Raw genomic sequence first — 72,089 nt, 5'->3', positions numbered from 1 at the left:
GCTGCAGGAGCTTCCTGCACTCGATCAGGAGCTGAGGAAGCCGCGTCGGACATTCGGCTTCCAAAAAACTTGCGCAAACCGGAACACCTACTTTGCAGCGTTCGGGAGCCGATTTGTTTGGCAGCCAAGCTGTTCGAGTACCAGGGTTTCAGGCAGGAAACCTTTCACAACTCTACTTGCAGAAACCAGGGATTGAACATGGAAACTTCTGCATGCAAGGCAGATGCTCTACCGATGAGCACCAGCCCTTGCCAAGTTAGCAAAGGTAAAAAAAAAAAAGGTAAGGACCCCTGGATGGTTAAGTCCAGTCAAAGGCGACTATGGGGTACGGTGCTCATCTCGCTTTTCAGGCCGAGGGAGCCAGCGTTTGTCCACAGACAGCTTACCAGGTCATGTGGCCAGCATGACTAAATTGCTTCTGGTGCACGAAGGACTGTGACGAGTGCCAGAGTGCATGAAACCTCATTTACCTTCCCACCAGAGTGGTACCTATTTATCTACTTGCACTGGTATGCTTTTGAACTGCTAGATTGGCAGAAGGTGGGACAGAGCAACGCGAGCTCACCCATCACATGGATTTGAACCGCTGACCATCTGATCAGCAAGCCCAAGAGGCTCGGTGATTTAGACCACAACGCCACAAGCTCTGGCAATGTCAAGAAGGAGGGGCCACTTACACATGGTCCTGCTGCTGAGCTCGTGATGGGGAAACTGGCCAGAAGACAGGGTGCTTAATGCTTTCCATAGCAAAAAGAAGAAGAATTTCAGCGAGTGTCCTTCTCCTTGCCATGGCTGCAAGACAGCCAACCTTGCTGAAATTTACTCTCCTGTATATCTGTTGCTTTGAAGGTACGAAGCCTCACTTTCAAATCTGTGTCCCTCCAAATCTTGTTGGACTACAACTCCCATCATCCCTGACCACGTTGGCTGAGGCCGATGCGAGCAGGAAGCCAACGGTCCTTTCTCACATGTCAACATGCTCAGACCATCCAAGTGTCCCTATTTTCCAGGGACAGTTCTGGATTTACAGAAGCTGTCCTGGTTTCTGATTTGATCCTGATATGCCCCACTTTTCTCTAGGACGTCCATATTTTCATTGGAGAAATGTTGGAGGGCATGGAGCTATGCCACCCATGAGCCAAGGAGAAGACCTCTGAAGGCAACCCTGTATAAGGAAGGTTTTTTTTAAAAAAAAAGTTTAATGCTTTATTATGTTTTTATGTATGTTGGAAGCAGCCCAGAATGGCTGAGGTAATCCAGTCAGATGGGCAGGGTGGTACAACAGGAGAAGGAGGAGGAGGAGGAAGAGTATTTTCCTAGAAAAATAGGTGCCGGTACTCACCATGAAGTTGTTACAGTAAGTGCCACACTTTTTAGCAACAATTTAATTTTTAATTTTTTTTAAAGTGCCGGTACTGCATGCCCTTGAGTACCCCCTGGAGGAAAAAAAAAGCACTGATGGTAATAAATAATAATAATAATAATAATGGAATACAGTGGTACCTCGGGTTACAGGCGCTTCAGGTTACAGACTCCACTAACCCAGAAATAGTACCTCGGGTTAAGTACCTCAGGATGAGAACAGAAATCGTGCAGCGGCAGCGGGAGGCCCCATTAGCTAAAATGGTACCTCAGGTTAAGAATGGACCTCCAGAACGAATTAAGTTCTTAACCCGAGGTACCACTGTACAATGTTTCTATTTTCAGCAGAGAAATGTTGGAGGGTGTGCTGCTACCTCGTTCTGCTTCGCCATGTGCAGACCAGACCTCGAGGCCCCGATTCAATTCTATTCAGCGTTACTTGGGAGTAAGGTCTATTGAATGCAACGGGACATACCTAGGGATGAAAACCACATGGGGCCGAGCTGTTAATTCTCCCTTTTTCTAAATCAATGGGCTCTCAGAGTGCTTGGCTGCTGCCAGATTGTGCCCTCAGCGAGCGATTCCCTTTCTCCTTGTCCAGCTGCTGCTGTCCACAGGGTGGATTGGCAAAGACAGGTGAAGGATCAGCGCAGGTTCCCTTTGCTGCCACACTTAGACAGCAGGAATCAGGCTTGCGGGAAGGGCCTAGAGATCATGCGATGCCACATTTCTTAACCTGGGGCCCACTGACAAAGCTTGAATCGATTAAGTGGGGCAGCTAATCAGCTAAGCTCTTGTAGCAAATCAAAATTCTTCCCCCAGTTAATCAGTGGGGCTGGCAGCAAGCCAAAGTTCTGGAACTCCTGAGGAAATTGCCACCATGTATATGTGTATGCAAGCTACTCTTACTGTTCAAAAGATTTATATGTTGCCCACGGCACAGCAGGTTCTGTAGACAATTCTGAGCTGCATGGATCAGTCGCCTCTCTCAGGATAAGCAAGCTTCCTCAGTTTCCAACTCATTTATGGCCAACTCACCAACAGGCATGGGACATCACTGGTGTTCTGTTGATTTCGGTGGAAAAGATATTGCCACGTGCTTAATTTTCCCACTTAAACCAATAAAATGTAGCAGCCCTTAACACTGGATGGATTGACCCCAGAATGTTTTAATTATTTTCTTATATTTTTAATGCGATACAATACGATATGATAATCTTTATTGTCACTGTCCCATACAGAACAACGAAACTGAAACTCTACACCAGACATTCAGTAACCAACAAGCCTGCTATCCCTGCTATAGAGATAGATAGATATAGATAGATATAGATAGATAGATAGAGATAGATGATAGATAGATGATAGATAGATAGATAGATAGATAGATAGATAGATAGATAGATAGATAGATAGATAGATAGATAGATAGATGATAGATAGATGATAGTAGATAGATAGATAGATAGATAGATAGATAGATAGATAGATAGATAGATAGATAGATGATAGATAGATAGATAGATAGATGATAGATAGATAGATAGATAGATAGATAGATAGATGATAGATAGATAGATGATAGATAGATAGATAGATAGATAGATAGATAGATAGATAGATAGATAGATAGATGATAGATAGATAGATGATAGATAGATAGATAGATGATAGATAGATAGATAGATAGATAGATAGATAGATAGATAGATGATAGATAGATAGATAGATAGATAGATAGATGATATAGATAGAGATAGATAGACAGACAGACAGACAGATATAGATAGATGATAGAGGATTTTAAAACTCAGTGGTATTTTTGACTATCACTTGGGTGATAGTCAATACACATAGCCTTTGGAGTAAGCCCCATTTAATTCAGTGGGGTCTGGACTTACTTTTGAGTAGGATTTTGCTTTTAATAACCTAGTCACTGTTTTTACATGGGTGACTCAACCAACTGCATACCCTCCAACATTTCTCTGATAAAATAGGGATGTCCTATTCTATAACAGACTCATAGACTCATAGGCTCACAGAATTGTAGAGGAGAAGGGACCCTGAGAATTAACAACAACAACAACTTGCCTGCCATGCGCTTTACCATTAGCTGAGAAGTTCTCTATCTTTATAAATTTCCTGTTTTAGCAGTATCAGTTGCCTATTTTAGAAATGGATGAATGGGCTAACCGGCATCCAACGAAGTAACTCACTTTCAAACCCTGCTACTCTTTCCCTCCACACCTGGAGACAAAGAGAAAGGAATCCCTCTTACCCTGGGCCTGCCTACATCCATCTTTCTCCCACAGCTTCCAGACAAGACCAAGAGTTCGGGTTTTTAATCTGTTTTATTTAGTTATTAACGGTGCAATCCTATACACCTTTACCCAGCTCCATTCAGTTCCACGGAACTTACTCCCTACTAACAACGTTCACGATTTCAGCCATAAGTTGTTTAAAAATGGTACCCCACTTTTCTTAATAAGCAGAACTCTAAGCAGAACAGTGGTACCTCGGGTTAAGTACTTAATTCGTTCCGGAGGTCCGTTCTTAACCTAAAACTGTTCTTAACCTGAAGCACCATTTTAGCTAATGGGGCCTCCCACTGCTGCCGCACCACCACCACGCGATTTCTGTTCTCATCCTGAAGCAAAGTTCTTAACCTGAAGCACTATTTCTGGGTTAGCGGAGTCTGTAACCTGAAGCGTATGTAACCTGAAGCGTATGTAACCCGAGGTACCACTGTATAGGGGCTGCTGCTTGTGTTGCTCACCAACCCCACCTACTCCTCATCTCAAGGGCTTTTGACTGGGTGGAATCTATCCCTTAAGCCAGGGATAGGGAACCTGTAACCTTCCAGATGTCTTTGAACTACAGCTCCCATCATCCCTGACCATTGACCAAGTTGCCTGGTGTTGCTGGGAGTTGGAGTCCAGGAACATCTAGAGCAGTGTTTCCCAAACTTGAGTCTCCAGCTGTTTTGGGACCACAGTTCCCATCATCCCTGACTACTGGTCCTGCTAGCTGGGGATGATGGGAGTTGTAGTCCCAAAACAACTGGAGACCCAAGTTTTCAAAACACTTATCTAGAGGGCCACAGATGACTCACCTCTGCCTTAAAATGTGGAAATGCTTAGATGAAGGGAAGATGAGTAAACTGTTGGCTTAAATGGTGCACCATGGAACCAGAACAACATGTGGAAGCCATCTCAGAGTTTTCCTGGACCTTCCCCACTAAGTGTGAGGTATTTCCAATTTGGACTGTCCAAAGATTTTTTTTAAATCCACATTTAAAGGGAGAAAGATCTAGAACAATACTGGGATGGGGAAGAGGCATGAGGACATCAACAGAGAAGCCACATAAAACCACCCTTTGCTCTGTTGTGGATAAGCCCCCCAAATTCATCTCTTCTCTCAGCTGCAAACACACTGAAGTAGCCAAGTCACAAGCTAGTCCTGCCTCAAGATCTGCAAAATGGGGGTGGCTTTGATTCACAGAGGGACAGTGATGAACTGGGGAAGGGCTTTGCATTGCTTTGCATATGAGACAGAGCTTGATAACTCCTTCAAGGCACTAGTCCTTTCTCATAATATGTCAACAGATACCCAGATCTGTTATACAAATCTTTTGGCAAATGCATGCAGACTTTCACCTCCTAAATCTGGGTACATTTCTCATTAAAGTCTTATTGACTTAAACCCCCTTTCATTGCCCAAGCACTTAACAATGTCACGCTTGCAAATTACCAAATATATAAAATGTGCAGGGCTTATTTTGGAGACTGAAGCTAATAACGACAGGGAAAAGATGTCACAGGCTCCAAATCCCCAACGGAGAAAATTTGAGTGTGAATAACATGAGCATGTTGAGTTAATCTCCAGGATGTGGGATTACCATGGGATAAAGGGCATTTCCCCACCAACAGCTGTTCACGTCTGTGCAACGTTATTTGTATATGTAAATTGTTGCTCAAGCCATAATAATTTCAACAGCACACAGAACCGCGTCAACCATGGCCAATGTGTCAATTGTAAGAGCATCTGGCTGAGCGTGTCTGTTCTTCGAAGCAATTGCTGTGAATAACCACAGCTCAGGATGAGAGACCTATATCTTCACAGTGGGGCAGAATGAAATACACCAGGGTCAACCCCCCACCCACCCACTTGTGTTAGTTAGTTTGTTCGTTCCAGAATCCTAACGATAATCTGCTCAGAAAAAAGTCCTGCTGGGCATTACTCCCAGGTAAGTGGAGTTAGGTTGCAATCCTAAACCCACATATCCTGGAAGCTTACCCACATAATTCAATAAGACTCACCTCTGAGTAGACATGTTTGTGATACCTGAAGGAGCGTCTCCACTCCCATCGTCCATCCCAGACACTGAGGTCCACCTCCGAGGGCCTTCTGACGGTTCCCTCACTGTGAGAAGCAAGGTTACAGGGAACCAGGCAGAGGGCCTTCTTGGTGGTGGTGCCCGCCCTGTGGAACGCCCTCCCATCGGATGTCAAGGAAATGAGCAACTATCTGACTTTTAGAAGACATCTGAAAGCAGCCCTGTTTAGGGAAAATTTTAATGTTTGACTTTTTATCATGTTTTTAATATTCTGTTGGGAGCCGCCCAGAGTAGCTGGGGACACCCAGCCAGATGGGCAGGGTATACCGTATTTTTCGCTCTATAAGATGCACCTTTTCCTTCCTAAAAAGTAATGGGAAATGTGTGTGCGTCTTATGGAGCGAATGCAGGCTGCGCTGCTATCGCTGAAGCCAGAACAGCAAGAGGGATCGTTGCGCAGTGATCCCTCTTGCTGTTCTGGCTTCTGGGATAGCCGCACGAAGCCTCTTTAGGGCAGGCAGAGCATTCCTCCCGCTGCCCTGAAGAGGCTTTCTGTTGCTTTCACTGAAGCCAGAACAGCACAGCGATCCCTCTTACTGTTCTGGCTTCTGGGATTCAGAATATTTTTATTCTTGTTTTCCTCCTCCCAAAACTAGGTGCATCTTATGTTCTGGTGCATCTTATAGAGCGAAAGATATGGTTAATAATAATAATAATAATAATAATAATAATAATAATAATAATAATTGTTGTTGTTGTTAGTTGATTTGTTTGTTGCCTATCCTTTGCCCTAAGGTCTCAGGTCTGTCCCAACTAAAAATCAGGAAGAACTTTCTGACAGTAAGAGCTGTTTGACAGTGGTACGGTCTCCCTCGGAAGGTTGTGGACTCTCCTTCTCCGGATTGGGACAGTTTGGTGTGGCCCAATCTCTACATCCTGACCCGGGTTCAAGATGGGTGGTACTTGGGCAGCAGACCTCCCCGTGGTGCTCCAGATTCCACATACTCAGGTGGCTATGCTCCAGACGGAAGTTCGAGTCCTGCGGACGTCTGCCACAGCAGCTGCTGCTGGCGAGTTCTGGCTGGAAAAAAGCCCTAAATATACTATTTAGCTCAGAGAGGCTTCCAGCTTGACTTGTACACCTCTCTTTGCCCCATGATGTGGATATCAGGGATGGGCTTGCCCTATCTTGCAAACTCGAAAGATGCAGATAAGAGACAGGGCTCCTTTCCCTTGCTGCAAACTCATTTCAGCCGCAGACTCGTGCAAGCCAACCCACTTTTGACACTGAATTGACGTCTGGATGGGAAAGGAGTTCCTGTTGAAGATCTAACCAGAGCCTCCCGTCGTCAGATTCCTGGGCTTAGGTGTGTTCCCCGTCCACACCTGTCAAGCTTCTATTTTCAGTAGCTGGCTAATCCATTGTTCCCTGCCCCTGGGTGTCAAGCAAGTTGCTCATGCATTAGCCTTTGGACTGTCAATTTGGCACGAATGACATCTTTTGGGTTTTATTTTTAGAGACGTGACAGTGAGGATGTGTCACAACTTGCTGTGGTTGTGATCGCATCTGAAGTGAATGTGCAATTAATCCTGTCTATCATCACCTCCTCCATGCTCCCCTTTCTCCAGCGATTGTGCATATGCACTTGTACCATACCAAGAAGCAGAATAAGGTAAAGGTAAAGGACCCCTGACAATTAAGTCCAGTTGTTAACGATTCTGGGGTTGAGGCGCTCATCTCACTTTACTGGCCAAGGGAGCCGGTGTACAGCTTCCGGGTCATGTGGCCAGCATGACTAAGCCGCTTCTGGTGAAACCAGAGCAGCGCATGGAAACACCTTTTACCTTCCTGCCGGAGCGGTACCTATTTATCTACTTGCACTTTGACGTGCTTTCGAAGGTTGGCTAGGTTGGCAGGAGCAGGGACCGAGCAACGGGAGCTCATCCCAGGGTTTTGAACCGCCGACCTTCTGATCGGCAAGTCCTAGGCTCTGTGGTTTAACCCACAGTGCCACCCGCGTCCCTCTATCACATCCTTATAAGCAGCTTAATCCTGAGGCTACGCCACCACTTGCAAACAATTGTAGCTCTACAGAAGAGCAGTAGGACTCCTGGGCACCCCACTGTCAAGTCCATAGGGACGCAGAGAAAAACATCCTAATGAGTTTTGCCTACTGTTGTGTGTGTTTAAAACACGGGTGTCAAACACAAGGCCCGCGGGCCGAATCCGGCCCGCCAGACCTCGTCATGTGGCCCGTGTACATTTGAATATCTACTTATATTCTAGTTCCGGGCAAGCGGCTTCTCTGAAAGACAGGAACCGGCCGCAGCCCCGGGTTTTTATTTGCCTCCCTTCCTTTTGCTGCAGAGAGGAAGCGAGAACTGCAACAAGCCCCGGAGCTGGGAAGAGGGCGCGTGGGTGGCTGAGTTGGAGGGTGCAGATTTGGGTTGGGCAAGAAGGATCAAGGGTCGGGAGCGAAAGCGCAAGTCAGGGCTCCCTCGCCACCCCACCCCCCTCTTAGGACATCCGAGCAGACCCCGCAGCGCAGGCAGCCGTGAATGGGGTGGGGGAAGGCAGGTGAGAGAGACCACCAATCCGGGCCAGCTGTGCCCAAAGAGGGTCGGCGATCCAGCTGCGCTGCAGCCTGCCCGCCCCCCCCCTCCAGCGCGAAGATCAGCCACACAAGCTCGCCAGCCGAGCTCCAGGACCGAGTCCCCGGCGCAGCCGCCGAAGCTAGCAAATGCACGGGAGCGGCAGGGTGAGAAGAAGCCGGGCTCCGGTTAGGCTTCGCCAAAAATGCTGTAGGTGTGAGGCTGCGCAGCACGCTTTTTATACAGTGCGCTGTATCCCTCCGCCGGAGCAGCGCCTTCTTTTTCCCTCTCCCTCCCAGGACTGGGGCATGTGGCAGCAGAGTGACTGCAGCAGGCAGTCCTGCCCCCTCCCCTCCCCTCCTCACACCCGCCCCGGCCCCTCCCCCGCTCCCTCCCAGCCGCCAGCCCAGCTGGCAGGCGGCGAGGAGGAGGAGGAGGAGAGGGGTCACTGGGCGCGCGCTCCATCTCCCTCCAAGGAAACGGTGGGCAGCAGCAGCCGGCGCATTGGCTTCGGAGATGCTGCTCGCGGCTTAGGCAGCTTCCGTGTTCCTGCTTTGGTCCGAGAGGCCGAGCTGTTCCGCAGCAGGCAGGGAGAAGGGCAGGCTGTGTGTCTGCTGCTTCCCTCGGAAGCCCCGAGGTGCAGAAGCCTGGCAATAAAAACAAGAGCGAAAAGGGGCCTGGCGAGGATGCGTTTGAGGCCGAACCTACTGTTAGGCAGAGTGAGGAGGAGAGATCTTGAGGCGACTGGTTTGGGTGTGGGGGGAGGGCAAGAAGAGGAAGCAAATTCTTGCCTAGTTCACTTATTGTTTCTGGAGTTTTGCTCCCAGGGAGAAGGAGAGGAACCTGTGGGAATTCGCAATATCCGCAATAGCCAGCCGTGTACATTTGAATATCTACTTGCCATTATTCTGACTATGTTTCTGCTTTCAGAGCTAGTTATTACTTAGATTATTACAAAAAACAGTAATAATTGAATGCAGTGACAATAATTTATGATAATAAAGAGTGGACACATAGTCCTACAGATACAACCGGCCCTTTGAGGGTGACCAAACTGCTGATGCGGCCCTCGATGAATTTGAGTTTGACACCCCTGGTTTAAAAGATCTTCTCTTTTTCATTCTCATGCCAATGCCTATCAAGTCTTAACCTTGGCTGGGCTAAGGGCAATAAGATGAAAGTATTTGCACAATGTGGGCATTATCCAGCCTACAAGGTGCAAACATTTCTCTGCTGAAAATAGGGGTGTCCTATTCTATTATTATTATTATTATTATTATTATTATTATTATTATTATTATTCCCTGCCCATCTGACTGGGTTGCCCCAGCCACTCTGCGTAGCTTCCAACATATATAAAAACATAATAAAACATTGAACAATTTCCCTATACAGCAGGCATAGGCAAACTCCAGATGTTTTGAGACCACAATTCCCATCATCCCTGACCACTGGTCCTGTTACTTAGGGATGATGGGAGTTGTAGTCCCAAAACATCTGGAGAGCTGAGTTTGCCTATGCCTGCTCTACAGAGCTGCCTTCAGATGTCTTCTAAAGGTTGTATAGTTACTTTTCTCCTTGGCTTGGGGGTTGTACAACTCCATGCCCTCCAACATTTATCTGATGGAAATAGGGACGTCCTAAGAAAAAGTGGGACATTCTGGGATCAAATCAGAACCGGGACAGCATCATTAAATCCAGGACTGTCCCTGGAAAATAGGGACACTTGGAGGGTCTGTCCCATTCATTTCCACGGAGGAGTAAATTACATGTCTTGATCTCTCCCACTGGGAATAAATGGCAGTTTAAACTACATTGGCTGCAGAGTAGGCTCTCCAGATTCCACTGAACTCTGACCTGGGCTTGGAGCTTCCAATCTCTCAAAACAAACTTTTATTGTAAGCACAACCCAATAATGTGGATTGAGCAAGACGCATTTCCTCGCCACTGTTTTCCTCCAGCAGATACCACTTAAGTCTGCCCTGCTGACACCGACACCACAGCCCTGTATTAAAATAGATGTTAGCTAACTCAGATCTAAAGACTCCGGGCAGTTAAATATGTTTGAAAGAAATCACCCTGTACAACTATGAAATATGAATTGATCAAAGGAGTTTGAAGAATTGTTGCATCACCTTAGGCACAAAGATTTTCAATTAAATGCCAGCTCACATGCTAAGATGGCAGCACAGTAGTCAAGTTTAGAAAAGAAAAGAAAAACAAATTAAGTTCATACAAATGTGAAGAAGTAGCTTCTAAACACTCCAAAAACTAACACCAATGGGACTTCAGCAGACATATATTAAGTACAAAGTCACCTTTTTATGCTCACTAAAAGATATATAATCCGGAAAATACTTTTGAGCACGTAGCCCATAATGTTTTATTTAAAGGAAGGGTTTACACATAGTAAAGAAGTAGCTATGAAAACTTTCAAAGAGGCAGCCATGTTTCTCTGACCGTTGTACCCAAAACAGCAATAGGTCATGTGCCACCTTAAATAACTATCAAATTTATTGTGGCACAAAGTGTCAGGGATTATTGGCCACTGGGGAAGAAATGGAGGCAGTGAGAGATTTTACTTTCTTGGGTTCCATGATCACTGCAGATGGTGACAGCAGCCATGAAATTAAAAGACGCCTGCTTCTTGGGAGAAAAGCAATGACAAACCTAGACAGCATCTTAAAAAGCAGAGACATCACCTTGCCAACAAAGGTCCGTATAGTTAAAGCTATGGTTTTCCCAGTAGTGATGTATGAAAGTGAGAGCTGGACCATAAAGAAGGCTGATCGCCAAAGAATTGATTCTTTTGAATTATGGTGCTGGAGGAGACTCTTGAGAGTCCCGTGGACTACAAGAAGATCAAACCTATCCATTCTGAAGGAAATCAGCCCTGAGTGCTCACTGGAAGGACAGATCCTGAAGCTGAGACTCCAATACATTGGTCACCTCATGAGAAGAGAAGACTCCCTGGAAAAGACCCTGATGTTGGGGAAAATGGAGGGCACAAGGAGAAGGGCATGACAGAGGACAAGATGGCTGGATAGTGTTCTCAAAGCTACCAGCATGAGTTTGACTAAACTGCGGGAGGCAGTGGAAGACAGAAGTGCCTGGCGTGCTCTGGTCCATGGGGTCACGAAGAGTCGGACACGACTAAACGACTAAACAACAACAACATATCAGATGCATGGAGTGTTGTCCCTTCAATCAGCAGATCTCTCTCTCTCTCTCTCTCTCTCTCTCACACACACACACACACACACAATGTGGAAGAGCAAACCATTGTCTCAATTCAGGTCCAACTGAATAGACTCAAACCATGTTAATTTGTACTTGCTGGACAGCTCAGTTGGTTAGAGCATGGTGCTGATAATACCAAGGCCGCAAGTTTGATCCAGTTGAATATTCTTACATTGCAGGGGGTTGGACTAGATGATCATCAGGGTCCCTTCCAACTCTATGATTCTATCATTCTAATATTCTTATGTAAATTGGTGGCTCATCTATGTATAGCTGCTGAAATCTATCTTGAAACACTTTGAGTTGGAGAGGAGGGGCCGTGAAAAATAAAAGTGGATAGATGTGTCCACTGGTCATTTTAAACCCTATTTCCATTTCAAGGCTAGGCAATCACATCTGCTTGTATTAGCATTTTAATAGATGAAAGCATTCCCAGACTGGTTCCATTGAGCACTGACTTCAAATCAGTTTCTAGCTTCTAATCGGATTGGAGCTGTCCCCAGTTTAAGGTGGCCAACAGTGAAAATGGAAGGAATCAATGGAAAACAACTGCAAGAATTAAAGCAACTGCCACCAAGGTAAAAAAGTGTGTGTGTGTGTGTGTGTGTGTGTAAAGGACCCCTGGATGGTTTAGTCCAGTCAAAGGCGACTATGGGGTTGCGGCGCTCATCTCACTTTTCAGGCCGAGGGAGCCTGTGTTTGTCCACAGACAACTTTCCCAGTCATGTGGCCAGCATGACTAAACTGCTTCTGGCACAACAGAACACCGTGACAAGTGCCAGAGCACACGAAAATGCCATTTACCTTCCCGCCGCAGTGGTACCTATTTATCTACTTGCACTGGTGTGCTTTTGAACTGCTAGGTTGGCAGGAGCTGGGACCGAGCAATGGGAGCTCACCCCGTCACAGGGATTCGAACCGCCGACCTGCAGATCAGCAAGCCCAAGTGGCTCAGTGGTTTAGACCACAGCGTCACTGATTCCCACAAACTGGAACACACCTCTTGACCCTGGTCGTTGACACCTGAGATGTGCATTTTCAGGAGCCACCCTATTCTACGATTGCAATCTGCTTTATTAATTTTTTTAATATTGAATTTTGAATTGTAACACTCTGTGGGACCTTGCTGCTGAAAGGCAAGTAATAAATGCAAGAAATGGGGAGCCACTACAGAGAAGGCCCATTCCCGTGTTGCCACCCTCCGGACCACATGCCGAGGAGACACACAGAAGGGCTTCAGATGATGAAGGCAGAGACTGGGGTGGTTTATATGGAGAGAGGGGGTCATTGAAAATAAATGAATTCTGGGTTGGCTTGATTGACGATCAAAATCCCAGATGAATAAGACTCTGCCACGTGAGTCCGCCTTCTTTTTGAAGATACGATGATATCTTTATTGTCATTCTCCCATACAGAACAATGACATTGAAAAATCTACATAAGACATTCAAACCCCCCTAAAAACTCTGAAACCCCATTTTAAAATACAATATACTCCTATAGAGACTCCTTATGCAGTGGTACCTCGGGTCAAGTACTTAATTCGTTCCAGAGGTCTGTTCTTAACCGGAAACTGTTCTTAACCTGAAGCACCACTTTAGCTAACGGGGCCTCCTGCTGCTGCCGCGCCGCCAGAGCCCGATTTCTGTTCTCATCCTGAAGCAAAGTTCTTAACCCAAGGTAATATTTCTGGGTTAGCGGAATCTGTAACCTGAAGCGTATGTAACCCAGGGTACCACTGTACTGCGTTTAAAACCAGAATTGCATTTGGGTAGAAACTGTTTCTCAGGCGGCTAGTCCTAGTCTTTATAACCCTGTACCTTCTTCCAGAAGGCATAAGCTGAAAGAGATCATTTCTGGGGTGCGCACTATCCTGCACTATCTCTGCAGCTTTCTTATGGCACCTGGAAGCATAGATTTGATCCAAGGTGGGATGAGTGCACCCAATTATTCTCTCCGCAGTCTTTACAACCCTGGACAGCATTGTTTTTTCCCTGACCGTGCAGCGCCCAAACCACACACAGAGACCTTAAGTTAATACACTCTCCACAGTACAATGGTAAAATGCCATCAACAGGTCCTTTGAGAGATTGTTTTTCCGGAGGATTCTCAGAAAATCTAACCTCTGCTGCGCTCTCTTCATCAGGTCTTTGCTGTTTTCTCCCCAGGTTAGAATGCAGTAATATATGCAGGCTCTGGGCAGGCATTCACACAACCTTTGTGCACGCCATAAACAAAAGGGGGGAGGAAGTGTCATATTGCACTCCGGTTCCCGTGGTTGTCTGTGCTTTAAAAACATGGTGCATGAATCAGTCAATCGCACGATATAGATCGACTTTGCTGCTGCTCAGAGGGCGGGGCACGCGATTCCGAGGAGAACCCTAGATCTCCGCAGCTATAACCACTAGGAGGCAACCTCTTCCCTTTCTTGCGACCGAAGCGCGGGTGGGGAGGGTGTGTGGAGAGAGAATCACCCTGCTCTTGAATGCTCAGATGGCAGCATTCAAAGGGGGGGCGGGCGAGAGGCGAGAGCGAGCGAACGAGCGGGGAATACTGGAAACACGAAGGTGGTGTCAAGATTCCGCCCGAGGGAGCGCGGCATTCCGACGCGACGGTCCTGCCGGATTCCTGGCGAGGACCCAGCCGTGCGTCTCGCGGAGCGCAGGGCGTGAGCGCAAAGAGGCGCTCCCTTCTTTTGGATGGCGGGCGGGCGGACGGGCGACTCCCCTTTGCAAATGTGCCCGGCGGAATTGCACCATCGGAGCGGGCTCCCTGCAGGGGGTGGGGACCCGAGGGCGCTTCCTTAAACAGGCACCAGAAGGAGCGGGCGGAGGCAGGCCAGGCACGCCGCGATCCTCCTTCCTCCTGGGCGGCTGCCGTCGCTGCTGCTGCTGCTGCTGGATTTGCTGCTGTCGCTGCTGCTGTCGCCCAGCCCTGCCCAGCCCAGCTGCAGCTCGGGCTTCTCTGCATGTGTCATCGAACACGTGGGGCTCTTTTTGCGCCGCGGAAACTTTCGAGGGATACTTGCTTCCAACTTGGACTCGCGCACGGCGACATCGGAATGGGGAGGCGCGGGAGAGAGAGAGAGAGAGAGAGAGAGAGAGAGAGAGAGAGAGAGAGAGAGGGCTCTTACATCTACTGCACCGATTCAGACGCCTCTTTCCTGGACGTGATCGCCTCGCTGCCTTCCCTTTCTGCTGGCGCTTGGAATTGCGCTCCTGCGTCGTGAAACCACGTCTGGACGCGCCAACCCGCTTCTTCCTCCCTTGCCCTCTTCTTCACGTGTGGGAAATGTGGCATGCGTGTCTTTGGAAGGAATGGGCTCTGGGTGTTGGAGTTTTGCTGCCGTTGTGTGTTTTTTTTAGCCCAAGTGGCGAACCTCGCCCTCCCTGCACCTCCCTCCCTTAGTTCCTTCCTGGGTCCGCTTCATAGTTTCGAGAAGGCCAGGAGATCCACTTGGTTTGCTTCCACCACTCCCGGACCTAAGGTAAGCGGCGAGGGCTGGGGTGGAGGGACAAGAGAGCAACTCCGCCAGCGTGTTTTGCGTGCGCGTGTCAACTTTTCAGCTGCGTGCGCTTCGAGACTAGGCGGTCGCTGTCACCGCCCCGTCGGTCCGTTTCTTCGCAGCAGACGGCGATTAGGGAGACCGGGTCCCTTGCGAAGGGTTGGGCGATCAAGCGTGCGCACGTTCCGACGACCGGGGCGTGAGGAGCCGCGATCGAGGACCGGTGTCTCGTCGGAATGCTCAGGGCGTGCTCGGCGAACCCGCCGCGGACGCGGGTCCTCCTTTCAGAATTAAAAGGACACCAACACACGTCCCTCTCGGACTCTGTCGCAAGAGTGCTCTGCTTTGGAGAGCTGCCCGTGCCAATTCAATTTCGCCCCGAACGCGTTTCCTAAACAGGGAGCTAGCTAGTTAAAAATTAACACGCGTTTGAAACAAACCGAAACGAAAACAGAGTTGACCCCCATAACATCAGTGAGTGGTGCGCGGCTGGAGTTTGACTCAAGTTCTCCAGAAATATCTGGAGTTGGGTCTATTTGTTTTTCTGGCTTGACTATCTTTCAATCATTTAAAAAAAAAAAAGAACAAAAATGTCCCAAGTCCTCCTGAAGGTGCGTCACGTGTGAACGATCGACGGCGGGTGAAATGGGGAGTTTGGGGCTGGGTCTTTGCGGGCGAGATGAGAAGTTTCTGCCTTCAACTGGCCTACAAAGTCCCATTCCTCGGCTCCCAAGTCTGCGCCCTTTTGTGCTGCCAACCTGAGGTCCTCTACCCTCAGCGGCTGTTTTAAACGTGGGGAGGTTCCCAATATTACAGGCCGGGGTGAGAGGTGTGCGGGGGGGGGGGGGAATCTAATGCCTCTTTGCAAACGCAGATCCCCAAACAAGATCTCCCCTTGCTTCCCCTCCAAAGCTGGAAATGGCTTGGCGGGTGTTTCTTCTCCAACCACGCTAACACAGTTTGGGGCAGGGCATATTGATCAAGGACACGATCCAGTCACCCAGTGGCGTAGCGTGGGGGGTGCAGGGGGGCCGGCCGCAACATCTGGGGGGGGCGCTCGCACTCGCAGCTCTCTGCCCCTAGGGCAGAGGGGGCGCAAATTACTTGCCTTGCCCCGGGTGCTGATAACCCACGCTACGCCACTGCAGTCACCGTGGAGCACTTTTAAGAGCACTTTGGTTTGAGTGAGAAAACTAAGCTGTCTGATGCTCAGTGGGTTTCCACTGCGCTTCGTTTTGACTCTAGTTTTAGCAAATGGCCGCAGTTGTAGTGACCGGTTCCAAACCGACACTGAAATCAGAGAAAGTATAAGAACAGATGCCAACATTTCAGAGGTTACACTTAAAACGTTTTAAAAAATATATTAAATTAAACTTGGTCAGAGACCAGGCTTGCTTCTTGCCCTGTAATTTGCTGTTTAAAATATTAAGTACAGTACCAACAGAGTGTCGCTGTCAATTGAAAGTTCAATGTTGTTTTCCGCTGAAACTGATTTCGCAGGCCCACGAGGAAAGATATTTATGTCTCCTCAATCTGCAAGTCATGCTAATCAAATCTGGTTTAAGGCCTTCATCTCTTTACCTATGCTTTTTTATTCTCTCTTTTAAAGAAACTCTTCTCCATATATATATATATGAAAATAGAGATTAATTACTGCACATGTTGCCTCCATATAGTTCTTTTGGCTAAAAGCACAAATCAGCTGATGATCTGCACTTTTACGCCCAGAAAAATTAGGCCATCGTAACTTTATATACTGCCTGCGACAATGAATATCTTTTTGCTTACATACATATAACGTAAGTATTTTTAAAACGAAAAACCTAAAAAAGTTAAATTGCTTATTTTAAAGATTGTCTTCTTTTTTTAAGGTTGTCTTTTATCATTTCTATTAAGAACATAAAGACAACTTTTTAAAAATATGTGGCCTGTATTCATAATGATGGTGGCTGTTTCATTTAGGTATGTTTGTGTATCTGGTGCAATTTGGAAAATCTTTTTGCTGAAATGAAGTTACGGGCAACACTTCATTGCTAGGGAGGAAAGGGAAAAGCTGAGTCCATGTGTGTTACGCAGAAGTAAGCCTCTCTGAGTTCAGTAGGGAATAAGTAATTGTGCGTACGACAGTAGCATTTAAAAGTCTCTCCGAATTTTAACCCTGAAGCAAAAACTCTAAATCATCACAATTAATTATTCTTACCATAACTAATGTGGTCATTATGGTATACTTCTCCAAAGTCCCATGACATGTAACTTACGTTATAGCTTGCTCCTTTCTACATAAACAGGTAGATAGATTGATAAATAAATAAATTTCCTCAGCCTGGGAGTATTCCCTCACCCCACCCGCCTCTTCAGTTAAATATTTCAATTTCCTGCAGATTTATTCTAAAACAATCTTGATGATTTTTCATTTTCTCCTATATCTTTATGAGCAATGGGAAAAAATCCTGGCCCAATTCCCCCAGATCTGAACTCGCATGTTCAGATTACGCAACCGATGAAATTTGTAGCCAGCCTTTGCTAATTAGATTTAATCTGGTGCGTTATGAATTCATCCACACCCCAATTCATGAATAAAACAAAATTAATGTTTCCCCAGCTTTTTCAAAACTAGTCCTCCTGTTTGGCCTTTGCTTACCGTGTGTGCGCAGCTGTTAATCTATTGTAGTCCCACATATCTTTGGGTAAATATATATTTTTTCAAGTCCTACGCAGTTCAAGAGAGCCATTTATTGTTGTTATTATTATTATTTGCTAGGAAACGGTTTATAAATGTAAATAATAAATAATATGAACAAGTTAGTTTGCAAAGGCTTTTAAAAACCCATTGGGAGCTTGGGATATGATATTAAGAGTGTCCCATCTTCTGCTCCCCACCATAAGGCTGAGTTCGAGCCAAAGAGCCATAAACCTACAGAACGTCCTCTTTAATTAAGAGACCACCAATGTGACCTTAAGTGGACACGTTTGGAAGACTAGGCCATTGAAATCACAGCAATTTATTTCCAAGTGACACTTCGCCTTTAGGATCAAGGTGCCAGTTTTTGATCCACAGGCTGGAATTTAACGTTCTTGTAACGAAATCATGCCAAACGATTCAAAAGCTCTAGGTTCAGGTAGGCAGTCATTGTTGGTCTGACACAGTCGAAATATATAAAAAAATTGTTCAGTAGCACCTTAGAGACCAACTAAGTTTGTTCTTGGTACAGTGGTGCCTCAGGTTACATACGCTTCAGGTTACGTACGCTTCAGGTTACACACTCCGCTAACCCAGAAATAGTGCTTCAGGTTAAGAACTTTGCTTCAGGATGAGAACAGAAATCGGACTCCGGCGGCGCAGCAGCAGCAGGAGGCCCCATCAGCTAAAGTGGTGCTTCAGGTTAAGAACAGTTTCAGGTTAAGAACGGACCTCCGGAACGAATTAAGTACTTAACCTGAGGTACCACTGTATAAGCTTTCTTGTGCAGACACACTTCTTCAGATAACAGATTCAAAAGCTGACTTGGATACAATTTCTACGCTGTTTCTTTGGGCTTCCAAAGAGCTCCATTTTTTTTGCAACTGTTTGTTTCAAGTAACTTCTTCTAAGATACAAACCTTTTACAGTATAACTTGCCATTACAGTGGCACCTCTGGTTACATACGCTTCAGGTTACAGACTCCGCTAACCCAGAAATAGTACCTCGGGTTAAGAACTTTGCTTCAGGATGAGAACAGAAATTGTGCTACGGCAGCAGCAGGAGGCCCCACTAGCTAAAGTGGTGCTTCAGGTTAAGAACAGTTTCAGGTTAAGAATGGACCTCTGGAACGAATTAAGTACTTAACCCAAGGTACCACTGTATATCATTACCTTTTTCAGATAAAGAATGCCAAATTGCTTGTAAAAAATTGCCGTATACCTGGGAGCTGGATGTGGCAGATACATGCTTGGAAGAAAAACCCCACTTTAGTCAATGGGACTTGATTCTGAGTAAACTGCCACAGAACGGCAGGCGTGAAGCCCAATTCTATGCATTTTTATTCGGAAACTCCCACCGAGTTCTGTAGGGCAAGATGCTGTCAGCTGCATTTAGGCTGCAATTCTAACCCTCTTGCCTTGAAGTAAACGCCCTAAAAATTCAACAGGACTCGAGTAGACATGGTTAAGATTGTGCTATTCCTTTGGAATGAGCCCCACTGAATTTATTCAGAAGTTAATAGGCTGGAATGGCATTGAAAACATTGCTAGCTAATATATGTTTTCATCCAGACCCAGCGATATAGGTTTGTTCTTGTTCAGTTGCCTGTCTTGGACATCACTGGACTGAAAGGCAGCGGGGAAATTTACTTAAATAAATAAATATATATATATATAAGTTGGATTTTTTAAAAAATCCAACTTATATACCAAAGCTAAAGCCACTCTGTTCCAGAGTGCTCTGGAAATCTGTATCTTATGATGTCCCATACTTAAATTATTTCACGCAAGTCATCTTACGCAGTGGCGTAGCGTGGGTTGTCAGCACCCGGGGCAAGGCAAGTAATTTGCGCCCCCTAACCCGTGGATTTTAGCAGGGGGCAGAGAGCTGCGAGTGCGAGTGCGCCCCCCCCAGATGTTGCGCCCGGTGCGGCCTCCCCCGCTGCACCCCCCACGCTACGCCACTGATCTTACAGACTGCAACCCAAACTTATTTTCAAAACCATTATCGGCATACTTTAGCGACATGATAAATCTGGTTGAAATAACGTGTGTTCGCTCAGAGGGTCAATGCGCAGAGTTGCATACCGCAAACTTATTGCAAAAGGGTCGCCTAATATGGCCTATGCAAGGATACATTCCAATGTGTATGAAATGTCGACTATTTCCATTCACAGGCCCCCAGCCTCTCCCCGTTGTATGGACTAGGAATACTGGAAAACGACAGGGACTTTTGCTGCTGTCCGAAATAGCCAGACAGCCTCGTAGCAAAATCGTAATAATAATTTCAACTTTTAAAAATCTGTTTCTCTTGCTTTCTTTCCCCTGATTTAAGTTTTGTTGCTTAACGCATAAGTGTTGCAGATGTGCAGAAAGGCGGGGGGGGTGTCAGAGAGAAAACAATACGAACTTTGGACACTCTTGCCGAAACACTTTCAGAAGTGTGGTTTATAAATTCTCTTTAAATCTATAAGATTTAACATTTATTACATTAGGAATTCTGTTTGGTTCATGCTGTGGTCACAGAAAGGGGAAATGTGCCATGGATTGGGCTATTGATCATTATTATTATTATTATTATTATTATTATTATTATTATTATTATTACTATTATTATTACTCAACAAAATAAGGACGTGATGCAGCACACAGTTACCTGTGTTTAAGTTTCTGTTAAAATCGCTTGCACCAAACAGTAGGATCACCAAGGCAAGATACTGTAAACCACCCTGTGAGGTACATATATTTAATACAGAACACAGTTGTACTTTGGTTGCCAAACGCCTTGGAACTTCTACGTTTCGGCTCCCAAATGATCGAAACCTGGAAGTGAGTGTTCCAGCTTTTGAACGATTTTTGGAAGCCAAACGTCCAGCACGGCTTCCGATTGGCTGCAGGACACTCTTGTGTCCAATCAGAAGCCGCGTCTTGGTTTTCAAACGGTTCCGGAAGTCGAACGGACTCCCGGAATGCATTCTGTTCAAGAACCAAGGTACAAATGTAGAATAACCAATAACTGGGTAGTGGTCCGGGGCTCCGCTCTGCAGAATGAGCAGGAGACATCCTCCTCCCCTCCCACCACTTATGAAACAAGTCATTTAGGAACATTACCATCTGAGGAGGGGGAATCCTGACACCCAGAGTCAAAAATTTCCTAAGTGCATGACGGACACCAGACCAGAATTTTGTTTTGTGCAGGTTAAGAATGCACCTCCGGAACAAATTAAGTACGTAACCAGAGGTACCACTGTATTATCTTCAGTGGCATATATATATATATATATATATGTAGGTTTTGGTGTCTTCGGGTGTCTTCCCGTGTAAGAGTTGGGGTGTCTAGGCGACGTTTCGACGAGGTCTCACTCGTCATCTTCAGGCTGGTGCTTTCGGCTTCTTGTTACTAGAACAGAGCTCTGTTCTAGTAACAAGAAGCCGAAAGCACCAGCCTGAAGATGACGAGTGAGACCTCGTCGAAACGTCGCCTAGACACCCCAACTCTTACACGGGAAGACACCCGAAGACACCAAAACCTACATTCCTGTACCCGTGAAAATCTACGAAAACAATATATATATATATATATATATATATATATATATATATATGCATAGAACTTGCATTTCCATTTCCAGAAGAGTCAGGAGAAGTTTTGTCCCACCTATTTATTTGATTTCTGAAAGAGAAATAATGGCATTTCATTCCAGTCCTATTTTTCTCGGAAGCCAGTCCCATTGGTTTTGATGGAATGAACGAAGCATGCTTAGGTTTGCAGCCTTATTTTCATTTCCAGTTTATGAGTCAGTTATAATTTGTATGTGAAAAGTGCCTTTCCTTGAAGTCACCGCAGGAGTCCAGCAATGGAGGGGAGGGGGAGTTGCTTGCTCACTCCGTATGTGGCCCATGCTAAACTTTAAAGTACAGTGGTACCTCAGGTTAAGAACTTAATTCGTTCCGGAGGTCCGTTCTTAACCTGAAACTGTTCTTAACCTGAAGCACCACTTTAGCTAATGGGGCCTCCTGCTGCTGGTGCGCTGCCGGAGGACGATTTCTGTTCTCATCCTGAAGCAAAGTTCTTAACCCAAGATACTATTTCTGGGTTAGCGGAGTCTGTAACCTGAAGCGTATGTAACCTGAAGCGCATGTAACTCGAGGTACCACTGTAGCCTCTGGTGTTTATACCTTTCCCACCTATGTTGTTTCCCCAGTAAAGATCACCCCCCCAAAAAAAATGTATTAAATAGAAATACAGTATGTAGAATCCTCACTGTGAAAAAAATAACCATATTCATTTGGAGTGAAGTCCCTGAGAATAATTCGTGGAGTGAAGTCCCTGAGAATAATTCGTGCACATACTATCACTGGATCAGGGCATTTAGGTAGATGGATGATCAATCGATCGATAGATCTCACACATACAGACAAACATCATTATAACCACCGCTCCAATCAATGGGAGACTCTCTGATGGTCAAAATTACAGAAGATTTATCTTTCCTCAGACCATGGTCTCCCATAGAATAGAAGAGGATTCTCTCCCCTCTCTCAATTATTTCTTTGAAACATTATTTCTTTTCTCCCCTCCAGCCAAAAAGTCTCTCCGGAGCAGCTTACATGAAATCAATAACACGGTCTTGCTCCAGGCTGCTCTTCAGTGTTGGAATCCCTGCCTGGCAAATTTCTCACTCTATCAGTTTCACACAAGACTCTTAACTGAACTAGGGTGGGGGTTTTACTTTATTTTATTTTTTAACTTCAGGCAGACAGGACAAAGACTTTGGGAGAGCAGGATTTCTGTTTGAGAGAAAAAAGTTGTCCCGTTCTTAAAATGGATGGCATTGTCTTTTGTCTGCTAACGCTGTTGGGCTCCGTCTTTTTCCGACGAACTGTATGTAAGTTCTGCTTCGAAGTTCTCCGTGTTGTTGTTGCCATAGGCATTAAAGTAAAGGGACCCCTGACCATTAGGTCCAGTCGTGACTGACTCTGGGATTGCGGCGCTCATCTCGCTTTATTGGCTGAGGGAGCCGGCATACCGCTTCCGGGTCATGTGGCCAGCATGACTAAGCCGCTTCTGACGGAAACGCCGTTTACCTTCCCACCAGAGCGGTACCTATTTATCTACTTGCACTGGTGTGCTTTTGAACTTTGTGCTTTCGAACTGCTAGGTTGGCAGGAGCAGGCACCGAACAACGGGAGCTCACCCCGTCATGGGGATTCGAACTGCCGATCTTCCAATCAGCAAGTCCTAGGCTATGTGGTTTAACCCACAGCGCCACCCATAGTCATTGGTTGTAGCTAAAACAGGCTGGTGAATCTGATGGCACTTTAAAGACTAAGGGTGAGATCCAATGTTGCGCTAGTTGATCCCCCTCCCCTTCATCAACCCCTTGTGACCCCCCCCCCATTCTATCATGAAGGGTGGCCCCCAACTCTTTAGACCAGATTTTGGGAGCGTAAGTCTGTTTTTGTGCAAAGTGAGACACTACAAATGGACATTACCCTAACAAATTTTAATATAGCATGAGCTTTGTGGACTGTGGCCCATTTCATCAGATACAGGTAGGATTATAGTTGCTTGCAAGTACAGTGGTACCTGGGTTCTCAAACGCCTTGGTACTCGAACAACTTGGAACCTAAACACTGCAAACCCGGAAGTAAGTGTTCTGGGTGGTGACACTTTTTTGGAAACCGTACGTGGTCCTTTTTGAGTGCCAAACAACTGTTTTGAGTGGTACACTGAAGTCTGTCTGATTTGCTTTTTATTTTGCATTTTTGTGGCTTTTTTTGTGACTGTGACTGTGTGGAATGCAGTTCGGCTACTGATTGATTGATTGATTGATTGATTGTGTGATTGCAGTACGTTGTTTATTGCTTTCGTTTTATGGATCAAGGGTCTCGTTAGAAAGTAAAATTCATGTTAAATTGCTGTTTTAGGGGGTTGTTTTTAAAAGTCTGGAACGGATTAATCCATTTTGCCTTACTTTCTATGGGAAAGCGCGCCTTGGTTTTGGAACGCTTTGGTTTTGGAACGGACTTCCAGAACAGAATAAGTTTGAGAACCAAGGTACCACTGTATGTGGTTGCAGGAAAGGGGGTTGTACAGAGTAAGGTTTGAAGGAAATTAAATACAGAAAAGGACAGAAGGTGATATTTATGTCATTATCAATGGCCTTCACAAAAGCCAGTTGCTGTTGATAACACAGGTATTCAGGCATCGGTATGTCCATTGACACATGCAGTTTGTGATTTAAAAACAAACAAAAGGCAACCTTTGTCACAATTCCGTCCACAAGTGACAGAACTGAACTGCTTGACAAGTTATAGTGCAGTAGTTTCATACAGTAGCTTCATACAGTAGTTTCATACAGTTTTGCTGTTCCAGTATAGCCATTTTAAGATCTGTTACAGGATGGGAGGCTGAAATGTACAGTTCTGACATATCTTTTGATTCATGACATTTCTTTCTATTTCACACACAATATTCCTTTTGATTCAGATTTCTGGGGATAGTCAAACTATTTTTATTCATCATGTAGTTTTCCTCGGTATACTTTGATTGTTTGTGGCACTTCGGCGTTGCCAAGGCCCAAATACTCTTAAGAAGTATTTTTATATCATGGGCTTACATGTGTTCTATATCACAAGCTGACTTGTCTGTGCAGACTGTCAATGTTTGGACAAAAGAGACGGCTCTTTCTATTAGGCGAGGTTTGCATGGGGGGAAGGTGCCAAAGGAAATCTGTAAACATACAACAGGGGGCACGTTCCACACACTCTGCAGCAACAGTGCTTGCCATATCTGAACGGGGGTTAAATTAGCATTTTCTGCAGCCAACCGGCAAAGTGTGAAAGGGAGAAGTGTGTTTCTGAACGACTATTGGACATGCTGATTGGGGCAGATGGGAGACAGAGGTCAACTCAAACTAGAGGGCTATGGGATCCTCAACCCTGCAGCTAGCAATACTAGGCTAGATCTGCTTTCCGCAAGGTGACTGTGTCCTTTGCGTGACATTGGACTCCAATGGGCCTGTCAGCTCCAACCAGCATGGCCGGTGGTCAGAGACAATTTTAGAAACTCAGATATATAAGCCAGGCACCAAATGTCTCCTTAAACCAAAGTTACAGTCGCCAAAATGGAATGTCCAGTTGCCATTTTGGGGTAAGACAACGGGTAAGACAGCGGGTGGCGCTGTGGTCTAAACCACAGAGCCTCTTGGGCTTGCCAGTCAGAAGGTCAGCAGTTCGAATCCCCGCAATGGGGTGAGCTCCTGTTGCTCCTTCCCAGCTCTTGCCAACCTAGCAGTTCGAAAGCACGCCAGCGCAAGTAGATAAATAGGCACCACTGCGGCGGGAAGGTAAACGGAGTTCCCATGCGCTCTGGTATCCATCACGGTGTTCTGTTGCGCCAGAAGAGGTTTAGTCCTGCTGGCCACATAACCCGGAACGCTGTCTGTGAACAAATGCCGGCTCCCTCAGCCTAAAAGCGAGATGAGCGCCGCAACCCCATAGTCGCCTTTGACTGGACTTAACCGCCATGGGGTCCTTTACCTTTTTTACCTTTAAGATGGCTCTAAAGTCTTATTTTTCAACTGACTGTGATTGATTCTCAGTTAAGCATCTGGCTAGTTCAGATGACAACCTTGAGCTAGGTTAAGAGCTTTGAGAACTTAAAGGAGAAAAGTTGTTCGACCCAGGGTCCACATATATATTGGCCTATTCCGACATCTTTTTCTTAATGGTGACATGGATCATTCATAACGTGAGAATATTCTTCACAACTGTGAGCAGGGCAGTGGGGTTGGGGACGTGAAGACAAGCGACAACAATTAACTATAATATTGTTCACCGCTCCTGCTCAGGCTGCACAGAAAAAGTACTATATTTTCTGGCATATAAGACTACTTCTTAACCCAGGAAAATCTTCTCAAAAGTCGGGGGTCGTCTTATATGCCGGCTACAGCAGCAGCACCTGCAGCAACTCCCCACTAAAGGACAAAACGACAGCAAATTAAATCAGAGGACACCAAGCTCTCTAGATGAAGCAGAAATACGCTTGAAAATTGGCCCCCAGAAGCCCCCCCAATCACTAGCAACAGAATGACCCTAACCGCTCCCAGTAGTAGACCACGTGGCCCAAAATGGCGGCCTCGCGTTACCCCAGCAACTAGACATGTGGCCGCTGCCTCAGCCCATGCAGCCCCCACAGTAAAAGAAAAGGAAAGGCTCACAACAAAGGCAGGGAACCAACAACAGCATTAAGCGCACCCCCGGTCACTGGGAAGGGGAATGGATTTCCGAGCCGGACCGGAGACTGGTTTTTTTATTATTATTATTTGGTGTGCGTTGGAAGAAGGGTAGTGTTATACGGCAAGTATATCCCAAACTCTATATTTTAACTGGAAAACTTGGGGGTCGTCTTATATGCCCCGTCGTCTTATACGCCGGAAAATACGGTATTTTGGTTCCTGAAATTCTTTCTGATTGTGCAGATAAAATAGAACTGATAGAATTCTACAGGATAGGTTATTAGTGTGTAAAAACAATTGTGATCTAAGGATGCCCAGATGGTGGAGATTTCAGGTGGCATCCTGGCACCTGGGCATCTTCACTTGGTTGCAAGTGGGTGATACCCAGGTGCAAAATGTGCTTGACACCTGGCTAATTTTGAACACTGGTCAGAGGATGATGTGAATGCAAGGTCCACCACTATCTTGTCGGCACCAGGTTGGAGAACATAGACAAAAGGTCTGGCAAATAGATTCTTGTCTCTATATCATTGAAGCAATCCCCAAGTAAAGTTGGTGTAGCAGTTAATTTGTCTTTGGACTTTATGAGGCAAACACAGATCACGCCAGGCTTCCTAGATCTGCGTGCAAGAGGGGTTTGCCTGGGCACGTCTCTCACGATTTCTATATTATCTCTGAGAAATATCAGTATAACACCAGCATGCATGCAGCAGTCATGTCTGCCTTGTAAACGGCGGAGCCATTCTGGAGAGACAGCTTCACTTTAGGTTTCCCTATATCCGGAATTAGTGTCGGGGTGTGTGTGTGTGAAAAATTGGCAAAATGTCTGGGGTTTTGCCCACAGAAACAGGTGTTTGACTATCACTCTTTGCCTTTGGGGGGGCAATTTCCCCAAAAATGCTGAAGAAGTTTTGGGGTGATTTTCCCCACCAAAAGCTCAATAACTTTTGTCTCTGGATTTTTACTTATTGAAATATGGCGACCCTATCTCAGCATGCTAGGTGCAGGCTTTAGAGTCACACAGGGCTCTTCCTCAGGTTTCATGCTTTTGAAAGGGGGAGCTCCAAAAGCAGAGGGGAATGGTGGCGACAGTCCTGCTCAGCTATGCAGCTGGCATAGATCAGCAAGGTCTCTTGTAGACTGTATATTGGAGAAGCAGCAGCCTTAAAAAAAAAAAAAAAAAAAGCTATTTGTTGGAGTCAATCAAGCCCCATCACCGGGGTTTCATTTAGAATGAAGCACCTTCTGATATGAATGCCTTTCTGCCTAAGGCTTTAATTGAGACGATGTTTTGCAGGTAGGGGCTGGTTGCAATTTAGGATGGGCACTTTGATGCATGAGCAGAAAAAAGAGGACGCCGATTTGTCTGAAATTTGAGCATGCAGAAGACACTTTATTAGTAATAACTACTATAATTGAATAGAAATAAGTCTTTTGCTGTGATGCGGTGACCCATGTGTCCGCTCAATCTGCTCTTTACTCCGCTGCTAACCGTGGACGGGTAACATAAAGACGTCCTCTGCTTCCTCGCTTCTGATGGTTCTGTAAGAGTAGACAGGGAACAAACAGTCCTGCAGATAGAGGACGGTCTTTTGTAAAGTCACAAGCCCCTCAGCCCCAGTTGTGGTTATTTGGCAGGGCTACCGACTGACCAGAAAAGAAAGCCACGCGTGGCTTTGTTATTCTGCCTCTTGACAGCGTCTTGATGTGCAGAACTCAGCGGGGGAAGCTTTTCGCAGCGCGGAGACGCACATTATCGGCAACCGGTGTCTGCACATCAAGCTGCTGTTAAAAGCAGAAGCTGCGAGGGCCAGCTGAAAAATGGCCAGCCCTGTGACTCAGTCAGCACTAGTTCAAATATATTAGAAAACTCATTCAGAGATAGCCGTCTGAGCAGAGCCACAAAGCTCTGAGGCAATGCACGAATATCGAGAGGAGTGGAGATCGGTACACAAGACGTGGCCAATACATGGGCCATGGGTAGGCAAACCAAGGCCTGGGGGAATGTGTCCTTTTATTTAAAATGCATCTCTGGGTTATTTGTGGGGCATAGGAATTCGTTCATCCCCCCCAAAAAAAATATAGTCCACCCCACCCCACCCCACACAAGGTCTGAGGGACAGTGGACCGGCCCCCTGCTGTTTGAGCTCCTGCAAAAACTGCCTTTGGGTGGCGGTGCCCTTTGAAATTTGGCTGCATCAGAACAGAATGATGACCCGCCTCTCCTCCTCTCAGTACTGTGCTTTCAACTACAAAATGTGTCATCCTCCAGGGAATGCAGTCTGCACATGCTCAGAGTGACTTCCTATCATCTGATGAGGCTGCTGTCTTCTGTTTCCAGAACTCCAGCCGTTTAGCTTGAATGCCTCGGCGAATGTGGAACATGGGATAGTTCAGTTGGGTGGAGTATGGTGCTGATAACGCCAAGGTTGCGGGTTCGATGCTCGTATGGGACAGCTGCACATTCCAGCATTGCGGGGGGTTGGACTAGATGACCCTTAGGGTCCCTTCCAACTTGACAGTTGCATTTTTCTAAGTTGCCTTGTCCTCTTTGTGATTATAAACAAGCAAACCAACAATGTGCCTATAATCTTGTGCAGGGCCTCTTTTCCTTCTGGCAAGAAGTAGCTGCTTAGCGCATGATGCATATGAGCATGTCCAGAGTGCGTCCTCAAGGTACCACGATTCTCTTTACTTTAAATGCATCTTGTGGTGGGGAGGAAAAAAAGAAATAAAACCACTAAGCAAATTTCCCCTGGTTCTTCATCCTCCTGGGCTGGCAATTGGACTAGGCAACTGGGAAAATTTAATCAAGATGTTTTATAGATGGTACTTAACACCTGCCATAATAGCTAAAATGTATAAAACAAAAGCAAACCTGTGTTGGAGGGGCGGTGAAGCAGAAGGGACACTTATACATATCTGGTGGAGCTGTGAAAAAATCAAAAGCTTCTGGGATATAGTATATGATGAACTTTAAAAAATGTTTAAATATAACTTTGTGGAAAATACAGAAGCTTTCCTATTAGGAATAACAGACACAGGTATAGCAAAAGAAGATCGGAAAATATTCCTTTGTGCCACAGGAGCGGCGAGGACCTTAATTGCCAGAAATTGGAAAGAAGAATTTGTGCCAACAAAAAAGGAATGGCAGGATAAATTATTAGATTACAGTGGTACCTCGGGTTACAGACGCTTCAGGTTACAGACGCTTCAGGTTACAGACTCCGCTAACGCAGAAATAGTAACTCGCGTTAAGAACTTTACCTCAGGATGAGAACAGAAATTGCATGGCAGCAGCGGGAGGCCCCATTAGCTAAAGTGGTACCTCAGGTTAAGAACAGTTTCAGGTTAAGAACGGACCTCCAGAACGAATTAAGTTCTTAACCCGAGGTACCACTGTATACTGAATTGGCCAGATTAACAGAGACAATTAGGGGACAACCCAGACAAGAATTTCAAAAAGGATGGGGAAAATGCAGAGAATACTTTACCAGACAGTGCCCCAAAATATACACCTGGACTTGTTTCGATTAATTTCTACAGGAGACTTTGCGGGTTTTTAAAGACATAATTAGGAAAAATTGTAATAATCACATATTAAAGAAACAGTATACAAGAACTAAATAAGGAGGCCATGTACAGGATAAAGGAAGTCTTTATGTTATTTTTTATGTTATGTTTTCTTTGTGTAAGGGAATAGGAGTTTAATTTTGATAATTCAATTGTCAATGGTGGTGGGTTTGTTTGTATGTATGACTTGTTGTGGACCATGTTGTAAATAAATTACTAATAGACAACTGGGGTATTGGCCCTACTGGTGTTGAGCTGGGGATTTTGGAGTTGTTGCAGGGCAGTAAGCGCCACAAACATCCCAAACAGTATCCTTTCCCCCTTCCCATTGTGCAACACCACTTTGGCCTTCTTGGGCAAGCTGGCCGTTCCAGACCAACCCCTTAAGAAATTTCCCTTGCAGGCCCCGCTTGTTTGCAAACATGCCCTGCCTTTTCATTTCCCCACTTGTTAAACAGATTCCAGACCTCAGCCCCCTATCTCAGATTAAGCCCTGTCATCTAGCTCATACAACAAGGGATTCTTTCTCTTGAGATAAAGATGCAACCCTGAGTCCTTGGATTGGACCCGGAATGAAATCTAAATAAACAAATAACCTTGTGATTCTGCAGTTTCCCCCATTTTAGAGCCCTTACGCAACCCGGTCCTAGTAACAATGTGGCCCCAGTAGCAGAATGAATGACAGCTGCTTGGCTCTCTGAACAGCAACCAGGAGAATCAGGCTATTGGCTATGTTAAGTGTTTCACAAAGGGAACAATCCTAAGCATATTTACTCAAAGAAGTAAAGGGGACGCCTGACCATTAGGTCCAGTCGTGGCCGACTCTGGGGTTGCGGCGCTGATCTCGCTTTATTGGCCGAGGAAGCCGGTGTTCAGCTTCCGGGTCATGTGGCCAGCATGACTAAGCCACTTCTGGCGAAGCAGAGCAGCGCATGGAAACACTGTTTACCTTCCCGCCAGAGCGATACCTATTTATCTACTTGCACTTTGATGTGCTTTCAAACTGCTAGGTTCGCAGGAGCAGGGACCGAGCAACGGGAGTTCACCCCATCGCAGGGATTCGAACCGCCGACCTTCTGCTCGGCAAGTCCTAGGCTCTGTGGTTTAACCCACAGCGCCACCCGCGTCCCTAACTCAAAGAAGTAAATCTCACTAATAAGCAGGGGCGTAGGAAGGGGGGGTGCAGGGTGTGTGGGCCACCCCGGGTGTCACCCCTGAGGGGGTGAAAAAATGGTATACCGTGGGGGGGCGGCACTTACCGCAGGGCCTGGCCTGTAGCGCACTTGAGCACTTGGGCGTGACGCAGTGGCTTGGGGTCCCGCGCTGCCCGAAACTGCAGCGTGGGGCTTGCGTCCGCCAGGCGGACTTCGTGCTTTCGAACTGCTAGGTTGGCAGGAGCTGGGACAGAGCAACGGGAGCTCACCCGGTCGCGGGGATTCGAACTGCTGACCTTCTAATTTGCAAGCCCAAGAGGCTCAGTGGTTTAGACCACAGCGCCACCCGCGTCCCATGATTCTGGCTAGAGTCTAGGGCTGGATGATATATTGATACAGTGGTACCTTGGGTTAAGTACTTAATTCGTTCCAGAGGTCCGTTCTTAACCTGAAACTGTTCTTACCCTGAAGCACCATTTTAGCTAATGGGGCCTCCTCCTGCCGCTGCGCCGCCGGAGCACAATTTCTGTTCTCATCCTGAAGCAAAGTTCTTAACCTGAGGTTAGCAGAGTCTGTAACCTGAAGCGTATGTAACCTGAAGCGTATGTAACCCGAGGTACCACTGTATATCGTCCAAAACTGGTTTGAAGTCTATACTGTGATATCACTTTCATAATTTTTGACCTGGCAATATATCATGATTATTATTTTGTGCGTGTGCTATACAGAAATCACAATGTGGGGAAAATCGTGAAGCCAGCCAATGCTTCTCTCCATTCCTCCTGTTTCTGAGGCACCTGCACCAATCAGAAGTCACGCCTTGGTTTTCGAACATTTTGGAAGTCAAATGGGCTTCCAGAACGGATTGAGTTTGGTGCTTTTGTTTTTGCTATTTATTTTGCGTTTTTGAGGCTTTTTCGGTTAATTTGTTTTTGTGAATGTGTGGAACCCAGTTCAGCTACTGATTGATTGATTGATTGTGTGACTGTGGAAATGGATAAAAGCCCCCCATCCAAACAATGACTATCATCATTGCAGGTTAGAAAATAACAATTTTATCATCTACAATACTGTCTTATTTATTTTAGAGTACACGGTACACTGATTATTGCTTTCAATTTATGGATCAAAGGTCTCATTAGATAGTAAAATTCATGTTAAATTGCTGCTTTAGGGGTGTTTTTAAAAGTCTGGAATGGATTAATTTGTTTTGCATTACTTTCTATGGGAAAGTGTGCCTTGGTTTTGGAACGCTTTGGTTTTGGAACGGACTTCCGGAATGGATTACGTTTGAGAACCAAGGTACCACTGTACAGTGGAATTGCAGATGTGGGGAATGCAAAGCCTGTGCAGCTGAACGTTGCTTGTGAAATTGGCCTTCTGTGGTTCTACAGTTTCGGATGCCAGTGGCTCTGGTTGAATTGCGCTCATGTGCCGCAGGCGGGACAAAAACGCCAATCACCTTTGATGGCGTATCTAAAACTAGCTCCCCAACCCAGTCCTGTTCTGAGCGTCTGATTGGTGGTGGTGCTGATTATTGGCCTGAGGCTATGCACATCCAGGTAGAAATGAAGAGAAGCAGTGTGAATGAATGCCATTTCCAAATAGATGCATAAGCATTGATTTATTCATGCTTATACGCGGGTGGCGCTGTGGGTAAAACCTCAGTGCCTAGGACTTGCTGATCGTAAGGTCGGCGGTTCGAATCCCCGCGGCGGGGTGAGCTCCCATTGTTTGGTCCCAGCTCCTGCCCACCTAGCAGTTTGAAAGCACCCCTAAGTGCAAGTAGATAAATAGGTACCGCTTGTAGCGGGAAGGTAAACGGCGTTTCCATGTGCGGCGCTGGTGCTGGCTCGCCAGCTGCAGCTTCATCACGCTGGCCACATGACCCGGAAGTATCTTCGGATGGCGCCGGCTCCCGGCCTCTTAAGCGAGATGAGCGTGCAACCCTAGAGTCGGACACGACTGGCCCGTACGGGCAGGGGTACCTTTACCTTTTATACTTCCTGTCTGGCTCAGTGCAAATGAGTCTCAAAGGGTAACCTCCTTTCATGACCGTTTTCCTAGACGTGGACAACCTTAGTGTTGGGAAAACGCATGCTTTACTGATGCTCAGTTTTTGCAGAACTGAGTACTCCATTTCGCCATTTTAGCCATTAACGGTACTATAAAATAAAGGCAACCTGCCCATCCATTGACAGCAGCTTAATATCTAGTCCATACAATGCACGATTACAAATCATCTTCCAGCTTCCCTGGAAAGGGAGATTCATGCAATTCATCTTTGGATCTTGCAAGCAGTCCTGGGCAAGCTGATTTTTCCCCACGGGGAATTGTATTGTGAAGTAGCCACAACCTAGCTAAAGTTAGCGATTCCTAAAATCCCGAGGTACCACTGTATAGGATTGGTAATATGACCTCCCTACCAATTCACAGCTATACAGTGGTACCTCAGGTTACAGACGCTTCAGATTACAGACACTTCATGTTACAGACTCCGCTAACTCAGAAGTAGTACCTTGGGTTAAGAACTTTGCTTCAGGATGAGAACAGAAATCACGCAGTGTCGGCACGGCGGCAGCGGGAGGCCCCATTAGTTAAAGTGGTGCTTCAGGTTAAGAACAGTTTCAGATTAAGAACGGACCTCCGGAACGAATTAAGTTCTTAACCCGAGGTACCACTGTACTTGAATGTTTTTTGCCCCTTAAACATATGGCACGCTGTTATTTGCACTTCAGGCGGCCTTTATTCAGCAAGCTTGCAATCTTCTTTGCCTTTTGCTGTCCTTAAAGGAGTTTCGCTTTGTTTTCTCCTCAAAACTTGACATAGCTTTTGCTAGTGAACAGGGAGGCAGGCTCCCTTTTAGCAGCCGGGACAGACAGCTGCCACATCATAATGGTAGATTTGGGGGGGGGGGAGTGGGTCAGCTCGCCCTCTTCTCCCCACCTCCAAAACTTAAATGCTGTGAAGTTTTATTGTGCTGCAAAGGTGACATTTCCAACATTCTGAAAGGATCGGTAAATATTTGGCAGACCTGATTCACGGGATGCAGAAGGTGGGGTGGGGTGGGGGAAATGGTTGTATCTTATCTGCGACAAGAGCTGAAACAAAACTATCTGGAGCGATCCAGTGCTCAAATTGGCCACGAGGAACAGGACAGGGGGAGGAGAGGGGGGGGAAATCAGGAGACAAAATACTAAGGAACATGGAAGTTTTCCAAACGCAGGAGAGCAATTTGTTGACAGTTGTGTTTGCTGTTTTTAAATCTCTTTCTTTCTCTCTCTCTCTCCTTCCACCCCTCCTCTTTTTAAATGTTAAGTTACCCTTGAGCATTCCTCTGCTAAGTTCTGATTTTTAGAAAACTGAAACAGCAAAGGGTTTATTTATTTATTTAGCCACAAGGTTTGAAACTGTTCCCCCGAGAAAGGGGGATTTTGGCCTCCTTTGGTATCTTTTGACGACACGGGGAAATCTTGGACAAGTCGCAGTTTCTGGCAGAGAAGCCCTATTTTTTTTTTAAAAAAATGCTTTTGCATGAAAATAGCTTAAAAAACGGATTACCTCTTCAACTTTCGAAACAGCTCGGTTTGACAAGACGTTTTAAAAAAGATGCTCTTTATTCCAGGATCTCAAATACGTGTACGGCGTAAGATAATTATGGATGCCTCTCATACCGGGAAACGAAAAAGCAAAACAAAATCCCCATTGACCCCTTAGGTTTTGAAACGTTGTTTTGGAAAACTTCATAGTAGGGATGCTTCCTTGATTGAGAATTCATCCTGATTTGTTTTGAAGGAGATTAGACAAGCGCTGAGTATTTAACAAGCATTTGTTCCGATTTGTTTTGGGGAGGTTAGGCGATGATGCCTGCAAGCAACTTTTCCAGGGTACCGCTCCATCACTTTCGCCACTGAGAAAAGTTCGGTATTCTAGGAAGCAGGCTTGTTGCACAAGGCCCCCTGCTATAGACTCTAAACGTGCAACCTGAATTGACCAGTTTGCAAATCTATTGCAAATCTGAATGTTTTATTGGCAGGGCATGGGTCTGAAGCAATGCTAGGCCAGCTGAACTTTGTGGGTTTCCACCTTTTTAAAGAATTTTATCTTAAAGTATGAGGCGACAAAAAGCTTTTCTTCTGTTCCCTCCCCGCCAAGCCTTGCTGCTGCTGCTTCTAGTGTCTGTCTGCCTGTTCTTCACTGTTTCCTCTGGAAATGACGCTGTATCATAGCATTTAATTGTTGTTTTAATGTGCTTTTATTTTATTTCCATTGCATCATTTTACCAGCTTGGTGTCTGCTGCTGTGGGGCTTCTGTGTTTGGAAGGTTGGGGTATTTAATATGGGCAATGCCGGATTTACGTATAAGGTAAACAAGCTATAGCTTAGGGCTATCTTGGCGGTCCCCCAAAAGTATACTTCTTCTTAATTGTATTTCACTATTAATATACTTCTTCTTAGGGGACGCAGGTGGCGCTGTGGGTAAAAGCCTCAGCGCCTAGGGCTTGCCGATCGAAAGGTCGGCGGTTCGAATCCCCGCGGCGGGGTGCGCTCCCGCTGCTCGGTCCCAGCGCCTGCCAACCTAGCAGTTCGAAAGCACCCCTGGGTGCAAGTAGATAAATAGGTACCGCTTACCAGCGGGAAGGTAAACGGCGTTCCGTGTGCTGCGCTGGCTCGCCAGATGCAGCTTTGTCACGCTGGCCACGTGACCCGGAAGTGTCTCCGGACAGCGCTGGCCCACGGCCGATAAAGTGAGATGGGCGCACAAACCCCAGAGTCTGTCAAGACTGGCCCGTTCGGGCAGGGGTACCTTTACCTTTACCTTTATACTTCTTCTTAATTGTATTTCAGTTCAAGAAATTACTTTGATAAAATACATATTTTGTTATGTGCAAATGGCTTTGGATACCTCTTAGGTACATAAATTACCATATAGCATATATTCAACACACACAAAAGACGACAATTTGTCGCTGACAAAGGGCAGCTGGACATATAAAGGGCCCCATTACCTTCAGAAGCTTAGGGCCTCATCAAACCTAAATCTGGCCCTGGTTATGGTTGGCATTTACTCTTGGGAGATGCCTTGAAATTAATGGACATGGTTAGGTTAGGTCCCTTAATTTCATTGGTGCTTCTCTGAGTACAACTTAATTGAAAATCACCCTATTTCTTTATTAAATTTCTACCCCGCCCTTCCTCGCAAAGGAGCCCAGGGTGGCAAATGCACAAGCGATAAAATGATTACTGTTAACATCTAAAAGCAATAGACACTTTGTCCTGGATCTTAGGCAAGTCAATCAAATAATTGGTTATTTTCTGGCGCTCAACAGCTCAACAATTTTGGGGTCTTCCTGTTAAAAGCTCAACAACTTTTTGGGGTGTGCTGGTTTTTATTTTTTGAAATATGGCAACCCTCGTTTGCCTTCCCACTGCGGTCACCCGTTGTGTGGATTCAAACCGCCAACCTTCTGATTGGCAAGCCCAGGAGGCTCAGCAGTTTAGACCACAGCACCACCTGCTCTCTTATCAGCCAAGGGAATGCAGCCCTGTATAGGGATGTTTTTAATGTTTGATGTTTTATTGTGTTTGGTGTATTAATTTGTTGGAAGCCATCCAGAGTGGTTGGGGCAATCCAGTCAGATGGGCAGAATAATAATAATAATAATAATAATAATAATAATAATAATAATAATAAAAAATAAGGCAATTCTGACCCAGAAACACATGCCATTGCCAGTAGCACCTATGGCACTATTTGAAACTGCATCAATGCTTGGATCTTTTTTTTGTGGGGGGTATGTGTTAAAAAATGAAGAGCAAATCTAATAAAAAGCATTGACCGGCTCACATTTAAAGGTATGGATTGTTTAAATTTGCAGCCAAAAAACACTGACTTAATTTTTAAAAGACATGCAGCAAAACCCTCAGCAGATTTACTTGGCCTCAGTAGGGTTTTCTCCTTACTAAGTGATGCCACGAATGTCTAGAAGACCAAAAGGCAGATGTAAATTTATATAATTGTAAAAGTAAATTATGATTAATAATAAAGAAACTGCGACAGTCAATTGATTAACACACACACACACACACACACACACACACACTTTGGAAGCTGATGCAGCGCACATTTATGCAAAATGAATCCAGAAAATAGGAGGAGAGAGAATTATTATTATTATTATTATTATTATTATTATTATTATTGGAGAGTAAAGTCATTGGTCAATGATAATTTGTATGTGAGTGGAAGTGTTGCAACTACAAAATCTTATCCCAATTTCCACTGGTGAAATATTAGGAAGGACAATTAAGTTAACTTATTATAAAATAATACAGTGGTACCTCGCAAGACGAATGCCTCGCAAGACAAAAAACTCGCTAGACGAAAGGTTTTCCCGTTTTCGATTTGCCTCACAAGACGAAATTTCCCTATGGGCTTGTTTCGCAAGACGAAAACGTCTCGCGGCTTTGTTTCCTTTGTCTAAAAACAAAGACATGTTTTGTTTATAAAGTTAATTTATTTTCCCTTCAATTTTTGAACTGCTCTTTACAGTATGTGTGACTTTAAAGAGCAGTTAATAAACTGTTGTTGTACCAAATTTGGCTTTGTTTCGACTTTTTTTGACCATAGGAACGCATTAATTGATTTTCAATGCATTCCTATGGGATTTCGTGATTCGCAAGACGAAAAATTCGCTAGACGACAAAAATTGCGGAACGAATTAATTTCGTCTTGCGGGGCACCACTGTATATGTAAACCAACCTAACAGGTTTATGGAAAATGGGTTTTTATTGTAATGTTTTAGAATAACAAATTCAACGATAATGTCTAACCTTATGCTGCTTTCAAACTGCTATAATAGCATTTCTTTATCTTTGGTTTATTTTGTTCAATAATTAAAATAAAAGTGGGGGGAATGTAATGTAGAAGATGCCCCAAAGTTAAAACAGGCCCTGAGAATCCAACATCTCAGATTTTCACAACATTGAAAATGACCGTTCTTGAGCCCAGAGTTAAAAATCTCACTGCTGAAAAATTGTAAATTGGATTAATGAATCCATTAAAGACTTTCTGTAATGTTTCTTAGCTTTAAAAAAGACAGCAAAAATGTCATTTATCCAAATGCTAGCAATTCAGTTCATCTTCTGTCTTAAAATGAAATTGTAACAGAGTTCAAAAAGTTTTTGGAAGTTCAACAATGAGATTACACAGCTTTAAAATAACACAATGTACCACACATAGGTTAGATTTCAATGTTGATTTTCTCTCCCCATAGAACAAGCTTCCTCTGAATACAGGATTTCAAATTCAGAGGATTTCTAAGATAGAAAAAAAAGCTTTATTCAAAGTTAACTACAGGGTTAAATTCAAGTATGCAAGTGCAATAATGAAAGGAATAAATTCCAGAAACTGCTAAACCCTCGGCATTTTTACAGAACTGTGATGGGGTTGCCTTGTGCAGGAACATCTGGAATAATATTGTATATCCACCAAGTGGAATTTTCTTCAAAAAGGGCAACGATAGGCTGAGATTTGAGGGATAAGATATCCTGATTTATTACCCTTTTAAACTGAAGTACTTCAATTTAATCAGATTAAGGGTATATTCTCTAGCCCACACTTGCATTCGTTAGTTTCATTTTTAGCACATTTTCATCACCCGTTTGTATTAACAACCCTGGTGATGCTTAAATAGTTGTGAAAGGGAACAGTAGTGATTCCAGTCTAATTAAACCTGGCTAAATTAACACAGAGTTCAGGCCATTGTCTGTGTCGTGGCAGGGGGAAAAAGTATTTATTCTTAATTAAGGCTGTGGGATGATCATTCTAGAAGTTAGGGAAAACTTCTTACATGCTATCAAGCATTGCACGATAGCGACGGTCTGATAAAATGCCCGGGAACGTTATTTTGTGTTATTAAATATGTGTTGCACATTGCCAAGACACCAATTTGGCAGAGAGCGTAACTGACAAGTCTCTGAATCAGAACAAAATTAATTTGCGCATTAAGTCTCTTCGGTAGCATCAGTGGATTCCAGGACACGTTCAGACGTAGCAGCCAAAAGGAAGATAGTTCCATGACTTCAGCATGTCCTAAACCTAAAATTTCACTAATTTCAGCTGCATTGCCCTTTTCCAAATCGTCCACTGGCCTGATGAAAGCACTGATGGAAGAATAATGAAACTTCCCCTAATGGCTGGGGTGCCAACTTGAATAAAATATTGGGGAAGGTGGAAGGTAAGCCCCACCCAGTGCCGGATTTACATATAAGCTAAACAAGCTATAGGTTAGGACCCTACTCTCTTGGGGGGGGCCCAAAAAAACTAAAGGAAAAATAACTGGATGTACATTTCCAAAATATAAGATAAAAAACAAACAAAATAAAACCTACATACAGCAACAGTGTTTTGTTTTGTGTTGTGTTGTGTAGACTCCTATGATGTAAGTAATGGGCCCCGCCTGCTAGCCTGCTCCCTAAAATATCACTGGTTTGCTCATTTCTATATATAGGGGGCCTACATTCTGCATGTGCAAATGGCTTTAGATACCTATTAGGTCCATAAATTACCATATAGCATATATTCAACACAAAAAAGCAACAATTTGTTGTTGACAAAGGACAGCTGGACATATAAAGGGCCCCATTACCTTCAGTAGCTTAGGGCCTCATCAAACCTAAATCTGGCCCTGGCCCTGCCCCCAAAAATTGATCATGCACGCAATTTGAATTTTATTGGGGGGCACGACGAAGCCCTCTCAGCCTGTTTCAGAATTGACTCCTGTGGTCTGTAGCAGGGGGCAAGCCCATTTAATTCAATGTCAGGGTAAGCTCTATGCATGCAAGCTAAGCCCTAAAATGTAAATGTAAAATCAGTCTACTAGAAGGGATATCGGCTTTTGAATTCACTGTTTCTTAGCTGGAATCTAGACACATACCCCCCCCCAAAAAAAATCCCCACTGTGAAAATGCTTTTTTTAAAAGGGCTTTGAAAAAAATATTGAATTTGCCATAAGCTCACCACTGCCATCTAGTGTGGTATTTCTTTAATGCACTCAGAACGGCCTTAAAACATTATATTTGCAGCTCTATAGCTGAGTCATTACCTTCTTTTCCTTAAGAAGAGTATTCACGAGATACAGATTCCAGACTTAGAAGATTTTCTTACAGACAGGTGACATGGTACATTACTGGAATATCTCATTGCCAGCTGTAGGTGTGGGATTGAATGTGTGAAGGCATCTCTCTCAGGGTAGCGTACACACACACACACACACACACACAGAGGGCATGTCAGAGGAAAACCTCTGCCCTTTGCTTGTCTGTGCTTTGCTTAATTTACACATTTTTGTAAGCAGTTCCTCCCAATGTGCTTTATTTTTGTTTGCTATTTGTACTGCTGTATATGTAAGGTGGGACGCAGGTGGCACTGTGGGTTAAACCACGGAGCCTAGGACTTGCCGATCAGAAGGTCGGAGGTTCGAATCCCCGTGACGGGGTGAGCTCCCGTTGCTCGGTCCCTGCTCCTGCCAACCTAGCAATTCGAAAGCACATCAAAGTGCAAGTAGATAAATAGGTACCGCTCGGGCGGGAAGGTAAACGGCGTTTCCATGCGCTGCTCTGGTTCGCCAGAAGCAGCTTAGTCATGCTGGCCACATGATCTGGAAGTTGAACGCCGGCTCCCTCGGCCAATAAAGCGAGATAATAATAATAATAATAATAATAATAATAATAATAATAATAATAATAATAATAATAATTTATTTATACCCCGCCCATCTGGCTGGGCTTCCCCAGCCACTCTGGGCGGCTTCCAAAAGAATATTAAAATACATCAAACATTAAAAGCTTCCCGAAACATGATGAGCGCCACAACCCCAGAGTCGGCCACGACTGGACCTAATGGTCAGGGGTCCCTTTACCAATAATAACAACAACAACAACAACAACAACAACAACAACAACAACAACAATCCTATATTATTTATACCCTGCTCATCTGGCTGGGTTTCCCCAGACACTGTGGGCGGCTCCCAACAGAATATTAAAAACACAATAAAACATCAAACAGGGCTGCCTTCAGATGTCTTTTAAAAGTCATATAGCTGTTTATTTCCTTGATATTTGATGGGAGGGCATTCCACAGGGCAGGCGCCACTACCGAGAAGGCCCTCTGCCTGGTTCCCGGTAAGTTCAATTCTTGCAGTGAGGGAACCGCCAGAAGGCCCTCAGAGCTGGACCTCAGTGTCTGGGCTGAACAATGTGGGTGGAGACGCCGAGGCTGTTTAGGGCTTTAAAGGTCAGCACCAACACTTTGAATTGTGCTCAGAAACGTACTGGGAGCCAATGTAGGTCTTTCAGGACCAGTGTTATATAGTCTCAGTGTTATGTAGTCTATCTGCCGCATTCTGTATTAGTTGTAGTTTCTGGGTCACTTTCAAAGGTAGCCCCACGTAGAGCGCATTGCAGTAGTCCAAGCGGGAGATAACTAGAGCATGCACCACTCAGGTGAGAAGGTCTGTGGGCAGGTAGGGTCTCAGCCTGCATACCAGATGGAGCTGGTAGACAGTTCCCCTGGACATAGAATTTACCTGTGCCTCCATGGGCAGGTTACCGTCTCTCATTTTCGTTGTCTCATTGTTAACTTCCATACAATAGGTATACAGCTGTGATGAATATTTGTTGGAATTTTTTGCTTTTTCTGGACTGTCGTAATTATACAATCTGACACTTTCTCCCCGAACCTAGTAAGTATAGAGCACTGTACAAACATATGTTCCAGGGAGGCACGAGTTGTGATGTCAGACCGACACAACCACCTTTGCTCTCTGCTTCAGTTTTGCCAAAGCAGCAGCTCAAGTGATAAGGGCTGAAGTCCATTTTCATTTTTCAATGGTCCACCCACTGTGGTCTTTCTCTGGACAAAAAAGCTTCTCTATCCATCTCTGGAACCATAGAAGCAGCTGTTTCACTTATTAAAGCCTTAGCAAGCCAAACATGGAAACAAATGACGGGTTTTGTCAGAGAACATATTGAGGAGTTTCCCTTTTTGGCTGTTTTCTTTTAGTAATGCAGCGTTGTCTATTTTATATTTTCTTAACGGATTGTTTCAGGAGGTCCGGTGGGAACTTCATCACCCCAGATTTATTCGAGTGGTGCGTTACATTGCTTCCATGTAATATAAAACTGAAGTAAATAGGGGGAAAAACCCTGCTGTATGGGTGTGTTTGTAGGTGGTCGACTGCAAAGAAGGAATAATCTGCTGAAACAGATCGCTTCAGAATTTACTGGAGGGTATTAATATAACTTCTAAAAATGGGGTGTGATCTGCTTCCTTTAACTTTCGAATTTTCCTTTCTCCTTCCATAGCTGTTGCCTTCCACCAACACCCTGACTCAGCCTCACGGGCAGCACAGGAAACAAATAATAATAATAATAATAATAATAATAATAATAATAATAATAATAATAATAATAATAAATAAATAAATTTTATTTGTACCCCGCCCTCCCCGGCCAGAGCCGGGCTCAGGGCAGCTAACACCAATAAAATCACAGTAAAAACATAATAGGGGAAAAGGAGAGGGGGGGTAAAAAAACCAATTTAAAAAGAGTTAGTGGACCAAAGCTCATTTCCATATTATTTGCAAGAAATTGAGCTGCTTTGTATAATTTTTTGTGAGTTTGGCAGGCGACATCCTGCCATTGATAGACGTATTTGGCCTCTGTTTGTATAACCTGTACGAAAATGTTGCCCTGAAAATGTGACTCAGCCCTAGTAGAATCTCACCAGAATTTGTAAGAATAGAAAAACAACGGAAATATTTCCTCAAGGCCAGCTTTTAGGCAGTAAGTTGTCATTTCAGGGAGATAGTGCAAAACCCCATTCTAAATCCAGTGTATAAGGTTTCGGTTGGGGTTGCGGATACAGGCAATGTAAAACAACATTCTTTTTACTTTATTCTTCTTGGTTGCCTTTTAGTGCAGCGAATTTTGGAGGAATCATGGAATTGTAGAGTTGGATGGGACCCTGAGGATCATCTAGTCCAATGCCCTAGACCCCCATCGGACTATAACGTGGGCTGCAATTATGTTTGGAAACACCAAGTGGCAAAGTTATTTTAATGGACTTTGCCACTTTTAGGTCACATCATGGATGGAAGTATTGGTGCCTTCCGGCTGTTGGTTGCAACAGTGAGCAGCTTGTTGTTTCTGGGATTTGAAAGCCTACAAGCAGGGAGTTGAGGCAACAGCTATACCATCACAATTGCCCCGTGTATCTCTATGGTGTTTCTGGTCATGAGTGCTAGAAACTTGGAGAAAGTTCAAAAAGAGTTGCACTTTTTGATTCCCTCAGTTAAGAGTGGGGTTATGGAAAAAGAGCTGGGGATTGCTACTTCAATGTCTTCTGGACAAAGGACATTGCGGTATTGCACAAGACTTGGACCACTGCAGTAATTTGAACTCTGCAGATAACCTAACAAAAGGCTAAAGGTAAAGGGACCCCTGACCATTAGGTTCAGTCGTGGACGACTCTAGGGTTGTGGCGCTCATCTCACTTTATTGGCCGAGGGAGCCGGCGTACAGTTTCCTGGTCATGTGTCCAGCATGACTAAGCTGCTTCTGGTGAACCAGAGCAGCGCACGGAAACGCCGTTTACCTTACCTATTTATCTACTTAAACTTTGGTGTGCTTTCGAACTGCTAGGTTGGCAGGAGCTGGGACCGAACAACGGGAGCTCACCCCGTCGCGGGGATTTGAACCGCCGACCTTCTGATCGGAAAGTCCTAGGCTCTGTGGTTTAACCCTCTGCACCACCCGCGTCCCTAACAAGAGACTACTTTGGTAGAAATATTTATTGTATATCACAAGAGGTCTTGTGGAAGCAAGCATAAGCATTTGGAGAGAGACTCTGGCCACAAGGTTATTCTGCTTTGAAGAGAGATTGTTGATCATATAATAAGCAATTTAGAAATTAGGAGAAACATTAGGCTACAGTGAGTAATCTCTCTGGCAATGTGATCCCCCCCCCCCCCGCTTTCTTGGCCTTTATTTTCTTCCATGACTAAAATGTGCCTTTTCATGAATTTATTGGCAACAAACAACATGTGATTGCTTGGGGGATGGTTGTTTAAGGAGCTGCCACAATTTATCAATTATTTTCATTCACAACAGCCAATTGTATTAAAGGATGCGCCTTATCAGCCTGCGCAGTGTGTTTGGAGGTCATAAGCTGTCCAGACGACAAGACTCTCAGCCTCATTGATGTGGTCTGAAGGAAAGCAGAGTAATACATTTGCCATGAGCTGGGCTGCAGGAATTGCTGTAAGGAGGTATACAAGGTGCAATCCAAGTTTTAGGAACTCCACTCTGGATGTGTGTAGAGTTTACTCCTTAGGGATGCGGGTAGCGCTGTGGTCTAAACCACTGAGCCTCTTGGGGTTGCCGATCAGAAGGTCGGCGGTTCGAATCCGTGTGACGGAGTGAGCTCCTGTTGCTCCGTCCCAGCTCCTGCCAACCTAGCAGTTCAAAAGCACACCAGTGCAAGTAGATAAATAGGTACCACTGTGACAGGAAGGTAAACGGCGTTTCCATGCACTCTGGCTTCCATCACGGTGTCCTGTTGTGCCAGAAGCGGTCTAGTCACACTGGCCACATGACCTGAAAAGCTGCTTGCGGACAAATGCTGGCTTCCACGGCCTGAAGCAAGATGAGTGCCACAACCTCATAGTTGCCTTTGACTGGATTTAACCGTCCAGGGGTCCTTTATGTTTTTTACTCCTAAGCGTTTTCTTCTCCCAAAGATGTCCCACAAGGCAGGAGGTACAGATTTTTCCTTGGGGTTTACTCCTGAAACCTTTCTTGAGTACAGTGGTACCTCAGGTTACATACACTTCAGGTTACATACGCTTCAGGTTACAGACTCTGCTAACCCAGAAATAGTACCTCAGGTTAAGAACTTTGCTTCAGGATGAGAACAGAAATCGTGCTCCACCGGCGCGGCGGTGGCAGGAGGCCCCATTAGCTAAAGTGGTGCTACAGGTTAAGAACAGTTTCAGGTTAAGAATGGACCTCCGGAACGAATTAAGTACTTAACCCAAGGTACCACTGTATAGGCACGAGGCAGCAGAGGTTTACTATCAGCATTTTCCTTTTCCTAGATGGCCTCACTTCTCAGGTGGATGAGACCCATCTGCCCCTCACTTCCCTCTACAGCACGTGCAGTAACCACTTTGTTGACCATGGGTAGGCAAACTAAGGCCCAGGGGGCCGGATCCGGCCCAATCACCTTCCAAATCTGGCCTGCAGACGGTCCGGGAATCAGCTTGTTTTTGCATGAGTAGAATGTGCCCTTTTATTTAAACTGCATCTCTGGGGTATTTGTGGCCTCTGCCTGGTGTTTCTACATGAGTAGAATGTGTGCTTTTATTTAAAATGCATCTCTGGGTTATTTGTTCATATTTTTTCTTCTTCAAAATATAGTCCATCTGCCCCCCCCCCCCAGGTCTGAGGAACAGTGGAGGGAAGTTTGCTGACCCCTGTTCTTGACGTTTGGATTCAGTCTTGGTCTCGTCTGCTCAATCCACCAGAGCCTGTCTTTGCATTCAGATCAAGCTGTTTTTTGTTGCTAAGGTGCAGAAGCGAGAGCCAGTAAAAATGTGGTCTAGTCTTCTGTCTTCCAGAGAACTGAGAGCAGCAAAAGAGGGCCTTCTCCATGTATCCCTTAGGAGGAGAGGCATTCTCCCCAGTGAATCTAAATTTTAGGTTCAGATGTTACTTTAGGACTTCTTCTTTTTAATTTACCCAAGGATTTCACTTGGCTTTGTTGCATGGTGGCAAGCTGGTGTTTATTTTGAATGACATTATCCCGCTTCCTTATAGCCTTGCTCTTACCCTTCTTCTGTTTGCTGTTTTTGCTTTTTCATATTTTGCTACGGTTTTAATCCCGCAGCTGATCTCATTTTATGAGTTATGTTCAAATGCTTTTTTAATACAATTTTTATTGCTTGATTTGTGCACGCACGGGGGGATACACACAGGTGTTCTCTGCCTCGTACAACAACTTGGGAGTTTTAGAAAAGTGGAAAAGGTGATTTCTACATTTTAATAGCATAAAAATTCAAGGCAGCCCATTTAGGGCCAGTGCATATCGGAGGAGAAAGAGCCCTGGAGACTTATGGAGCCTACAGAAATGATCTGTTTCAAATTTCAAACTTGAGCTTCTGTACAGGGATTCCACTTGTAAATTTCCCTGAAAATACACTTCTAAAATTAATATGTAATGTGCGGGCGGTCAGAATTAGTGGACACAAACTAGGATCAGAATCAAGTTGCACTATTTTTACACGCGTATTTTTTTTTAGATTCAGTTACGATTTACAAATACAAATATAATTTGAATCCTAATTTGAATACATAATATCATGATTTCATAATGTGCCTTATTATACATTTGTATAATTGGAATCATATCTTTTTTGTACAGTGGTACCTCGGGTTAAGTACTTAATTCGTTCCAGAGGTCCGTTCTTAACCTGAAACTGTTCTTAACCTGAAGCACCACTTTAGCTAATGGGGCCTCCTGCTGCCACCGCGCCGCCGGAGCGCGATTTCTGTTCTTATCCTGAAGCAAAGTTATTAACCCGAGGTAATATTTCTGGGTTAGCGGAGTCTGTAACCTGAAGTGTATGTAACGTGAAGCATATGTAACCCGAGGTACCACTGTATTTGCTTTGTTTGGTGCAACACACACACACACACACACACACACACACACACACACACCCGCTTAAGGGGCAAAGCAGTTCTTTTAGTTTGGTTTCACTTTTCTTTTTGCTGGTAGCAGTGAAGTTAACACCCAGGCAGGAATCAAAAGAAGCTTTGCCTCCCACTGACTGGCTGTTCTGCTGGGTGTTTGTGTGGAATGACTACAAAGAGCCAGTGAAGATTTGCAAAGCTTTTTGCCTTGCGTTTAAAACTAGGCCGTCTAGTTATGTGGTATCCCCATAAACTTCCCTGCCACCCTTTTACAGGAATCCCAACCCCTTCGCGCAACTGCGAGGTGGCGTTTAAAAAGTGTGGGACCAGCACCCGTTAAAGCGTTAACTTCACTTAAGCCCATTTATGTGAGCCGGCCTTAAGCACGTTTCACGACTCTGTGGCTGGGGAATTTGGAAACGCAGCCAGCCATCTGCGGAATAGAAATCTATTAGTGGTTTAAAAGCAATTTTTGCAAAGAGCTCAAATAGAGGGGATGGTGGGAGTTTTGTCTGTTTGAATGTACAGCTGCCACTATCGTGGAGAAAGGGGGGGGGTTGACTTGTTTTAAGTAAAATGGGGTTAACTGTCCCTGCCCCCAGTTCCGTGGGACATTCACCCTCCCTTAGGAAGGTGAAACAGGAAGATACTTAGTGTTTTTTCGGGGGACGGGGACGGGCAGTTGAATAATAATACAATGGTACCTCGGGTTAAGAACTAAATTCGTTCTGGAGGTCCGTTCTTAACCTGAAACTGTTCTTAACCTGAGGTACCACTTTAGCTAATGGGGACTCCTGCTGCCGCCGTACCGCTACCAAGCGATTTCTGTTCCCATCCTGAAGCAAAGTTCTTAACCCAAGGTAATATTTCTGGGTTAGCGAAGTCTGTAACCTGAAGCGTCTGTAACCCGAGGTACCACTGTATTGGGGGGGCAATCTCTTAAATACAGCGGTACCTCAGTTTAAGAACAGTCCTGTTTGCGAACTATTCGGTTTACAAACTCCGCAAAACTGGAAATCGTGTCCTGGTTTGAGAATTTTACCTTGGTCTAAGAATGGAATCCAAACTGTGGAAGGGCACCGGCGGCGGGAGGCCTCATTAGGGAAAGCGCGCCTTGGTTTAAGAACGGTTTCGGTTTAAGAACAGACTTCCGGAATGGATTAAGTTCGTAAACTGAGGTACCACTGTAAAAGCTATTACCTGGGATAGCTCAGCTGGTAAAGCATGAGACTCTGAAGCTCAGGATTGTGGGTTCAAGCCCCATGTTGGGGGAAAGATTCCTGCATTGCAGGGGGTCAAAGGCCCTCATGGTTCCTTCCAATTCTGCAAATCTATGATTCAATTACTACTTCAGCCGCCTATTGGCATTCCATGGGATCAATGTAATGTCATGAGACCACATAACACCGGTCCTGAAAGGACTCTACATTGGCTCCCAGTACGTTTCCGAGCACAATTCAAAGTGTTGGTGCTGACCTTTAAAGCCCTAAACGGCCTCAGCCCTGTATACCTGAAGGAGCGTCTCCACCCCCATCGTTCAGCCCGGACACTGAGGTCCAGCTCTGAGGACCTTTTGGCGGTTCCCTCCCTGCGAGAAGTGAGGTTACAGGGAACCAGGCAGAGGGCCTTCACGGTAGTGGCACCCGCCCTGTGGAACGCCCTCCCTTCAGATGTGAAGGAAATAAACAACTATCTGACTTTTAGAAGACGTCTGAAGGCAGCCCTGTTTAGGGAAGTTTTTAATGTTTGATGTTTTATCACTTTTTCACTATTATTATTATTATTATTATTATTATTATTATTATTATTCTGTTGGGAGCCACCCAGAGAGGCTGGGGAAGCCCAGCCAGATGGGTGGGGTATTATTATTATTATTATTATTATTATTATTATTATTATTATTATTATTAATACTAAGGTAACACTGTTCCCAGAGGCATGAGGGAGAGATGGAAGCTCTCTGTTTTCAATTGCAAAAGTGAAGCACCCATGCATACCACAGCCAGTGTTATTTTTCTAGAAAAAGGAAGTTTCGGAACTCACCAAAAACATTTCTCATTGCCTGAACTCTGGCAGTGTGAATGACCTCACTTGGGTGAAATTCCCCTTGCCAGAAGGGGATAAATGGATAAATGTGTGCCAGCGCCTCATTTTGTGTTAAAGACTGGGAGACACACGCGCAGAGAGCCTCTTTCTGTAGGATTGGGCAGTTCTGTGTTTAAACAGAAGGAATGCCTCTCCCATCCTTAATTTGGTCCTTCAATACCTTTGCTTTTCATTCTGAAGGGCAGGAGGACACAGTGACTTCTCCTGGACAATTAATGGGGCCTGTTTTGTTTAATGTAATCTGAGTCACACAGGTACAGTCTCCTTGATTTGTCTCCTCTCTCTCAGTCTGCGAATCTCCCTTCCACCTAAATAACGGTGAGATAATCACAAAGGGGCTGAAAGAATTCAACAAGTTGCTATTTGAATGACTGGCTCCAGCATTGTTTTTACAGCTACGTGGAAAATCTGTGTGGTGTGTTTGATTAGCCATTCCTTCCAAGTTCAGAGATACACTCTGAAGGATAAAATCAGCCCCAAAGATAGAAATTGCTCCCCCCCCCCCAAAAAAAAATATCAATAATTAGGGCTTGAAAGCTTTGCCAATGCTGGGCAAATGTGAATCTATTGAATCTGAAATTTTAAATTCGTTTCAAAGGCTTTGTTGTTGTTGTTTAATTTGTTTAATTTTCTTAGTTTACAAAATACTGCATTATCTCTTTTCTCGGGTTGTAAAGTCTTTTCTATGTTGTTGAAACTACTGTATTTTGTTCTAAAATACTTCTGAAAGAAAACATTTTTCCCCTTAAAAGGTCCAGTTTGGCTTACCAAAAACAAATTTCAGTAACAATTCTCAGTTACCTATGGATGTTGAAAGTATACCGGTAGTTGAAAATGTTGACTTGTTCTACCATCAAAATGCAACCTTTTTTGTTTGTTTTATTTTTACTGTTTAAGTATTTTGTCGCAGAAGCTCCAAATCCAGCAAAACAGCAACAAAATAACAGCAAATGGTAGGGTTTTATTTCAGAAATCTAAACGGCTTTCACTGTGTGTGTGTGAATGCAAGTTTCATGGTTGAAAATGTTCAACAACATCTACAGTGTCCAAGTGGTTTGCTGAGAATGCCATGAAACTGAAAGATTACTTCCAAATCACGAGCTGTTTCCCGTTCCCTTTTTAAAAAAAATTCTGTTTGTTTTTAAGCATAGTTCATAGTTTTTTCCTGCACCCAAGTGGCCTAAAAATGTGATTTCAAATCTAACATGTTTTATGGAGACAGATATGAATTCGTCACCTATGATGAAATGTGAAGCATTGGCCAATTTGCAAGGAGCACTTGGGTTAGATGTGATTATTAATTTGGCCTTCAGAACTTGGTTTCGGCCCTCCTTAATGGGAGCCAGAGTTATAGCCTTTCTAGTAGTGATGGTGTCTTGCAGCATCCCAAGCAACTTTAAGTTGGAAGGATGCTATGGCTCTCCAGACGTCGCTATTTTCATTGGAGAAATGTTCAAGAGAATGAGTGTGCTCACTTGACTTTCCTTCCAACCAGGAGTTGCAAAGCTGCAACGGCTACCTCCTGTTTGTTTGGAAGAAGATGTTGAATGAGGAAGGCCGAGATGACAAGTTGAAGGTTCGAGGAGAGGGTCAGATGAGCATGTGAGGGACATGGGGATGGGGGTAAGCAGCTGTGGAGCATCTCTCACATGCAGCAGCTTTCGGAATACACTCGTGCCTCGGAAGTTAGACAGAATCCGTTCTGGAAGTCCGTTTGGCTTCCAAAACGTTTAGGAACCAAGGTGCGGCTTCTGATTGGCTGAAGGAAGCTCCTGTTCAATCGGAAGCCACGGCGAATGTTCAGGTTCCAAAGAACATTCACAAACCAGAACAATCGCTTCCTTGTTTGCGGCGTTTGGGAGCCAAAATGTTCATCTCACAAGGCTGATCGACTTCCGAGGTACGACTGTAGTACTGGGGCTAAGCCTGACAACCTGGGCTGGGGGCTCTGGTGTAAATGTGTGGACTACCACCCAGCCGAACATGCACGCCGAGTGTAAAACACACCACTCACTTCGAATCAAAACAATTCTGGAATCCAAAGCAAACCTCTGGCTTTTGCACAATAAATTCTGGCAACTGGTCTGGAGAGCAGGGGAAAAAAACCACTGGCTGCTTCTCTGTTATCCCCCACCCCAGGCAGGGCTTGTTGGCAGATCAGCTTGTTCATTCTGCCACTAGAAGCTACTCTTTTGCTTAGTGTGAAAATGTTGCTTGCTTACTTGCTTCACTTTGACAAACCGTGAAGGGATTGTTTGCAGATGTTGCTCCTTTCCCCAAACCCACCCCTCAGGAACTGGGCACCGACTCCGACTCCTCCTCTATGTATTTGGTGCAACAGCCTCTAGTGCAGTGGTAGCCAACAAGGTGCACGCCAGATGTTGGAGCCATCCCTGACTGCTGCCCATGCAACAACATCTGGGGGGCACCATGTTGGCTGTTCCTGCTCTACTCGCTCCATAAGCTGTGGCTGTCACAGACCAGAGCTAGCCGGGCAATGCTCGTCTTTAGACCAAATGCTGGTTTTAATGTTTCCTTGGAGATGTGCAGTATAATTTTTAAGATGATGAGCCTGATTGAGTTTTTAAAGAACAAATCTGAGACAAGGCTCTATTCATAAAAGATAGTATGTTCTTCCAGAGGATAAATACCATAACTAACTGATTTTGGAACGCCTGCTTCACCACTGCTTCTCAAAATAGACGCAAGAACTCTGAGCAGAATTCTTTCTTTACGTGTGTGCATGCATGTGCACAACCACACTGTTTTAATTATACAGTGGTACCTTGGTTCTCAAACTTAATCCATTCCGGGAGTCCGTTCGACTCCCAAAACCATTCGAAAACCAAGGCATGGCTTCTGATTGGCTGCAGGAGCTTCCTGCACTCAAGCGGAAGTTGTGTCGGATGTTCAGCTTCCGAAAAACCGGAACACTTACTTCTGGGTTTGTGGCATTCAGGAGCTGATTTGTTCGACAACTAAGCCATTCAAGAACTAAGGTACCACTGTATTCTGTCTTACTAGGGTTGCCATATTTCCAGAGGTAAATATCTGGACAAAAAGAGTTGTTGATCTTTTCTGGGGCGATCGCAAGAAAATATGCTGAGCTTATTTGAGGCCATCGCCCCTCCCCCAAACTGGGCATTTGCTTAAAATTGTAAATATACCTCCAGATGGGTGGATAGACCCCTCAAAAGAGGACATGTCCAGGATTTCCCGGACGTATGGCAACCCTGGTCTTCCAGTCAGGTAACTCTTATTCATTCTGTAGTTCCTCCTCCTGTGTATTTTGTAGAGAACAACCTGGATATAGTGTAGTCAGATATCGGTTCTGTGCCAAAAGTGTAAAAAATCAAGCGAGATGCAGCCCTCCAATACACCGCCTGGGATTGCTCTTATTTCTGGAGACCTTGCTGGAGTCAATTACAAAGTCTCAAAAGAAGTCAGTGTGAATGAGCAGAGCTGTGCTTCGGTCAGAGAGGCCTGGCCTCAGCTGGATGGCCTAAGGCATGGGTAGGCAAACTAAGGCCCGGGGGCCGGATCCGGCCCAATCACCTTCTAAATCTGACGCACAGATGGCCCAGGAATCAGCGTGTTTTTACATGAGTAGAATGTGCCCTTTTATTTAAACTGCATCTCTGGGTTATTTGTGGGGCATAGGAATTTGTTTATTTTTTCCCTTCAAAATATAGTCTGGCCCCCCACAAGGTCTGAGGGACAGTGGACCAGCCCTCTGCTGAAAAAGCATTGACACCCCATCATTAAAATAGATTCCCAAGGCACTGTGCCATTATCAATGAGCTGGACTGCCTCTCCTATAGGAAAAGGCAAAAGAGCTTGGGAATCTTTAGTATACAAATAGACATGGGATATAATCAGAATGTGCCATTTTCATTTTCATTTTGCAAATGTAAGGAATCAGACAGGAGAAGAAATCTTGCCTCCAGCTGCAGTAAACCTCGCTGCTAATGGCCAATCCCAGATTTTTTTGCTGGGTGCCTGGATTTTACACCCTCAGCTGTAATAGAAATGCATATTATTATGAAATATGTGCATAGACTAAAGGTAAAGGTAAAGGGACCCTTGACCATTAGGTCCAGTCGTGACCAACTCTGGGGTTGTGGCGCTCATCTCGCTTTATTGGCTGAGGGAGCTGGCATACAGCTTCCGGGTCATGTGGCCAACATGACTAAGCCGCTTCTGGCGAACCAGAGCAGCACACGGAAACCCCATTTACCTTCCCGCCGGAGCGGTACCTATTTATCTACTTGCACTTTGACGTGCTTTCGAACTGCTAGGTTAGCAGGTGCAGGGACCGAGCAACGGGAGCTCACCCCGTCGCGGGGATTCGAACCACCGACCTTCTGATTGGCAAGTCCTAGGCTCTGTGGTTTAACCCACAGCGCCACCCGCATCTGTGCATAGACTAGATGGAGACAACTATCCTTTTGCTATAGCACCAGTTTACTTGCATGAGACAAGTAGGTTAATGAACAGTAGGTTCAGATCAGACAAAAGGAAGCCCTTTTGCATACTGTATACAATGGGATGGGAGGAACTTTGGCCTTCTAGATGTTTCTACAACTCCCATCCATCCTAACTGTGAGTCATGCTGGTTGGGAGTGGACCAGAGTTGGGGTTCAACATTATCTGGTTTCCTGTCCCTGGAAACAACAGAGAGACCAAGTCCAGAACCCAAAGAACCTCATACCTTGGTGGCAGCTTCTTATGGGTGGAAGGATTCCCAATTTTACATTCCAAGTACAGCCTTTCATGCCACTTTGAATCCTGCTCTAAAGGACTTCTCAACCCTCAGCAGCTACATTTTGGTACTTGCGAGGAGCTTCAGTGGGGAGGGAAGGCAAGAACGTCCCATCATGTGCCTAGAATTCTTTGGATCCAAGCCATAATGCATCTTTGTTTTGAAAATGTGGTAAAGCTGCAGATTGGGTTGGCTTTTAAAAAAGGGATTGGATACATCTACAGAGGGTAGGTCTAACAGTGGCTTGGTAGTGAAATAGGACCTCTGTGTTCAGAAGAAGTGGAACAGTGGCTGAAAATCATATGATTTTCTGCTTCTAAGCTTCCCAGAAACATCTGGCAAGGGACGGTTGGAAACAATGTGGATTGGATGGTTTCAGACTGATCCAGGAAGCAGTTATGGCCTAATACCCTTTGTGCATTCAGAATGCTACAAAATTGTTTGATAGCAGCTCTTTCTGCAGTTAATGTTTTTTTGCAAGCTAGGGAGACTTGCTTGCCTTCAGTTTTGGGGCCACCACCTATTTTAGGGAATTCCTCATGTGTTCAGAACATCCTACCCACTCCCGTAAATCTGAACCAGGAAACGGTGTTAAGTTTAACCAGGCACAGGCAAACTCGGCCCTCCAGATGTTTTGGGACTACAACTCCCATCATCCCTAGCTAACAGGACCAGTGGTCCCAAAACATCTGAAGGGCCGAGTTTGCCTAGGCCTGAGTTTAACCAATCCCTAATCCAGGATAAAAAGGTAAAGGTACCCCTGCCCGTACGGGCCAGTCTTGACAGACTCTAGGGTTGTGCGCTCATCTCACTCTAGAGGCCGGGAGCCAGCGCTGTCCGCAGACACTTGCGGGTAACGTGGCCAGTGTGACGAAGCTGCTCCGGCGAACTGGCACCAGAGCCGCACACGGAAACGCCGTTTACCTTCCTGCTAGTAAGCGGTCCCTATTTATCTACTTGCACTTAGGGGTGCTTTCGAACTGCTAGGTGGGCAGGAGCTGGGACCGAACGACGGGAGCTCACCCCGCCGCGGGGATTTGAACCGCCGACCATGCGATCGGCAAGTCCTAGGCGCTGAGGTTTTACCCACAGCGCCACCCGCGTCCCTTAATCCAGGATAGCAAACCATAATTTGATTGCTGGGTTTGTAAGTATTAGTTAAATCTAACAGTTTCCTGGTTGTCACAGGAGAAAGGGGTTTAAGAAACCTTAGAAGTACAGTGGAACCTCGTGTTACGTACCGTCCTCCTTGCAAACGCTGCGGGTTATGAGCTCCTCTAACCCGGAAGTAGATGCGCCTTGTTGCGAACTTTGCCCCGGGATGCGAGCGGACATCGCGCACTGGTAGCACGACAGCAGCGGGAAGTGCCATTAGCGAAAGCGGTTTTGGGTTACAAACAGACCTCCACAATGGATTAAGTAACCAGAGATACCACTGTACAGTGGTACCTCGGGTTAAATATGCTTCAGGTTACATACGCTTCCGGTTACAGACTCCATTAACCCAGAAATATTACCTCGGGTTAAGAACTTTGCTTCAGGATAAGAACAGAAATCGTGCAGCGGTGGCACAGCGGCAGCAGCAGGCCCCATTAGCTAAAGTGGTGTTTCAGGTTAAGAACAGTTTCAGGTTAAGAACAGACTCCCAGAACGCATTAAGTTCTTAACCCGAGGTACCACTGTACTGTGTTAGGGTGCAGAAGAGAAATTAGGCAGGGAAGGGAGGGAAGAGTCGGAAGCCTACACACGTCACATGGTTCATTCCTGGTCCACTAAACTGTACAGTGGTGCCTCGCAAGACGAAATTAATCCGTTCCGCGAGTGTCTTCGTCTTGCGGTTTTTTCGTCTTGCGAAGCACGGCTATTAGCGGCTTAGCGGCTATTAACGGCTTAGCGGCTATTAACGGCTTAGTGGCTTTAAGAAAAAGGAAACAAACTCGCAAGAACTCGCAAGACGTTTCGTCTTGCGAAGCAAGCCCATAGGGAAATTCGTCTTGCGGAACAACTCAAAAAACGGAAAACTCTTTCGTCTTGCACGTTTTTCGTCTTGCGAGGCATTCGTCTTGCGAGGTACCACTGTAGTTTGTTGGACTGGGATTCATAGAATCACAGAGTTGGAAGGGACCCTCAGGATTGTCTAGTCCAACCCCCACAATGCAGGAATATGCAGCTGCCCCAAACGAGGATCAAACCTGCAACCTTGGCATTATCAGCATCACGGTCTAACCAACTGAGCTACCCAGGCTGACAATTTGTTACAGTATGTCTGATCTGAACCAAAGTTTCATTCTTTATGAATCCGGTTATTCTGGTAGATGACAGCATATTGTATTGCTTCTCTTCATATGGCCTTTTTTAAAAAAATAAGATAATATTCCACAGTGCATGGCTCAGACTGAAGTTCATCAAAATAACTTTGTAGAAAATTTACACCATTATAAATTAATACTGATTTATACAACTATATAACTCTTATTTGCATCTTTCTAGTGGGTCTGCAGGGACACAGGTGACACTGTGGGTTAAACCACAGAGCCTAGGACTTGCCGATCAGAAGGTCGGCGGTTCGAATCCCTGCGACGGGGTGAGCTCCCATTGCTCGTTCTCTGCTCCTGCCAACCTAGCAGTTTGAAAGCACATCAAAGTGCAAGTAGATAAATAGGTACTGCTTCGGCGGGAAGGTAAACGGCGTTTCCATGCGCTGCTCTGGTTCGCCAGAAGCAGCTTCGTCATGCTGGCCACATGACCTGGAAGCTGTACACCGGCTCCCTCAGCCAATAAAGTGAGATGAGCGCCGCAACCCCAGAGTCGGACACGACTGGACCTAATGGTCAGGGGTCCCTTTACCTTTACTTAGTGGGTCTGCACAGCAGTAAAGTATATCTAAACAATTCCATTATTCCTTTGATTACTAAATACTGCTACTACAATCATTTATTTTTTTTACAAGCATTATACTGCCCTGTTGTGGCACTTTTAAGGACTGTTTTCTCTCTTAAAGTGTGGTGTAGTGGTTAAGAGCAGTAGACTCATAATCTGGTGAACCGGGTTCGCGTCTCCGCTCCTCCACATGCAGCTGCTGGGTGACCTTGGGCCAGTCACACTTCTCTGAAGTCTCTCAGCCCCACTCACCTCACAGAGTGTTTGTTGTGGGGGAGGAAGGGAAAGGAGATTGTTAGCCGCTTTGAGGCTCCTTCAGGTAGTGATAAAGCGGGATATCAAATCCAAACTTTTCTTCTTCTTCTTCTTCTTCTTCTTCTTCTTCTTCTTCTTCTTCTTCTTCTCCTCCTCCTCCTCCTCCTCCTCCTCCTCCTCCTCCTCCTCCTCCTCCTCCTCCTCCTCCTCCTCCTTCTTCTTCTTCTTCTTCTTCTTCTTCCCAGAAGCAATATAAATGAGGAATAGTGGTGATAATCATGTTAGCAGGGGATGTGATGGGTGTTTTAAAAGAATGTGGCCAGTAAAAGAACAATGGAAGCCAAAAGATGCAATTGCAGCTGTGGCATCCCATTTACTTGAGTATTTGAGTCTAGCCACGTCCTGCCGCTACGCATGCTGTTAAAAGTGTGTGGTGTTTAATGAAGCTAATTAAACTTGATAAAAGCACAGGTGAGCTTGATTAATTTATTTAGATGGTTGTATTGCAGTGATGGGCAAGGCAGCCTTTCCCCGTGCCTCTGACACTAGCTTATATAGTACATATGTAATTGCAATATGTGTGCTTGCAGGAAGGGGGAGGGGAAAATCAATCTGCTCAGAGAACAGTGATTAGCAAATACCCTTGACTGATTAGTATGCTCTTGAGCAAGGAACAAACAAACAAACAAACAAAAATCTTTAAATTTAACTACAGTTTCACAGCTGATCAGCTGAGTCTTTCGGAACTCGCAACTTGGCAAGCTGAGTGCTGTTTTCACCAGGAAAGAGATCCACTTCTCCACTAAAAGCTCCACGACGTTATAGCTAGAGCAACAGTATTTCTGGAAGCTGCAGTTTAAAGCAATCTTTGCTTATAGAAGACAATAGACAGTGGTGGGTGCTTTGACAAATTTCCATCATCATCGTCATTATCATCATCATTATTATTAAAATTTGTATACCACCCTATACCTGCAGGTCTCAGGGAGGTTTGCAAGATAAAATCACAATATAAAACACAAATAATCAACATAAAAATAAAAACAAATAACACCCCACCCCTTCTTCAAGCCTTTGGGCAAGCCGTGCTTAAAAATGTCTAGTTTTAGGGCAGACTGGAGTCAGGAAATCATATATCTTATATCAAATATGAGATAAACATATGACAAAGAACCCAGATTTGAGGGCTGAGCCAAAATTGCTGCAAACGCCCCCCCCCCAAATGCCGCTACTATTTGCAGGTAGCAAAATTGAGGGGATGTCAGAGAATTCCAGCGGAAGCAGGGAAAGAAATCGCCAATGCTTGCTTATTCATTCCATGTCCAGAAGAGAAATCAATCCAGCAATTATTATTGATATTCACTTGTCAGGGACAGGCAGGGCTCGGTTTAAGAACGGCTTTGTTGCCTCCCTCCCTAAGCCAGGCAGGTGCCGAATTCTGCGGGGCGCCAGAAGGCTAAAAGGGGGAAAAACTGAGCTGACACTCAGTGGGAGCAGCTCACGCACCCTCGCTCACTCAGCACGCTTGTTCATCGTTCCCTGGACTCTCGCCTGGCGCCCTTCAGAACTTGGCGCCCTGGCGCCCCACGCCACTAGCCTCAATGGATAAGATGGGCCTGCTGGCACTTCTCCTTCCCAAAGCCTGGGAAGCTTCTGCCTGGCTTAGGGAGGGAGGCACGATACTGACACACATGACGTCCCCCACCCAATCGCCTTCATAAACTGGCGCCGCTGGCCCTAACACTCTCCTACGAAAAAAATTCACTGCACATCACTGAAGGACCCGATGTGTCAGGAGCAAAGGGAGGGGGGGAGAGACAGTGGCTAAAGAAGTGTTTCCCAGCCTTGGGTCTCCTGCTGTTTTTGGACTACAACTCCCATCATCCCTGACCACTGTTCCTGCTAGCTAGGGGTGATGGGAGTTGTAGTCCAAAAAAACAGCTGGAGACCCAGGTTTGGGAAACCCTGGCCTAAAGGGAGGAGGCAGCAGAGGCATCCCACCCATCCCTGCCCCCATCGTCAGGAGGGGCTCGAGGAGACAAGCACGGCGTCTACTTACCTGTAGGATAAGTCGCAGGTTATTTGCCATCAGATGAGGTTTGCGTGTGGCAGTGGCCACACTGTGGCTCCAACGGTCCAGCTCAGGGTGGAAGTCTGGGGGAGGGTTCCAGGTGCCAAGTCACCAGAAACATATGTGTGCATATTTACATTCAGGGGCTCCTGTAAGTTCAGGCTTTGTCAATAAAGAATTGAACTATTGGCCGTTTCTCCTCCTTGGGCTGGGTGTGCTCCGGACACTGCTGTTCCTTTGTTTTCCTGTCTGCAAACAAAGCCGTGCATTTTCTCTGTTTGCATTTGCTTTTCCTTTGCTGAAACAAATGGCGCAAAACAATATAACAGCAATGTAACCAATTCAGTAAATAATTATATACAATGATGCCACAGTGAGACAAAAAATATAGCTCTTGTCAGAAGTGAAACTGCAGCGGAAAGGAAACAGTGCTGCGTGCGATGAGCAAAGTCTGGAACACAAACCAATGCCTTCTTACATCCCTAGGACTTCTGGAAGTTACGTGCAATGTGGACACTTTCAGCAATGTTTTGAATGTGTAGACTCACCTATAGTTTGAGCCTCTGGGAGGCTCACAGCAACGGCAACCAAGAGATTCCACGTGCAGGAGAAAAGAGTGTAGTGTTTCCTAGGATAGTTCAGTCAGTAGAGCATGTGACTCTTAATCTCAAGGTCTGGGGTTCAAGTCCCACCATGGGCAAAAGATTCCTTCATTACTGGGGGTTGGACTAGATAACTTGTGTGGTCCTTTCCAACTCTATAATTCTATGATTTTATGATTCTGGTAGTCTACCTGTTTGTTTGCTTACTCCAATATCTGCCAATAGCCCTTGAAATTAACTGGGTCAGGTGGGAATGTGCAATCATTCTTAAAATAAAATACAAAAGATCTTGAACTTTGCCAAGTTTCCCATGTTGCAGCTCATTGCTAAATTCTGATGCAGGCTGGCAGTTTGCAAAATGGCTGGGTAAATACCAAGCTCGCGGTCTCGTCATTGGCATGCCAAAAGAAAGCAACATCTTTCAACTCTCCTAGCTCCTAGGGACAGGACGGATGGATGAGAGGCAGCAAGAAAAATGAGGGACTTTCAGGGGCAGCTGTGTTTTACTAACCCAGTCATAATGCCCCTAAAAATCCTTATTGTTCTTGCAATGTTCAGCTGTGATCATCAGTGGAAAGAGGCTTTAAGAGGTGAGTATCCAATTTTGGTAAGAAAATCAAAGCCCGGCACTGGATGGCCCCAGGACGTCAAAGAAGAGCAGGAATCCTACCTTTAACAGCAAATAAAAGTCAAAAATGTTTCCCTTTAACCATGCCTTTGGCTGATTGAGATCCAATGTGGGGTTTTTTGGGGGGGGGATTATTGAGTTGTTTCCGTTTTTATTTTGAATATGCATATTGTGTTTTTATATTGCGATTTCATTGTGTGAGCCACTCTGAGATCTCTGGGTATAGGGCGGTATAGATATTTAATAAATAAAAAATAAATAAAAATAATAAAAAGCCTCACGTTTTGTCTTTATGCTTTGCTGTTCTTGGTGCAAGTTTCCCACCCGCTGTTTTTTTCCCACGTGCACAAGCTGTTATTTATGTCTTGTTTTTTATCTGTATGGGCCTACGGCCGTAATAAAAATTATTATTATTATTATTATTATTATTATTATTATTATTATTATTCCCACCCGCTCCCCAGATTGTTTCTCAAAACCTTTCAATTGTAGACAGATATAATATTGAAAGAGTGTTCTTCTTCTTCTTTGGCAATCACTCGTAGCCGAGTCAGATTGTCTTCCATAAACATGGTTTTAACAATGAGTCCGTAAGCGACTGTGGAGGCCAATTCTGGACCCACACGTCCTTCCACAGTGGGGACATTGGTTCCCAAGCAGGAGTTGATCACGGTGAGGGTTTGCCAAGCGTGCCTTCCTCTTAGCACGTTTCTCCCTTGCATCCTGAGTTTGAGCGTCTTCAAAGCCCATGACACCTTTGGTAAAGGCTGTTCTCCAATTGGAGCGCTCGCAGGCCAGTGTTTCCCAGTTGTTGGTGTTTATACTACATTTTTTTAGATTTGCCTTGAGACAGTCTTTAAACCTCTTTTGTTGACCACCAGCATTACGCTGAGACAATGCAAGACATTGATGCTTTGCCCACTGACTGCTTAGAAATCACATGTCATTTCTTCCCTTGTGGCTTCTGCTTTTTGCCATACTGTCATGCAATTTTGCAATCTTTGCCTTAGCATTTAAATGGTCAGATTCGTTATCCAGTACCATTTCTGGATTTGCACGGTGGCGATGCATATAGCCTTGTTTATGATGTCATGTTAGCAGGGAAGTCCCGGAAAACGCACATGATTTTGGGACTCTTCCTAGGCTTTTTCCAGAATCTAATCTGTTTTATCCTTTTGTTGGTCCACAGGGCCCGTGAAACATGTCTCGGCTGTCAATCTGGGAGACTGTGCGGAGCGTCGTTTCTCGCCTCCATGCCAGAGAAGTTGCACTGCATGCGAGATGGTCTTTTTTGTATGCCATTGAATGCATATTGGGCTTTAATGTCTGAACACTGTGTTTGGGTCCTGCAGTTAGTTGCAATGAGGGAGTATCTGTAACAGAACAAATCCCGTGCTTCGCGGCTCATTCATCATTTATCTGGCTATTAGCTGTAGATGGGGCATTCCTATTCCTGTTGCCAGCTTACAGATCAAAGTAGCTCTATCCCAGAGGCATAACGACAGAACACTTCAGAACAGGTACTTCAGATTAGCCTAGAAAGCACTGCTGTCATTGGCCACCATCACAAACTGTTTGTGTATCATCTGATCAGAGAAGCTGCAAGGCTGTTCAGGTTTTTATTTGGGAGAGGGGTATGGGAGGGAGGACCCCACCATTCCTACACAACTGATCTGGGGACGCGGGTGGCGCTGTGGTCTAAACCACTGAGCCTCTTCGGCTTGCCGATCCGAAGGTTGGCGGTTCGAATCCCCGTGACGGAGTGAGTTCCTGTTGCTCTGGTCCGGCTCCTGCCAACCTAGCAGTTTGAAAGCACACCAGTGCAAGTAGATAAATAGGTACCGCTGTGGCAGGAAGGTAAATGGCATTTCCATGTGTTCTGGCTTCTGTTATGGTGTCCTGTTGCACCAGAAGCGGTTTAGTCATGCTGGCCACATGACCCGGAATGCTGTCTGTGGACAAACGCCAGCTCCCTTGGCCTGAAAGCGAGATGAGCATCACAACCCCATAGTCGCCTTTGACTGGACCTAACCATCCAGGGTTCCTTTACCTTTACTATATCTGATTGTCTGATAGGGCCAGACATGTGCAGTCCGGGCTGCTGGAAAGGGACTTGAGAACCACTTAGGCAACATGACTCCCTATCGACTCAGGACACATGTGCAGAAACCGACTTCCTTGCATGTCTGACCACTAGCCATAACAGGGAAATAGTGTTGGCAATTGCCATGTGCCAAATGGCTTGGAAGTACAACTGACAAAATAACTCTTTACTTTTTATTTAAAATAAATGTTATTTATGTACGCCTTTGTCCCGTGCATTTGTACCCTGATGCTCCTCCAAGAAGGTTGTGATCGCATATTTGGGGTCATTTGGTGTGTTTTTTCCATCGCACCGACTACCCTGTGAGGTAGATTGGGGTTGCCAAGCTTTTGGGGCCGGTGGAGATTTGAGAGAGCGCATCTCTTCTAGCTTCTTCTCTCGCTGCCCCTCGGTCACTTTCAAACCCCCCATCTCACCCTTCTGACACACAGAGAAAGAACATGCACACAAACACTGGTCCCATTTGCACGGTGCATTGAAAGCAGGATCATACCACTTTAAGCAGTCATGGCTTCCCCCAAAGCATTCTGGGAGCTGTAGTTGGTTAAGGGTTAAGGGTGCTAAGAGCTGTTAGGGGACCCCTATTCCCATCACAGTGCTACACTTCCCAGAGTGGTTAATAATAATAATAATAATTATTATTATTATTATTATTATTATTATTATTATTATTATTATTAATTTATACCCCGCCCATCTGGCTGGGCTTCCCCAGCCACCTTGGGCGGCTTCCAAAAAGATATTAAAATACTGAAATACATTGAACATTAAAAGCTTCCCTAAACAAGGCTGCCTTCAGGTGTCTTCTAAAAGTCTGGTAGTTGTTTTTCTCTTTGACATCTGGTGGGAGGGCGTTCCACAGGGAGGGCGCCACTACCGAGAAGGCCCTCTGCCTGGTTCCCTGTAACTTGGCGTCTCTCAGTGAGGGAACTGCCAAAAGGCCCTCGGTGCTGGACCTCAGTGTCCGGTAGAACGATGGAGGTGGAGACGCTCCTTCAGATATACTGGACCGAGGCCGTTTAGGGCTTTAAAGGTCAGCACCAACACTTTGAATTGTGCTTGGTAACGTACTGGGAGCCAATATAAGTCTTTCAAGACCGGTGTTATATGGTCTCGGCAGCTGCTCCCAGTCACCAGTCTAGCTGCCGCATTCTGGATTAGTTGTAGTTTCTGGGTCACCTTCAAAGGTAATAATAATAATAATAATAATAAATTTTATTTATATCCCGCCCTCCCCAGCCAAAGCCGGGCTCAGGGCGGCTAACAACAATCAAATAATCAGTCAAATAATCACACAATCTAAAAATATTTCATTATAAAAATTAATTAATTTAATGTGCCCACGTAGAGCACATTGCAGTAGTCCAAGCAGGAGATAACCAGAGCATGCAGCACTCTGGAAAGACAGTCTGCGGGCAGGTAGGGTCTCAGCCTACGTACCAGATGGAGCTGGTAAACAGCTGCCCTGGACACAGATTTGACCTGTGCCTCCATGGACAGCTGTGAGTCCAAAACGACTCCCAGGCTGCGCACCTGGTCCTTCAGGGGCACAGTTACCCCATTCAGGACCAGGGAGTCCTTCACACCTGCCCGCCCCCTGTCCCCCCAAAACAGTACTTCTGTCTTGTCAGGATTCAACCTCAATCTGTTTAACATTCAGTCCCTCTTTGCAGCACTCCTAACAACTGTGACACAGCATATGATCCAATGGTGGTTTTGAGGGGTTCCCCTGTGAAAATTTTGAGGCTCCATAAGGATCTGTGACCTGGATCTGTGTTTTTGTGCCATTGCAGCATCAACGATTTTGACAGTGCAGTCAACGGAGACAGATGTGATCTGTCATTTGATGGCGGAAAGGGGAATCAATGAATCCGGCCCCTTATACTCTGTTCTCTCTTCCCATACAACTCCACACTCCCTGTTCCTCTCTCTCAACCAGTCCATTTCCCTTCCTCCAGCCTCCCAGACCACTCCATTTTCCACAACCTCTTAGTCATTCCACTTTCTGTTCAGCTGATCTGAGCCTTGAAAAAAGCCATTGAGCTGAAAGAGAAAATGGGACACAGCATCATTCTTCCAGCTTCCTTCTTCAGTAGTTTCAAAGGTGGGGAAAGGTAACCACTTTTGCCAACTCATGATGAAGATCCTCAGGCTTTGCAGAGGAAGATCTCAAGAACAGTTCAGAAACTTCAGCAAGGAGGTTTGAGCACATTACACTGATCCTGGTCCGACTGAACTGGCTACCCATTAGTTTCTGGGCCCAATTCAAAGTGCTGGTTTTGACCTATAAAGCCTTAAACAGCTCAGGACCGCAATACCTCAAGGACTGCCTCTTTCCATATGAACCTACCCAGACCCTGAGATCATCTTCTGAGGCCTTTCTTCGTGTGCCTCACCCATGTGAGGTCCAGAGGGTGGCAACATGAGAACGGGGCCTTCTCTGCAGTGGCCCCCCATCTGTGGAATGCTCTCCCCAAGTTCATCTGGTGCCTTCATTATACACCTTTATGTGCCTGGCAAAAACATTCCTTTTAACAAGGCCTTTGGTTGATCCGATTTACATCCTATGCCCTTTTAAAATGTGGAGGTTTTTTTTTTGAGGGAGGGCTATTGGGTTGTTGTTTTCATTTTTGTTAGGTATTTTGTGGTTTTATATCTTGATTTTATTCTGTGACCCTCGGGTATTGGGCAGTATATACATTCAATAAATAAATAAATTAGACATTGCTGCACTCCCATGTGCCCTAGAATTGACTGGCTCAGCATGGTGAGATTTGATAACAAATTCTCAAGACCAAGCCAGAGAGAGAGAGAGAGAGAAATGAAATAATATACAAATCTTCTTGGGAGCCTTCCTCGCTTGGGGACTGGGGCGTTGGGGGGGGGCAGGGAACGTCCCGCACCTGACTCTCTGCTGCACGAACCCTATTGTACCTTGAGGGCACCTCCATATTTCACCCTCAGCCTTCTGACAACACACCATGGGAACTTGGCCTATTGACCAAATGTTCTCACTCTGGAGAGCTTCTCCACCTACTACTGAATGGAAATGTCTTCTCTTGGTACAGAGGTGAGAGCCTGCTTTTCTTGGCAAGGCCAGTGGATATGATTAGCTTTATCTCTGTTTGGATTGTTGTCCTTAACACAGAGGAGAGGGCATTACCTCACCCTGGAGCAGGCTGCAGACCCAAAAGCGATTACGCCGGAATATTTTTAGTGCTCAAAACAGGAAAGGCCTGTTGTGGCTAAAAACATTTTGCGATTCCACCCCCCCTCCCCCCCGCCCCTTTTCTTTCTCTCTGCATGATCCCATTTTTATCCTCTTGTTCTAAGGCATCATAATGCCACGATGACTAGTTGTTTGGGGCGAGGGGGTTGAAAGAGGAAATGCTTGTGTGCTGGTTTTTATGTGGGAATGATTTTCCTCGGCTTCCTCTTGACAATAAATCATGCACGGCTGTTAAGACGAGGAGGAATTCCTGTCATATCTCCTCTCAATCTAGAGCCTCCAGTTTCTCTCATGGCCTGTGTACTCAAGTTGCTGGTATTTATCTCTGAAGTGTGGATCAGACACAGGAAAAAAAACCCAGCAGACCTGGCGCATTCTTCCCTCCTGCAATGACTCAGTAGCAAGTCCTCTTTTTCAAAAGTGTGTTTTCTTGTCTATGGGCCCGCTATAGGGTTGCCATATTTCAAAAAGTGAAAATCCAGACACAAAGGTTCTTGAGCTTTTTTTGTTTTCTGCCAAAGTTGTTGAGATTTTCTGGCAAAATCTCAAAAAAGGGAGTTTTTGAGCTATTTTTAAAGAACTTCGCCAAAATCTGGACTTCCAACATCGGTTGCCATACGTCCAGATTTCTTCTGACGTTTCAGCGACAGCTTCCAGCTGCTGTATTCTGACTGTGTCCAGGTTATTCCAGACATATGGCAGCCCTAACATACAGTGGTACCTTGGGTTAAGAACTTAATTCGTTCTGGAGGTCCGTTCTTAACCTGAAACCATTCTTAACCCGAAGCACCACTTTAGCTAATGGGGCCTCCCACTGCCGCCATGCCGCTGCTGCACGATTTCTGTTCTCACCCTGAAGCAAAGTTCTTAACCCAAGGTACTATTTCTGGGTTAGCGGAGTCTGTAACCTGAAGCATCTGTAACCCGAGGTACCACTGTACTATGCAACTTTTGCATATATCATTCCTCCAGGTTGACTGCAGCTCATATAAGCACAATGTCCTCTTTTGCTTTGTGGGGGTCTAAATTCGTTTCAACATGTCAAACCCATAGCCCCCTCCAGGCATTATTAACCCTCTGCTGCATCTTGGCTCCAGCCCTGCAGTTCCTCCTTTGCCTGCTTCAACCACCCATCTCCGCGCAGAGATCTAAATAGGAAGTCAGCTGCGCTCACATGGTCTTTCCCAGCCAATCAGGAAGCCTGTGTAAGCAAAGGGAGCCTACATCATGTGGCGCCTACATCCATGTTCACACCATACCTTTAAAACACTACAATACCACTTTAAACAATAACGTCTTCCCCCATGAATAAGGCAGCCTCTCAAATTTGCAAAAATACTAACTTCCTTTCAGAGGCTGTGGGATAATTAAAAGAGGCAAATGCACAAACCACCAAGGTGGAAATGTCAGAGAGATGGGTTCCGAGGAAAATATAAGGGAAATCAGAGTGGTTCAAAGCAAAAGTGGTACTTCTTATGAAATGATTTGGGAGGCTTTGACAGATTAAAATGGAACCTCATGTGAAATGATCTGAGAGGCTTTGAAAGTGACAGAGCAGAAACAAGAAGAGAGAATGATATGGTGGCAATGTAAAATTATTTAAAAGGCCTGGGGGAAAACATATAAAGATTTGAAGAGAATGTGGGAAATGAGGGTTGTTAAAAAAAATTGAAGTTATTTTTTTGAGCTGTACAGGACTTGATGGACTTATTGAACGAATGATTTGGTCCCTGTATTTGAGAGTTGGATGCCAGGCCAAGACCTACTAGCCTATATAGAAGGAAGAAACCACCGCCAAAGAAGATAAAGAAGATTGGCAAAATAAAATACTGAACTATGCAGGACAAATTAAATAATTTGAAACCCAACAAAGAAAGAGGACTTTGAGCTCAAAAAAGGGACAAATGTTTAATGCATATCTTTTAAGCTTTGTGTATAGATCTCAACATTAGTTTAACTTTTAAAAGTCACTTGTCATAAGATGAAGGTTTTAAAATTGGATTGTTAAGAATATAAGGTTTTGTGCATGAACAAGCACAAAGAATGGAACCAAAAGAAGGAGTGGAGGGAAGTCAAGCACAAAATTATGGTTTAAGAATTTGTTAATGGTTTTTTCTTTTTTGTTATTTTGGAAAATTAATGAAATGTTATCAAAAACAACAACAATAACGGCTTCCCCCAAAGAATTATGGGAGCTGTAGTTTGTTTGGGGTGCTGAGAGTTGTTGTTTAGTCATTTAGTCATGTCCGACTCTTCGTGACCCCATGGACCAGAGCACGCCAGGCACTCCTGTCTTCCACTGCCTCCCGCAGTTTGGTCAAACTCATGCTGGTAGCTTCAAGAACACTGTCCAACCATCTCGTCCTCTGTTGTCCCCTTCTCCTTGTGCCCTCCATCTTTCCCAACATCAGGGTCTTTTCCAGGGAGTCTTCTCTTCTCATGAGGTGGCCAAAGTATTGGAGCCTCAGCTTCAGGATCTGTCCTTCCAGTGAGCACTCAGGGCTGATTTCCTTCAGAATGGAGAGGTTTGATCTTCTTGCAGTCCATGGGACTCTCAAGAGTCTCCTCCAGCACCATAATTCAAAAGCATCAATTCTTCGGCGATCAGCCTTCTTTATGATCCAGCTCTCATTTCCATACATCACTACTGGGAAAACCATGGCTTTAACTATACAGGCCTTTGTTTGGCAAGGTGATGTCTCTGCTTTTTAAGATGCTGCTGAGAGCTGTTAGGAGCCTCCTATTCCCCTCACAGAGCTACAATTCCCAGAGTTCCTTGAGAAGAAGGATTGTCTTCTAAACTACGGCAGAATTTTAGTCAATATAGACAACTGCAACACCCACCCACACACCCACAACGAATCCCCAGCCCAAAGGTTTGTAGCTGGAGTCAGTCAGGGCCCTGCCCTCCCAGGCCAGGTGGAAAAAGTCATACAGGACAGGGAGTGGGCCTTCCAGGATTCACAGCCAAGGTGGCATGTGCTTGCTAGTTCTTTCTAAGCCACTATCTTGCAGAGGGCTCGTTGAAACACATTTCCTTACCTGCATGAGGATTTCAGCAATAATTCATAAGGCAGGGCTTTGAGTATTAAGCAACACTTTGCACAAGCACGTCCGTAGGCTGCACACAGTGCTGATTAAATGATACGGAGGTGCCCTAATTTTCAGACCGTCATGTGAAATCATGGCATAGACGCCTTGCTCAAGCCTAGTGCCGATTTAATGATTTCTGTTTGAGGTCAATGGTGAAAGCTGAAGGCGTCGATCTGCATGTCAACTAGCTCGCCACCCGATACAACTCGACCCCAGTGATCAGGACTACAGACCCGCCAAGTGTCCCTATTTTGCAGGGACAGTCCTGGATCCTGGAGTGTCCCACCTTTTCTTAAGATGTCTTTATTTTCATCAGAGAAAGGGTGAAGGGTATGGGACCTCCGAGCCAACCTTTAGAAGACCTCTGAAGGTAGGGCTGATATACCTCTGAGATTTCCTAGACATTACCGGGATTTGTACAGTGGTACCTCGGGTTAAGTACTTAATTCGTTCCGGAAGTCCGTTCTTAACCTGAAACTGTTCCTAACCTGAAGCACCACTTTAGCTAATGGGGCCTCCTGCTGCTGCCGCACGATTTCTGTTCTCATCCCGAAGCAAAGTTCTTAACCCGAGGTACTATTTCTGGGTTAGTGGAGTCTGTAACCTGAAGCGTATGTAACCTAAAGCATATGTAACCCGAGGTACTCCTGTATGTCATAAATAGCGTCCGGGTGAAATTTCCAAAATTGGTAAAAATGGGGAAACCCAGGCATGTGGTGGAAGTGTTGATTTTTTGGTGAATTTTCCTTAACAATAGCTCACCCCCCCCGGCCCCCCCAAAAAGCTCAACAACATTTGTGTCCAGATTTTCACATTTTGAAATATGGCAACCCTAGCTGAAGGCAGCCCTATATGCCACAGGAGCGGCAAGGATCCTAATTGCTAAAAACTGGAAAAAAGAAACTGTGCGAACAAAAAGGGAATGGCAAGACAAACTGTTAGAGTATACTGAACTGGCTAGATTAACAGAGGCAATTAGAGAACACACTAGACAAGAGTTTCAAAAAGCATGGGGGAAATGCAGAGAATACTTCACAAAACAGTGCCCTAAAATACATACCTGGACTTGTTTCTACAGGAGACTTTGTGGATATTTAAGTTATAATTAAAAAAATCTTAATAATTATTCATAAAGGAAACAGTTTATAAGGAGTAAATAAGCATGCATACCTGTGGTATGATAAGGTTAAAGCACACAAAGCGTTTAAAAACCATATTGTCAGAAAAGCATTGTTTAATGTTTGGATAAGATATAAGGATCTGCTAGAAAATAAAACCCCAAGATGGTTGTCACCAATGGAAGCAAAGGCACAGAAAAAACTCAATATGGAGGCCAAATGGCCGAAGTATTGGGAAATCCTGGAACAAGAGGGAGACAGATTAAAATTGCAGAGTTTTGAAAAACTAAAAAATAGAGTACGAGATTGGCTCCACTATTATCAAATAATGGAGGCATAGAATTTGGATAAAAAACTAGGCTTCCAGGTGGAAAAATCAAAACTGGAAACAGAATTGTTAGATCCTAAAGTTAAGAATTTGTCAAGAATGTATAACTTGCTGTTGAAATGGAATACACAAGATGAAACAGTGAAATCTGTTATGATTAAGTGGGCACAAGACGTTGGACATAATATCATGATGGCTGACTGGGAATAGTTATGGATCACTGGCATGAAGTTTACGGCATGTAATGCCTTAAAAGAGAATTTAATGAAAATGATTTACAGGTGGTACATAACACCAGTCAAGCTTGCAAAAATTTATCATCTGCCCGATAACAAATGTTGGAAATGTAATGAAACTGAAGGTACATTTTTTCACCTTTGGTGGACATGCCCAAAGATTAAGGCATTCTGGGAGATGATCTATAATGAAATGAAAAAGGTATTTAAATATACCTTCCTGAAGAAACCAGAGGCCTTCCTCCTGGGCATGGTCGGCCAATTGGTGCCAAAGAAGGATAGAACTTTCTTTATGTATGCTACAACAGCAGCAAGAATACTTATTGCAAAGCACTGGAAGACACAAGATCTACCCACCCAGGAAGAATGGCAGATGAAGCTGATGGACTACATGGAATTGGCGGAAATGACTGGCAGAATCCGAGACCAGGGAGAAGAGTCGGTGGAAGAAGATTGGAAAAAATTTAAAGTATATTTACAGAAATATTGTAAAATTAATGAATGTTAGAAGGATGTTGGAGTGAAGTTATATGGTTTTATCAGAAATGTAATAAAGAATTAAGTAAAAGTTGATTGATAATGGGCAAAAATGGAAAAATTGAAGGATAGACTGTTAAGATAAATTATAGAACAAAAATTGAGAAAGATGGAAAGAATTTGCTGAAATAGTTAACTGAACTAGAATACAAAAAGGGAGGTGTGAGGTGGTCGAGGAAACAAGTAAATGAAAAGTAAAAGGGAAACCAGCGTATTCTAATGAATGTTAGAATGATGTCAGAATGAAGTTAAGTGGTTTAAGCAGCAATGTTATAAAGGTGTATGTAAAAGGTTATAAAGGTGTATGTAAAAATGGATTATTAACAAGTGAGAATCCAAAGTTATAATATATTAAGTTAAAGGATTAAGATAAAAACAAAGAGGGAAAGAAATTGCTGAATTAACTAACTGAATTGGAATACAAAAAAGGGAGGTGTGAGGAGGTCAGGGAAGCAAGGAAATGAATGTAAGGTGGAAAGATTGATGTATTTTTAAAGTGTTTTTTATCTGTTTTTTGTATTTTTCTTTTATTCTTATGTCTGTCTTTTCCCCCCTTTTTTAATCTATGTAATTTTTTTCTTTGAAACCTTAATAAATATCATTTAAAAAACAACAACAAGTAAATGAAAAGTAAAGATATGGAATATTGGATGTGTTTTTAAATGTTTTTGTTTTTAAACGTTTTTGCTTTTTTGTTTCGATGTACTGATTTTTTTTCCCTTTCTTATTCTGGTTTTTATTTTCTTTTGATGTATTGTATTGTAACTTTTTACTGTCTTCCTTTTTTCTCTTTTTCTGTAATTGTTAAACTTTTAATAAATATCATTATATATATATATATATAAAAGGAGTAAATAAGGAGGCCAGATACAGGATAAAGGAAGTCTTTTATTTGGTTGCTTGTTTGTTGTATGTTATGTTCATTGTATGTTATGTTCACATTTAATGAGGGTGGATTTGTGTATTGGGGGTGAGGGTTTATGTTATGTTGTAAAAAAGATTCCAATAAAAATTTAAAAATAAGGGGTTGGGATGAAGGCAGCCCTATATAGGGAAGTTTTTTATGTTTAAGGTTTTATTTTATTTCATTAATATGTTGGAAGCCTCCCAGAGTGGCTGAGGCAACCCAGTCAGTTGAGCTGGGTATTATTATTATTATTATTATTATTATTATTATTATTATTATTATTATTATTGAATAGGACGTCCCTATTTTCACTGGAGAAATGCTGGATGGTATGGGACTACATAATAAGAAACGCAACAGGTGTGTTCTGCTGCCAATGTATACATGCCAGAAAGTCTTTGCCAAACCCACATTTGCAAATATTTCTTTACTGCATTAACTCACTACATGATTCCCAACTCATTACATCTTCCCCTTTGAAATGCAATATGTGAAGCTTTTTCATTAGAACATTAAAACAAAACAAAAACACCTCACCCTTTCGTTGAGTTAAGGGAGAGTAAGGAATGGTGAAGGGGACGCGGGTGGCGCTGTGGGCTAAACCACAGAACCTAGGATTTACCGATCTGAAGGTCGGCGGTTCGAATCCCTGCGACGGGGTGAGCTCCTGTTGCTCGGTCCCTGCTCCTGCCAACCTAGCAGTTCGAAAGCACATCAAAGTGCAAGTAGATAAATAGGTATCGCTCCGGTGGGAAGGTAAATGGCGTTTCCGTGCACTGCTCTGGTTT

The 72,089-nt window shown here is 44.8% G+C and overlaps 1 long non-coding RNA gene across 1 annotated transcript; it reads left to right on the top strand.

Annotated features, from left to right (window-relative positions):
• Positions 1 to 12,922: 12,922 nt before the first annotated feature.
• LOC308580229 lies at positions 12,923 to 62,053 on the top strand. Its single transcript, XR_014004720.1, has 2 exons — positions 12,923 to 15,017; positions 60,939 to 62,053. It is a non-coding gene; the product is annotated as an uncharacterized lncRNA (long non-coding RNA).
• The last annotated feature ends 10,036 nt before the right edge of the window (positions 62,054 to 72,089 follow it).

Source organism: Podarcis bocagei (genome assembly GCF_964188305.1).
Source record: "Podarcis bocagei genome assembly, chromosome: 2".
Taxonomy (NCBI): Eukaryota; Metazoa; Chordata; class Lepidosauria; order Squamata; family Lacertidae; genus Podarcis; species Podarcis bocagei.
Note: the sequence above shows the minus strand (reverse complement) of the source record. Positions and strands in the feature narration are given on the sequence as shown.